This window comes from Solenopsis invicta, unplaced genomic scaffold (genome assembly GCF_016802725.1).
Source record: "Solenopsis invicta isolate M01_SB unplaced genomic scaffold, UNIL_Sinv_3.0 scaffold_22710, whole genome shotgun sequence".
NCBI lineage: Eukaryota > Metazoa > Arthropoda > Insecta > Hymenoptera > Formicidae > Solenopsis > Solenopsis invicta.
The window spans coordinates 1-57,964 of record NW_024105254.1 but is presented as its reverse complement, the minus strand read 5'-3'; the positions used below and the strand labels follow the sequence as shown (position 1 = coordinate 57,964).

The window sequence follows — 57,964 nt, the reverse complement described above, 5'->3', positions numbered from 1 at the left end:
TTTGGCAAATACACATATGCATTTATATTTTCACTCAACATTTTATTCACTTATTAAAGTAATATATTACAGTAATAAATAGCAATTCGATATTGCTCAAGTTCACGTTAATATTACCTGTTATAATCTCATCTCTAGATATTCCCAGTGAGAAATAATGACAAAATCGACGTCAATTTGACATCGATTCGACATCAAAATCATCAAAATGATATTATTTCGATGTCGATTCGATAGATCATTTCTCGCTGGGAATTAGTATTAATTCGATATCAAATCGACATCAAATCGACTTGTCGATGACTGGTCGAAATTTAAGCCCATTTTTAAGTCGAATCGACTACACATTTCGACCGTCGATCGACCAGTGTTATTGACGTCGAATCGACATCAATTCGACTAATCATTTCTGGCTGGGTTATAGACCATAGGACGAATAGAGGTTAGAAACTTCGGTTAGACTTGGAAATATTCGGCACGTTTACGCAAAGCCGAGTTCGCCCCTTTTTTCCCATTACCGCGTTTATCACTATCCCCGCAAGCTTACGCTCGGGGTGTGTGCAGTATCGACGTTGAGAAAGTTTTATTACTTTAGCATCCTCTTAAAAGCATCCTCATATGCATGTGGTAAAAGCACATCAGCATATCTTTTTGTTAGGCGTTTAGTCATAATTTGACATGGTAAGTATTATTCGTGCATGTTTTCTGAACGGCGCTCTACTATCATTTTGTACGTACAAGCTACGTACTTTGTAGGTAATGTTAACCTTAAGTAACAGCTATACGAGTAAATTTTTAATGATTTATTAAATTTTTGTTCGATTTTCTTGTAAAATTGACCTGAGCACCTCTACTTTTTACGTGTATTTCAATTCTAAAAAAAAGTTTTTGTGATTCTGTAACGCCAATTCAAAGATATTTTATGCACTGTAAATGTCGATAATTCGCGGTACTTCAGCATCCTCTTCAGTCAAGTCACGCAGCCGATTTTGATGTAAATTAAACCTATAATGGAAGCATATGAGCATTATTGATTAGATTCAGATAGCCAACTAATTTCAAGTTATGCTCTTGTATCTCGTCCGGATGGAAATTAATAAAGCGTCGAATGTAGTCGTGCCCCTGCACGCGCCTGGACAACAGCGTTTAAAGATTACCTCCAAAACAAAATGGGTGGCGCACCTAGTGCGCTCTAGGCGCTGCGCGCGCCTTGCCATCTCATTGTGTTCTGTTTGTTTGCCGAAGACAACAGCTTGTGTTTTCTTCTTCAAATTGATAATGTGTAAGCTTAAAAAAAAAAGCTCGAGACATCACAGGGATAAGAGCAGGTCTCGAGGTTCTTATCCGAGTTTGGAATAATCCCAGCATCGCTCGCAGAATCGCAAGAGATTGCGCTTGCGACCAACGACGGAAGAAAAGATCGCGCGTCAAAGAAAGCGATAGAAACCTGCTAGTTCAGGTGCGCAAATTCTTTTCCCGCCGAGGAAGGACTGAGTCCGCATTCGCTCCATCGACCTTTTGAGGTTAGATCAAAAAGCTTCGCCAGCGTCGGGCCACTTGTGTCTCGCGTACGTCTTTCTTCCGTGAAGAGAGTGCTACGACAAAAATGCGCCGCGTTTACGTAATCCGCGGTAACGCGTTGCCACGCCGGTACTGGTAAGCACACGGGCAAGTACGGTACGGGAAGAAGAGTTTCGTGTGTGTGAAGTAGCATAAACTCGCGGGCGCAGCGAGTACAAAGACAACGGAAACCGCAGTGAGGAATCAACGACTTGCGAGTGCTCGCCACCTGCCTGCTCGCTGCTGAGTGCTCGCGTATGTTTCGGGAGTGCGCACCGACGGCGACGTCTGTCCGCGGTGCCGTTCAGGCTGCTTCGAGCGCAAAGAGTGTACGATAGCGTGCACGCGCGCACGCCGGTGGACCCGAACCGCTTGGTATCTCCGAAAGCCCCGGGTCAGCGCGACCAAGAGTATATACGAAGCCGCGTGAGCGTGTTTCCGGCTGCACGCGATTGAGCGACATTAATGTCGCGCGCCGGGTGCACGTTTTGGCGTGAGTGGCTGCCACATCTGTTTTGTTCCGTACCGCGGCCGTCAGCGTGGCATGCGTGCGTGTCTCGCGACAGCTTTCCGTCTGCGATGTGTACCGGCTCGCGAGATTAGCTTCATTTTTTCCGCTTCGTGCTTGGTCACGCTCCTTTTGTCGAGAAGGGTAGTCGCGTGCGAAAGACGGAACGAGTTTTCTTTGCTTAGGATAAGGATTGGTCATACAAAGTGTGGAGACGCGCGCTAGGTTATAGTTTGCCTCAATCTATGAGAAAAAGAAAAAGAGAGGGAGAGAGTGACAAAAAGAGTAAGTGAGAAAGAAATCGTTATTGTCGGCGTGATCGTCGGGAGTTCTTCCCCCTCCCCTGCACTCCCTCCGCCGCGAGTCATAGTCGTCGTTCGATAGCTTCCGCGTGAGCGACGTCGTCGATGGCAGCGACGACGGTGAATTCGCGGACCGCACCTCTGCCATGGTCCGCGAATCTTGTGTTCTTGTCCTCTGTGACGGCGTGCGCAGCAAAATGGCGACCAAGCTAACCAATCAAGCGCTTGCGGCGAGGAGCGGCAGGAGGCGGGGCCCTGCCAGTCCTACGCCAGTGTACTGAATCCGAAAGGATTGCTTCCCAAAGTCGCACGAGCTCGTTCAAGAGCAACAATAAAGAGAACAAAGTCGATCAAGTGACAGGATCGCATCAGCAGTAACAGCATCAACAAAAACTGCAGCAGTAGCACTACCACTAATATAACAATAGCAGCAGTAGCAGCATCAAACGACGAGTGCAAAGGAGAAAACAGTGCTAAGCGTGAAAGAAGGTAAGTCCTAACAAAGGGTCACCCGCTGTGTTCAGACTGTCCCGGAGAAGCGCAATTGCCACGATGGCCCGTCGTTGTCATCAAACATGCTAGTCGTTCTCGTCCACGTGGCATTGACGTCGACGGCGGCGCCTGGTCTGTCGTTACACGAGGACGACCCCAGCCAGCTCGATTCCGCACGGTTAAATAACATCGGCGGCGACTGCCGTCACAGAGGACAAGAATTTTAAACGGTCGCCAATTAGAGTGCCCGGCGCAAGAAGAAACTACGCGAGCAGCGTCGCGAAAATCATTGGGAGCGTCACCAGCTGCGCGACAACAACAATCGCCTACATCAGCCGCCGCCGCCACCACGTGATGCCAAAGGCGTCGGAGGCGGCAGCGCCAATAAACACGGCAGCAACAACAAGTTGTACAGAGAGCGCGTTAACTGCAGTGGCGTCCCCGACCGCGGCTCGAAAGAAGCTCATCATTACAAGGATGAACAGAGCGTCGAGTCTAAGGTGCAATCCATGCCTTTGCTACCGCCGCCGCCAGTCAAGTACCTCAAGGCGCCTTTACCCGTGATGAGTCCCTGGGCGAGAAACCGAGTGTCGGTACTACAGCCCACAAAGACCATGCCCTTGCAGCCACTGCAGCTGCAGCTATAGCCATCTCAGCGGAAATAGCCTCTCAATCTTTTGAGGATTTGACAGCGGTCTCAAGGGCTTCGCCTTTTGCCTCAGAGCACGGCGACAAAAAACCGACAGTAGCACAAGCGACCGGGACGTCGTACCAGGTATGTCCTCTTGTTGACCCAGATTTTGAGGCTATCTCTGGCAAAGAGAGGACATAACCGACGGTTTCTTCCGCCTTTTGTTGTATCCTCAGTCTCACCAAAGGCCATAAAGATACGGCAGGATGCAATCCCGCCTACCATTAGCATACCCGAGGAATCATCTCTCAACGGCCTCTCAGAAGCACAAGACGCTAGTCTAGCTTCTGAATCACATTCCTTTGCCAGCAAGTTATTTAGAGGGGCCCAGGCTCCTGCGGCTTTGTCTTTCTGGAACCCAAATGTTTTGAATTTAATTCAAACGGAAGCTCAGAAGGGTTTGGGCGAGGACTTACGCATTACTTTCTAACCAAGTTTGAAGCAAGGAACGATTTAACAGCATTGGCGCCACCTAGGCTTAACCGGGAGCTAGCAGCGGCATTGACTCCCTCGGTCATTAATTGTGATGAGTACCAGGCGCTGTCCCAAGTGCAGGTGGGTGCCTGTTTTAATGCTTTTGGCGTATCACTTTTATTAAAGCCAGAGGTCATACGTGACCTCAGCAACGAAACAGAATCAGCATTGACGCTCTTCGCAGAGCGGATCCATCTGCTGTCTGGTCACCATTTTCGTCTTTTGCTAGTCAGACGGGCTTTTACTAAGACGTCTCTGAATATTGTTGGAAAAAGCGCAGCGGACGCGGCCCCGATCGTCGAATTTTTATTTGGCCAGAACTTTGCGGTAATACTTAAGGCAGCATAGTCCTGTGAGAGAGTAGGTTGAGAAGTGGCGAAATCCACATCGCAGGTAGGGAAAGAGACTTTGCAACCAATTTACCAGGTACCTCAGCAGCAAAAGTAGCCTCGTTTGTCCGGGCCTTCTCCGGAAAACTCGGGCTCCTGTTCGGCCCGTCGACCAGGAGCTCCTTACTACAAGAGCCGCCACAGCCGCCACTACCACTCCCAGTTTAGATTTTGGCCTCGACACCACCACTGAATCATCATCCAACAGGAGAAACACTTTCCCTAGAGGTCGGAAAGTTATCCGGGAGGCATTTAAGAATCGTTTTGCACCCCCAGCAGCACTTCCACCTCTACTTGCTTTCCTATCAAATGCGACAATCAAACAATACTCTGGCTCTCTATGCTCTTGGTAGAACTTCTGCCAGCATCACCAGCTACTTCTATACTCTTCATCCGCTCCACAAATGTTGGATTTTTTAGTACAAGAATTGCCTAGGATTTTGTCTTATTTGAGCCTAAATACCACAAGAACGCAGTTTCATTAATCTCTAACAACGATATCGGCATTTATCCCATGGTTGGACGCTTTTACAAAGAAAACGCAGCACTCAAATTACCGCGACCGCAGTACGTCTATGTATGGGACCCAGCACCAGTGATAACTGGACTGGTAGCCATCTATCCATACAATTCAGCTTCTCTACAGATTATCTCCAAAAAATTGGTTCTTTCTCTAGCCCTCGCGATGAGCCACAGAGCTCACACGCTCGCTTTCCTAACGGTGTCACAGATTTTGTTGAAGGAAGGGTTGTTTATCCGGATCCCAGACCGGTTTAGGACTTCTATTCCAGGTCGTTGCCAGCTTCTTTTCTGTTTCTCTCGACCCAATGATCATATGGATCTCTGCAGGGTTTGGCTCATAGAATGCTATATGGAGAAAGCAAAAGATTTGCGACCATCTACATGCGATTCTTTGTTTATCACCTTGGCGAAACTCTTTAAAGCAGTTGCGTCACAAGCAGTAGGACGCTGGATTGAACGGCGCTTAGAAAAATGTGATATTGACGCTTCAACGTTTTCAGCTCACAGCACCAAGCATGCTTCAACATCCCGAGCTGCGGTAAAAGAAATATCATTAGATATAATTAAGCGTGCCGCAAGCTGGACCGGAGAATCTCGAGTATTTGTCAGCTTTTATAAGAAACCCATGGTAGACTCCGAAGTGTTTAACAACGCAGTCCTTTCTCTATAGAGTGAATTTTTTATCTAGATTGAGGCGCATTTTACCTGTTTATGTTTTATCTTGCTTATCTTACATTTTATGTATCACTAATGTTTTTGATATTCGATTTCACATTCCAACCTTTAACATCTTTTTATGTTATGTATAAGTTCAGACCAAGTTTAAAAGTGCAGCTAGTTCTTTCACCAGGTTTAATTCCGGGGTCAGAAAGGTTCTTTCTAAGGCAAATCACCGCTTTAAACAACTACATAGTTATTAATTTCCATCCGGACGAGACATAAGGGCATAATTGTTTGATTGAACGAACTCACCTGTGAAGGTCGATCCTAATTAGGCCCGTTGTCTCGCCCTGATGGACTCCTCACCCTTAGATCTCCCTTCTCTAGGTCTAGTAATTTGCCTCATTATTTGAACTCATGAGAGAGCAAGGCGCGCGCAGCGCCTAGAGCGAACTAAGCGCGCCATTTTGTTTTGGAGGTAATTTTTAAACGCTGTTGTTCAGGGGCGTGCAGGGGCACGACTACATAGTTATTAATTTCCATCCAGACGAGACAACGGGCATAATTAAAATTGAACTTCACAGGTAAGTTCGTTCAATCTAATAATTATCGGCAACTTACCACAAATATTCTCATAGTTGTTTCCCGCGGGAAAAAATTTTTATATATGATTATATATAATTAAAGTAAGTGTGGCCAATAAGAACAAGTAATAATTTGTGTGTTGATATAAATAATATCTCTTTAATTTAAAACTGAACATATAATTCAATTAATAAATACAAACGTTTCGACTCTACAAAACCGATTATTATTAATTGAATGCGTGTTCAAATTAAAGTTATATTATTTATACCAACATCCAATTCTTTGCTCATTCTTATCAGCCTCACTTACTTTAATTAAATTGTTTTGCAATTTAGACCTGACTTCATATTAACACTAAAATTACGGTAAAATCTTTCTACCTAAAATCGCGGCAGCGGTCAAGTTGACCGCTCATTAAAAATTAGCGTTTGAATTATTATAATTTTAACAATAATTTATCAGGTACATACCCAGGTATTAAGCGGACATTTAAGTAAATAAATTGCCTTTATTTAACCGTTTATGCAACTACAAAACATGTTATAGCCTTAAGGGCGATCGGTGGCTCGGCCGTCGAATCTCGAGCAGTAACGGGGAGATAGTAGGCGTTGCCTCAGAAATTGGCCCGAAATATGCATTTTATTGCGAGCACTGCCTAGTACATATACGTGCCAAATGAGGGTAAACCGTGGAAGAAGAGGAATAACTACTCCCCCTAACGACTCAATTTCTATTGGCTGACAAACGCTCAAGGTTAATGTGTTCAGTAGGGGAGCAATCTCTGACGACCTTGACCTAGACATATGTTATCAATGGGAAGGTACTGAGTAATATACAAAAATAATGTTCTGTTTTGAGTAATGTTTACTTCTTATTAAAAAAATATTATTAGAAAAAAAACAGTTTTTCTTAATTATTTCAAAAAATATTCATTTTACAAAAAAATGTGTCAAACAAAAAATAAAGCTCGTGATAAGCTCTATAAGAAAGGTTATATACATATTTTACCTAACTTCAATGCTTTAGTCGTTATAATAGAAAAACTGTTTTGCGTGGAAAATCAAAAACCCATATGGTACGGAGAACGCGTGGGCAGGGAAAGAACTCATATATTTATGTATATAACCTGTTTCATAAAGCTTATTTTTTGTTTGAAACATTTTTTCATAAAATGGATATTTTCTGAAATAATTAAGAAAAACTGTTTTTTCTTTCCCTAATATTTTTTTAATAAAAAGTGAGCATTACTTAAAACCTTTTGTACGTCACTCAGTATCTTTCCATTGATAACATATGTCAAAGTCAAGGTTGTCAGAGGCTGCTCCCCTGTTGTACATGTCTATCACGCTTAATTTTCAGTATCGACCGCAACCGTCGTTATAGATATATCTCTATAGAAAAAATATTTAGTTACATAAATTAATTTGTTCCTTTTTTTCAATTTTTATAAAAGCAAAATTCATGCACAATCACAAAATTACAAGACTCTACAAGCAATAGATTAATTATAAAGTTAATAGAAAACACTGAAACAGTCATTTTGACCGCGGCCGCAATTCTAGTATTAACGTGTATGATTATACATATACAGGGTGCTCGCAACAGCCGGCACGTACATACGTATTTCTCATAAAAAATTGAGTTGAAAATGTTAATAGCAAAATGTTGTGGGGTCAATAGTTTTTAAATGGTGAGCGTTTGAAAATATCCAACCACAAAGAGTGATGTTTGCCCTGTCAAGGACGGCGCAACCAAACGGCCGGCCGGGCGCTTTGACGGATACCGTTAAACGGCACGGTAGGGTAAAGTCGCCTATTATAGGATAGGTTCCTAATATGAGGTAGCAAAGTTTCTGCTACATTAATAAACGCATATGGTTGATACCATCATAAACTTATTACTCTTGGGATGTAATTTATTTAGTAGAAAATTCATTATTAGATCATGCGTGCAATCGTTAAAAAAAATTTTGAAATTGGATATTGTTAAGTTTTATTGAGTCTTTACACTTTGTTTATTATAAAATAAATAAATATTTGATAATAAATTCTGCATGTAGAGATAGAGTAAAGTCGTATTAATAGAAAAATACGGAATGTGATGATTTGCTTAATTATAAATATTAGATCTGGTGATCATAAAACTGCAAAGTGTGGAACTTGTAATATGAGACACTCACAAAATCCCTATTTATTATTGCATATTCTGACTTCGAAAGCTTTTCAAAACGCTATAACCAAGTTTTTTATTGAAGACTTTTAAATTATGAGGCTTGAAGGTCATGGTTTTCAGTATTAGCACTGATATTTTAAAATATCTCTAATAGAATTGATTTTAGAGAAAAATATTACGTACAAAAGTTTTTAAGTATCGAAAGAGCTATTCGATTAGTCAACTAGATTTTGAGTCTGAAGCCTAATTTGAACCTAGTAATATCTAAGTCGATAAGACCAATTTCATATAAAAAAAACCTTTGTGTCTCATATTGGGAATCCTTGTTTTTGAATTAGCAAAATCAACAATTTTGATAAAAAATTTCATATACAACAAACTATAACTATTATCGATTACTTACTTTGGAGATAAAACTTAAATATATTTACTTTAATTTGGTTATAAAAACAGAAGTTAATTATATAAATTAAATAAATTGTAAGCCTTTAAAAAAAGGTATGTCATAATAGGCAACTTTACCCTACCAAACTTCAAGTATTGTAAAGGTTCCGTAAAATCTCTATTAACATCTTGAATTCAATTTAATTGATAAAAAATAATGTCAATTGCAAATTAAAACATCATTTAAACGAGTAAAAAATGTATGTGTTTTAAAATACATTTTATATGTGAACAAATAAATTAATAAATAAAATCAATTAATTAAGTTATTTGATCAAATAATACTAAAATCTTCAGTCGACAAATATTTCTAAAACTTCTTTGTCAAAAATTCTCAAAAACAATTTTAGAAAAAATTTACATTTGAAATTTGTATTTAATATAAATAAATATTCCATATTTAGGAAATAAAATGAACGAAAATCCAAATTACAATACGACAAAGAAGGTGAAGAATACAGTGAAAAAATCGCTTGATTACACCGCCCTTGACGGCGCAAACATTACACCCTGCGGATGGATATTTTCAAACGCTCACCATTCAAAAACTGTTGACATTTTGTTATTAGCAATTACTTTCAACTCAATTTTTCATGAGGAATACGTACGTGCCGGCTGTCGCAAGCAACCTGAATCACCCTGTATAATTACATATCAAATATCTTGATATATTGTTACGACCGGAAAGGTCGTCTCGTTATCACACACTCACGCTGTGACAATAACACGCAAACTCCCGAAATAAGAAGACAGACTTTTAAAAAGATAACTTTAATATAAGAACGTGACAATTCGTAAAAAATATCAAGACGACGACAAACATAACAACCGTTGACAGAGAACAATTTTCTTCTGTCGCGCACATCAATCGCCTCGCGCAAATCGATATTATAGCGTTTTCGACTGCAGTGGGTTTTAACCCAGGTTTGTCGCTATTTGCCGGAATCGTCCAATTAGAACGGATGATCGTCCGTTGTAATTGGATGATTCCGGCAACTGGTGATGAACCTGGGTTAAAACCCGCTGCAGTCAAAAACGCTATTAGTCGCTTCCAGAACGAGCGCACAACAATATTAAAATATATTTTTTATAATTATGTCTGATTTTTATATATAGATATGATTTATCATATCTATATATGATTTATCATATATGTATAATTATCATATAATCGCACCAGCTCCTAAATCATACCACCTTGCGTATAAATTCAACTACAGTATTTGTACACTTTTTGCAGGATTAATTGCTAATTGCATAATATTATTATTATCCTCTATTAAACTCAACACGTTAAGAACAATATAAATTTTATAATTAATATTTTTTTTTAATGGTAACTTTGTTGTTATTTTTCAACACATTTTGTAGCTTGATTGCAAAAAAGGTAAAATAAATAATCAATATTTCTATAATTTGTAATGTTTACAATATTATTAAAATTAGATTAGCAAAGTTTAAATAACTTTGTACTTTTATTTGTAAATTAAATAAATAAAGTTTTACAAAACGCTTTAGTCTCTTAAATCGTACCATGTCTTAGTTTTCAAAATCGCACCATTGCTTTGATTGTGATTATATTGGGAGTATAAATTAGTTCAGTCCGTTTTCAAAAGATGGCTCTGGCTGTTACAAATGTGTGATAGTGACAGCTGATTTCGGTGGTTTCAGAGAGATTAGACATCTGTCAATAATATTCAGTACATATCGCTTTGAGTTTCATATAAAACTCTTATTTTTTATTGTGTTGAATATGCCCATACAGCACAGAAAATTCCAGCAACATTGCAGCAATGTTCATCATAATTTTTTAATAAAGTAGTGGCAATAAAGAGCCAAAGCGGAATATTTGCGTATAATAATATATTAGTTTAACTTATCCATAATTATTTATCCGCATTTAGCTAACTAAAGTCGGGCGACGTTACTAAATTTTCCGCTTAATCTCTACATTCCCTAACAGTACACCGTCCATATATCGACAGTAAGTCGATTCATCCAAGTCAGGCTTTCAAAGTTAACAGCAAATCGACTTTGCATAGACGTCTGCAGACATCCTTCAAATGTTAACTCTAAGACGTCTAGAAAATGCATGCGGTCCCGTGGTGCTGTGTGCGTCATAGTATTGTTAAGAAACATAAATATTTATATCAATAGACGAAATAGGTTCATATATGAAGAAACCTCGATCTACAGCTCAATGAACAAACAATATTTTTTAATTGTTTTTTTAATACAAATTTTTTCATATTTAATTTAATTATTCTATTATATTGATATATATTTTCTAATTACATTTTTATTTAAACAAATAATAGAGAAGTTATTCTAAATGCTATTCTGCATTTGCAAAATCAGTAAAAAAAACTATAATTTTATATTTGTTTATATAAATATTGTGCTTTAATTATACATATTTCATTTTTTCGATAACATCTACTGACCTGATCTACCAGTTATATACACTTATCAGCATAAAGTATTCACAGGTCATCATGAGGAATCAGTTCGCAGCGATCACGGAGGTCAAGCAACGTTCACCGGAGTTGCTTCAACCACGTTCGCGACTTGGATGGGTGACCGCTTGGAAATTTCCAAAAAAATATTCCCGAGATTTTTTTTGCGAAAAATGTTTTTTAAAATGTTACACAAATATTGTTTTGTTCATTCGAATTATGTGATGTAATAATATAATATTTATGTGAATATTTTGGAAAAATGGGATGTTTCAATGCAATATTTCAAAAAGCGGACGTCTTAATGTTGCTGCAATCTTCCAGCAATGTTGCAGCAATGTTTCGCAATCAAAATGCAATATTACAATGTTTCAATAAAATCATTCTGCAATGTTCCTACAATCTCTCTGTGTTGTATGGGTGTCAACTTTTGTATTAACCAAGCAGCATTTGCGGGAGGTTTTAGTTTTCTGTTTTAGTTGGAAGAAAAGCGCAGCTGAAGCGCATTGAATGCTGGTAGAAGTTTATGGTAACAATGCTCCAACTGATAAATCCCTAAATGTAGGGAATAGTTTCGACGTTTCAAGAATGGTAATTTCAGCGTTAAAGACAAGCCTCGCTCTGGACAGCCAAAAAAATTCGAAGACAAAGAATTGGAGGCATTACTCGATGAAGATGGTGAATCCATTACGGGCGATCGGTATAGGCTACAATTGATTCGTTTGAGCCGTGCATTACGAGAAAAACGGCCGGAATACGAGAAACGACATGTCAAAGTTATTCTGCTACATGATAACGCTCGACCTCATGTCGCAAAAGTCGTTAAAATTTATTTGGAAACGTTCAAGTGGGATATTTTACCGCACCCGCCGTATTCGCCGGACATTGCTTCATCTGATTACTGGTTATTCCGACGGATACAGCACGATTTGGCAGGACACCGATTCACTTCTTTTGCAGAAATCGAAAATTGCCTCCTAACTTGGATTGTTTCAAAAGATGAAACATTTTTTCGAGATGGAATTCGAAAAATGCCTGAGAGGTGAAACAAAGTAGTAGCCAGTGATAGACAATACTTTGATTAATCTGTTCATTCAATTTGTTCTGAAATAAATGCATTTTTGACTACAAAAAAACGGACCGAATTAATTTATACTCCCAATATATATAAAATCAAATATAATAATCAAGCATACATTGTAACAATATTGCCATAATGTAACAATGTATTACAATATTATTGAAAAATTATCGAAATGATGACATTGACTGAAATTATTTAGTTTACGGTATTTATCGCCAACATTAATAAAATTATGCTTATCTAACGCATTTTTACTTGAGAAGAAAGAATCTAGCAGAAAAAGTGTCGTTTTACTCCAGGAAGATTAATATTAATCTATGGTGCGATTTAGGAGACCAGTTGCCTAAATCGCACTATTTGAAGGCTTCTTAAAAATCGTCATTTAAAAATTTATGACAATACATAAAATTCTGAAAAAAATAAATATGAAAGGAGAAATGTTGTACTTTATTATGACGTAAGAAAATTAAAGATATTCCTCATAATTCCTTAGTTATAAGCTTTTATGTCAAAAGTGGTGCGATTTTGGCAACTTTACCCTAATTATATATATACAGGGTGTCAGGTAACGATCGCCCGTGGTTTCGTGGATTGATAGATCAAGTAAAACTGAGCAGAAAAGTCCTGTACCATTTTTTAATATTTGCCATAGTTAACGAAAAAAAAATTAATAAAGTCTGCGAATAAGCGCGTATCACCGCGCGCAAGGCCCGCCCGCCGATTGCCGAGACGTAGGCAGCCGCGGCTGTAGGCGTGGCGCTGTGCGGTGAGGAAGGAAAAGCAGTAGCTGTTTTCCCTCCTCACCGCACAGCACCGGCTGCCTACGTCTCGACGACCGGCGGGCGGTCCTTGCGCGCGGTGATACGCGCTTATTCGCAGACTTTATTAATTTTTATTTCGTTAACTATGGCAAATATTAAAAAATGGTAAAGGACTTTTCTGCTCAGTTTTACTTGATTTATCAATCCACGAAACCACGGGCGATCGTCACCTGACACCCTGTATATATATATACAGGGTGTCCCAGACCAATGTATAAAGATTATCACGATGAGGTAGAAGGGATCAAGATAAATAAAAAAATCTAATATCATTTTGCGATATTTGCAATAATTTTTTAGTAATAAAATATTAAGTTCAGCCGAATAAGAGCGCGCGGAGAGACAAGCGGTTGTTCATCTGAGCCGTAGGACCGCCCACTGCGACCCGATTGTAGGCGACGGTAAGTGGCGCGCGGCGAGGGAAAGGATAGCTTGGCACCGCACCGCATCGAGCCGGGCGGTCTTACGGCTCAGACGACCAACCGTTTTCCTCTCCGCGCGCTCTTATTCGGCTGACTTTAATATTTTATTACACGAAAATTATTGCAAATATCGCAAATTGTTATTAGACTTTTTGATTAATTTCGATCCCTTCTACCTCTTTGTAGTAATCTTTATACATTGGTCTGGGACACCCTGTATATACAGGGTGTCAGGTAACTACCGCCCGTGGTTTCGTGGATTGATAGATCAAGTAAAACTGAGCAGAAAAGTCCTTTACCATTTTTTAATATTTGCTATAGTTAACAAAAAAAAATTAATAAAGTCTGCAAATAAGCGCGTATCACCGCGCGCAAGGACCGCCCGCCAGTCGCCGAGACGTAGGCAGCCGCGGCTGTAGGCGTGGCGCTGTGCGGTGAGGAGGGAAAAGCAGCAGTAGCTGCGTCCTGCGAGCGGCGCGGCAAGGAGGGAGCTGCTTTTCCCTCCTCACCGCACAGCGCCGCGCCTACACGGCTACCTACATCTCGGCGACCGGCGGGCGGTCCTTGCGCGCGGTGATACGCGCTTATTCGTAGCGGTGATACGCGCTTTATTATTTTTTTTCGTTAACTATGGCAAATATTAAAAAATGGTAAAGGACTTTTCTGCTCAGTTTTACTTGATCTATCAGTCCTCGAAACCACGGGCGGTAGTTACCTGACACCCTGTATATATATAAAATTTGTCTATATGTGTTAAAATATATATAATTATATATAAAAAATTTTTCCTGAATTAGTAAAGCAACAGAAAGGTTTATCCTTTTGTCAGTATAACATTCTTGCCAACAACAGTTTTCAAAATATACTAGTAAGTTTTCAACAACCATATCAACATGCTTATTACAATTTATAAATAGGCCTTATTGCTGACATATTGCTGATATGTCGATCATAAATTGATGTAAACAGTTTTCAAAATATAATAATGTTAAGTTTTCAACAACTTATCGGCATATACTTATCGTAGATTGGCTGCAATAATTGTTTCACATTTGCTTAACAATAGAATTCAGAGTATGGATACTGAATTGACTAAAACATTTTCGATGAATTAAATAAAAGGTAATGTAATAGCACGTACATTGAAGAGCAATTTAATCTGTGCAATGATTTGCTTTAGATTGAATTTTCATGTTTTGTTATTTGGAGATGAATTAACATCACAATAAAAAAGTTTCTCTTATAAAACTATTACTACATCACCTAATTTAATCTACTGAACTACAGAATTTGACAAAATATTTACCTGTTATAAAGGAAAGTACCTGTTATAAAAGGAAGAACGGAGCACAATGGTTGTGACTGCAGCTTTGATGATCTTAACCATTCTTTTTATTACTGTTGTGTTAACTCGAGAGAGACCAAAAGGCTGTCCACCAGGTAATTAACATATTAATATTTTAGCCTTTTACATGAGAGCAAATTCAAAAATAGTTGTCGCTGATAATTGATAACTATCGCATTATGTATTCCAGAAATTGTATTTAAATTTTTAAACAATATTAATTATAAATCGATCAATGAAGTTATCTAACAAAAAAAGAATCCATTGATCAAAACAGATTTTAATGTCTAATAATAATAATTTTACGTGAATTATACATAAAACGATGTTTTAAAACCGAAAAGTTATTTAAATTATGACTTTTAATTTTTTTTTCTACTTTTGGAACTACATTTTCAAATTTTTACTACTACAAGATGGATTTTATTATGTGAGAGGTTGTATAATATAAACATTTCTGTTGCAACGTTTCATAACGTTTTGCAGAATTCTTTCAAAATTGTTGCGCATAAAATATGGAAAATTGCAACCTTTCTGAAAACTTTTTGCAACAATATTGTGAGAAAAAAAGAAGATACCTACAATAATAACAAAAAATGTTATTTAATTTCCACATTCAAAAATTCATAATTTTTAGGTCCTTTTCCTTGGCCATTTATTGGAAATCAGTATTATTTACGACGATTACAGAAAAAATACGGTGGACAACACATGGCCTTTCTGCATCTCAGCAAAATATATAATAGCAACGTCATATCTTTACGATTGGGTGGCAAATATACGATCGCTGTTTCAGACAGCAAGCTCATACAACAAATTTGCGTTAACGAAAAGTACGATGGGCGTCCTTGGAATGAATTTATGAAGCTACGAAATTTGGGAATGAAAAAGGGTAACAAATCCTCTATCAAAATTTGTTATACTAAAGTTATACTAAAGTTAGAATATTGTTGAAAACGGTTTTTATATTTTAATAATATATAATAAAAAATTATAATCTTAAACAGATTGATATCAATATTTACGTCGAACGAAAGTAAGAGAAGAATACAATTTTTTCCTGTTTTATTTTTCAATGACTGAGCAAATTATTTAAAGGGAGAGCCAGGTGTAACGCGTTAAAAATAAGGTGATTTTTTGAAACTCTTTTTGAAAAAACTATTGGACCAATTTTTTTGAAATTTTCAAGATATCTTATTCTATCATTAAGTTACTAAAAATATATTTTTTGAAAAAAAAATAATATGTGTTAAATAATAATAATAATATTAATGGAATGTATCGGTGTTGATTCACTTGTCGGCGTGCAATGTAGCGCTGCTTGTATTCATTTGAAACAAAAAAATTAAATTGATTTCTTTTTGGTAGGGTTCATGTTATTAATTGCATCTAAAATTAAAGACAATAATGCAAAAATGTAAATGTCGCGACACATAGAAAAAAATACCGATTTTTACGAAAACTTTTCGTGTAAATTATGCAATAAAAATAATTTATTTAAACAATACAATTATAAATAAAGGTTTAAGTTATCTAATTGTGTGCGTAGAGAGAACTCAGCATGCACGAGCTCGTTCTCTCGTTTTCTTATGAGAATAAAATTTTTTAATACAATATTTAAATATGGAAATGTATCTTGTCAGCTACTGCTGTTTTTCCCTCCTCACCGCGCCGCGCCGCCAGCCGCGGCTGCCTACGTCTCGGCAATCGGCGCGCGGTCCTTGCACGCGGTGATACACGCTTATTCGCAGACTTTATTAATTTTTATCTTGTTAACTATGTCAAGTATTAAAAACTGGTATAGGACTTTTCTGCTCAGTTTTACTTAATCTATCAATCCACGAAACCAGGGGCGATATTTACCTGACATTTTGTATACCCATTTAAGCACCTCGCGGGCTCGTCGCGATTCGCGGAGACAATCCGAGCTCCTGTCTTGATTGGCAGATTCGGACCCTTAATTCGCGACAAAAACGCGTAAAACGGCTAAATCAAACAGTGACCGCAGGCGTCGGACCATGGTTACCGTTATTGACTTGATTGTCGCCGTTTCCCCTTTAAGATACCGGCGATTTCAAACCCGCGGTCTACAAAAAAATACGCCGTCTGATGAGACGCAATTATGAAGTTATGCGTCTTCGAAGCCGCGGCGCCGGGACCATGTCGCCCCAAAGGCTACCGCGTTTCTTTGTGAAATTGACGAGTCTGGTGCTCTTGCAAATTCCGCCTTAAGTATCGTTCATTTAATTTTTACGCATGTTTGTGTGCGTGCGTGCGTGCGTGCGTTGTGTGTGTGTGTGTGTGTGTGTGTGTGTGCTTCGTGCACGACATGTCTTACATGTTATATACGCAACAAGTTATCTTGCACGCTAATTCAAAAAAGTAATTTGGAGAAAACTGCGTTTGGGTTACAGATAACTAACAATTTTCAAGTACTTTCAATTAATCTGCTATGCCAGGCTCATCCTTCTGTTTTCTTATAAAATTTATGTAAGGCCGCTTTCTCTTCTTGACAAGCCGGTTGATCCCCTTTCGTGCTGTAGCAATTCTGCCTTTGTATTCTATGTGCGTCGTATGGATCAGCAAATATTTTGCATTGCTGACCAATAACAATATCAAGGCTCATTATTTGTAAAATTAAATTAACCTTTATTGAAAATACCAACAGCTATAAAAATGGCAATTTCGATTGTTTTTATGCCACAATTAAGATGTTTAGGGACCAAACGCTATACTGTCAAGCTAAAACTTTCATTTGCATTCTGTGTGTGCACGCCTAAACATCTTTTTAAAAGATCTCTTCTGGAAAACTCTTTTATATTGGTAATACATTTTTCTACACATCCGGATGAAATGCAGGCAAGTGCACAAAATTTTGTATAGTACCAGCAGCCTCTGCAACACGCCACTTACACTAACTATCTATTTCTGGTGTATGCTGCGGTTTCTGATTTGTTAAACTTAGATAATAAAAGTTGCCACTATAGTGTTTTCCATTTAATCAATGGATTCTATCAGGATTCCTTCTTATTGCCAATCCATAATATTTTATAAGTTTTTTTTTTTTATTAGCTTGTCCGTCAATTTTCTTCTTTTTCCAAGTTTTGCAGTTTTCTTTATATTTCGAAGTCTACTACCTATTCTTTTTTCTACATAGTCAACGCATTTACTTTTTGTAACTTTGAAATCATCGCCATAAGATTTTAAATCCAAAATTGCCTTAGACCACTGCACGCTCCGCGCTGTATCCGCTGACAGTCGATAATGAAACCGAACGTAGTTAGGTCAAATCTTTGAATTTTGTTTCAAAACTCAAGAAATATACTTTCAATAGGTTAAAATATTAAATTAAGCAAAAGAATCGATTTTTTTTACCTATTACACCAGGTTCCCCCCTTAAATAAGCATGCACACTTATTATTATACAGCCTCCCCTTTTCTTGATATTGTTTTCTTTTAATAGTTTTATTTTCCGCAAATATGAGAATGTATTTTAATAAACATAAGCGGTAACATTCTAACATTGACAATGCCTTAAAAATTTTATAACTTGTTTCTATTTATTATCTGAACACGTGTTTAAAATCTGAAGTTGAATCTCTAACTGGTTCACGAGTTAATCAACTTTTGCATGTATTTTTATGGTGTAGCAATACATTTCCACTTATGTCAACAAAATTATAAAGAAACATTATTGCCAATATTCTGAAACTTAAATAAAATACTGAGCAATATTTCTAAAAAGACTTTATATTGACTTACTAACTCGTTATTAAAATATCAATGATAAAACAACGTGAAGCAAATGTCAAATTTCCGAATGGGTTATATAACCACGTTACATAACCACATTTTATTTTGACTTGTATAAAGTGCTAGAAGGGCAAATATTATGTTAATGATACTTATTTAAGTATTATATGGATTTTTAAGTACCATTTGATATCTGATATACATTAAATGTTATGAATATGCATCTAGTTCTTTCATTTTTTACAATTGATTTCAAGTAAAATTTATGTCTAAAAGTTTTTTGCCGACAATTGCAAAAGTTGCAAAATATACAAATATATTTATTTGTAGTGTAGTAATATCATGTTAACTGGCATTAAGTCCTATACATAATACGAGCACATATGGTGCACGTCAAGGGGGTCATCCCGTGTGAGGACCATTTTTTTTAAGGTTCTTTTGCATTTTTTTGCGGCGAAATGAAAAAATACAGAGCTTTCAAATTTTTACTATATATTTATTACATCTTAAACTATATGTGTAAATTTTTTTATTTAAAAATATGGCGTCGTTAATGAGTTACATCACTGGAATGGCACCCATGTAAAAAAAAAGCAGATAAACGGTGCCCACGATTCCGGCAGACTGGTTTATTTAAAATCAAAAAATCAAATTGCATTTTAATCTATAGGTGAATGGCTATTGTGGGAACTAGGATTTTTTGAAAATATTAAAAATTCAATTTTTTGCATGCTTTTAAAAATTATAACTCAAAATAGCATGACTACTTGCGACTATTTTTTTATGCGGACAGAAAACGATTCAATATTTTAAAAAAATTCTAGTTCCCACGATAGTCACACATGTGCTGAATCTACCATCAAAATTTTATTTAAATCCATTGAACCGTTTTCGAAAAATCATGGGCACCAGTTAAAAAAATCCAGTTTTGAGAAAAACGCAGTTTTGAAAGTTCACGTGTGAATTACATCATGAAATTGTTACTTACCACTAATCTGCTATTCCTGGAGCATAGAGTATCCCTTCCTTTTTTTCTTGAAAATTTCGAAAGGCCGACTGCTCCTCCCTTGCTGAAATTCTAGCCTCTCTTGCCGTGTTGCTCATGCGCTGCTCGGAACGGCTGATCCGGGCTTCGTCGCAGCGCTCTACATAAGCGTGCGCTGATCGTCCAATTGAACAGCCCATCGTATGCATTATCTTAATAATGCCTTGGAAGCTTTCATTAAAGATGACGAAGGCCAAAAAAGTTCCAATCTAAACTATCTGAGCGCCTAAATGTAGATGTTTCGGAGCGAACGTCCAAATGAGTGAATTTAACGACTCATTATTATTCTGCGTCTCTGGTCCTAAACATTGGGTCAAAAGATCGTCCTTAGATAAATCTTTATAGATAGATTTAACTACTGCTTGTACTTCCGTGGATAATAGGGCCTTCTCGTGGTGGAATTGGTCGAGCGTGCTCTTAGCTTCAGCCTGCCGCCATTTACACCAGCTACCTACGTATAATCCAGATCATTTTTCAACGAATAACGGTTTCTTTGAAATTTTCTCTTCTTTCTTCGCTCAGCACGAGCGCGAGTTTCCCTTGTTCCTTTTCTGTCACTCATCGCAAACTTGAAGCACTTGCACGGTACAATATTACTGTTTACGACAACTCAAGAGCTGTTACACCGCTGACTGCGGAGCCAAAATTAAGCAACCGTTACATTCAATTTGAGTTTCAGGACAGCAGCACCACTCTAAATATGTGTGCGTATACGTGCGTGTAAATAGAATCGGCTTCAGGTTAGAATCCGAAGGTATACAATAGCTCTTGTTCCCCGCCCCACCGAGTGCTCAGCTGCGTGCTTATGGTAAACACCTTACCTACTCACTGCTGTAACTTTTCAATGACTTCGAATTTTGGAAAATTACTTTGCCAGTATATTCTATGAATGCTCTAGATTAGATTTATGCAAAAAAAATAATTGATTTTTTGAAGCCGTCACACGGGATGACCTCCTTTATAAAAACATAGAATTTCATCAATTTCAAATTTAAGTAACTTTTGTCTGCAATTGTATAGCCAGAACATCTTCATATAAAATTTCAATTTCAATTTTTCCTGAAAAATTTGAAAAAAAACCAATTTACGATCAGTGTCCCAAAGAAAAAAGTCTCAAAAAATGACAATTAAAAGGAATCCTGTAAAAACTTAACAAATACTTTTCTTTAAATCTAGGATATGTCACCAAACTATTTTCTATTAGTAACGTTCCATCATAAAGAATTTTGACTTGTAAGAATTAATTAGAAAATAGAAAATATAAATAGTAAATTTTTTACAATAACCAAACAAATCTGAAAGTTTTTTTGTTTTCCCTTAAATATGACATTATCAAATAAAAAAATCTGAAGTACTGTTCTTATACCTATTGTATGTTCAGAGAAACATCAAATTTAAAAAGAAAATAGAAAAAAAAATGTGTCTGATAAGCGCAGTTTCTAAAATTTTAACAAGATTACTGCTTTGTACTTTGAATAATATATCTATTTTTATTTTTGTTATTGTTAATGTTATAAAAAAAAATATATATAATATATTATAGGATAAGTACCTAGATAGCACAGAGAATTCAAAAAGAATTAAAAAATAATTCAGGTTTATGTCATTATAATGCTGAAGTCAGAAAAACAATTTTTTTTCCGGCTTAAAATAAATTCAGAATTGACGGCATAAATTTAAATTCTTTTTTAATTATGTGTGCTATCTGGGTAAATCATAAATCAAAATTCTCACAACAACAAAATAAGTCCAATAACTTTATTTTTCTCTTTTAAATAAATTCTTAAAACATTAATCAAACAGCTTCGTTTCTTATATTTATTGTATATGTCCGAAGAAAATTGCCATATTTATCATAATCAACGAGTTGAAAAAAAGATATTTTTTGTTTCCTAAAAACTCAATATTTAAGTATGTAAATACAGAAAATAAAGCGGCGAATATAGGTAAATCGAGCGCTCGGTAAACGGTACACGATGAGAGGCAATCTCTACCATTTACCGCGTTCGACTCGTATTTGCCGCTTTATTTTCTGTATTGATATTTTTACGAATCTTAACTTTTTTATTCCATATTTAAAGTTATTCGAATTTTATAAAAAACCCTTTAATTAAATTCGACTCTCGTGAAAGTCAGAAAGTAATTACAAATGCCATTAATTATTATCAATTAATAAAAAATTATTGGTGTCAGGACTTACGGCGAACGATGGCCCGGAGTGGAAAGAATTGCATAATTGGTCCGCACGCGCACTAAGACAGGTCGGTTTTGCTAAGCCAGCGATGGTCGACCTGCTCAATAACGAGATGACGCTCATTGCAAAAAGACTAAGGGACGGTGGCGTACAACCTATACGGCCCGCGTTTGCGCCCGCCGTAATGAATGTTCTTTGGTTTTTGGTCACAAGATCGAATCCATCCGAGAATCCCAAGAGGTATGTAAAATTGTCGGAACGATTAAAAAAAATACTCCTTATTCTCAACAACGCTGCACTTCCGCGGATTCATTTCCGGAGAAAGGAAAGAAATCCGTAATTATTTCATTGTCTCTCTGATTCTGCGATTGCTTGTAGATTACAGAATTTCATAAATATGATGGATCATCGATCGCAACAGTTTGATGCGACCGGCGGAATTCTATCCGCTATACCTTGGATACGTTACATCGCACCGGAAATGTCAGGCTACAATACCGTCGTAACGCTAAACAAAGAACTGAAAACTTTTCTAATGGTACGTAATCTCGATGATCTCAAACTCAAATTTTAGCTTTTCACTTGCTAATACTTATTGATGCGCCACGCATCATATTTTGTGTCTTTTGCAGGACACTATCAACGAGCATAAAAAACGATATATTAAGGGAAATGAGTCGGATTTTATCGATTTGTTTCTCCAGGAGATGTACGAAAGCGAAGGACAGGGAGAGAGAGCCCATGTGTTTGATGGTAAAAGTTGCTTTTTATTATCGAGCAAAGTCCAGAAAACGTCGCTACAATTTTCTCGGCTATTCGCATGGAAATTAACGCTTTGTTTCGCATGCTTAATAAATGCACATTAATGAAAGTATTAATAAAAGTGTACGTAAGAAAACAAACCAGCTCGCCTGTAGTACACACAAACGTATCTTTTTTGTTTTTTTTTTTTTTTTCAGATGGTAATCTGATTGTGACATTGATCGACTTCTTCATCGCCGGCATTAGCACTACAACAGCGACATTAGATATTCTCTTCATGCAAATAACAAATCATCCAGACGTACAACGCAAGTTGCACGAGGAGATCGACGCCGTGATCGGAAACAGGACTCCCAGTTTGGAGGACAGAAAAAAGTAATTTTATATCTTTAAGACGAGTATAATTTCTTTTTCTAATAATTATTTTTGAAAGAGAGAAGGAAACAGAATTGTTTTTTTTTATGAACCCTTCTGTACAAAAAATTACTCAAACGTTCAATTTATGTTAAATTCCAAATTAATCACAGAATGCCTTACACGGAAGCGATATTAAACGAAAGTCAACGCTTAACGAGTGTAGTAGTTCTATTAGCACCACATCGCACCGTCGAAGATACAATCCTTGATGGTTACAAAATACCAAAGGATACTATTGTCCTCTTAAATGTGCATTGCAACAACATGGATCCGGATGTATACCCTGACCCGAATTCGTTTAGGCCGGAGAGATTTATAAACAAGGATGGAAATTATCAAACACAAGAAAATCTTATACAATTTGGAAAAGGTCAGTAAATTATTATAGAGTTAAAAAAAAACAAATTTTATACAAAATTTTCATAAAAGGAATAACATCCTTGGTAAACTCAAACATTGTGGAAACTCTTTTACAAAATAGAAATCATTGTTTCGTTTATGTACTTAATTTTGAACTTGAATTAAGCCTGGTTTATGCAGGCCGTAACCGTAAAAAGTTGACCAATCGTAGTCGATTATTCGGTAATTGTGCACAATAGGGAAGCCAGCTCCAATCATGTTGACCTTGAAATATGTTATAGAGGCAAGGATACTGAACAACTTATCCATATAAATTAATCGGCGCTCTCGTCTAGTTTTCAAGATATACTTAGAGAAAGAAAAAACAGTTTTTCTTAATTATTTCAAAAAATATTTATTTTACAAAAATATGTGTTAAACAAAAAATGAAGCTCGTAATAAGCTCTATAAAAAAGGTTATTTACAATTTTACCTAACTTCAATACTGTAGTTGTTATAGTAGAAAAACTGTTTTAAAATAATTTTTCTTTTATTTTGAGTAGTTTTGCGTGAAATCTAGATACTTGGGCGGGTGGAGGAGCTCCACCTTTCCTGCATTTTCTCCCCATTTTTTTTCTAACCTAACTTAACCTAATACTATTTTAGTTGTAATTTGGCCAAGAATATCTAATTGATCATGTTGCGGTATTAGATTTGAAATTATAGCTCACCCTCTCCCGCACCCTCTCCCACCACGTTATTAGTAGACCGACTGACAAGGAAATACAGTGAAGTGTCCGCCCCAGATTAAAACGAGTTTTTAATATGTTGTAGTACAGATAAAAATAAGGGACACGTATTTTTTTATACGTGCCCATACGCACTTTAAGGGGGTAAAACACCCCTTTGAAGAAAATCGGTTTTTTTCTTTCGAAGCGTATGCCGTCGAAACTATAAGAGATAGGAAAAAATGTTTTAAATAAAAGTTGAATGGCTTGAAGAGTAATTTATAACAGCGGAAAAAAAATTTTTTTTTAATCTTTTTTATTACTTTTTCCCACAACTTACCTATTTTTTGTCAAAATTTTTATTTTTTTTTATAAGCAAAATAAAGCTTATTTTATTACGAATTCAACGGTATATGATAAAGTTACGATACAACATTCCTATTTTCCAAAAATAATTAAAAACCTCTCTATACGCACGGTACGCGCACCCGTCCGCGCGTTCGTGCGCTACGGAAGTGACTCCCTCCGATTTCGACGTGCTCTTAATATGTTGTACAAATTAAAATAAGGGACACGTATTTTTTACACGTGTCCTAATACACTTTTAAGGGTGAAACACCCCTTTAAAAAAAATTTTTTCTTTCGAAGCGTGTATCGTCGAAACTATAAGAGATAAAAAAAAAATGTTCTCAATGAAAGTTGAATGCATGTTTTTCTCGCATAAGATAACAAAAACATTTCGAGGACAGTCTGTGTCTAACATGAAAACGTAGACATTGAGAAAAACATTTACTACAAAATAAAACGACACTACACTAAAGAATAACAACAATTACGGTGTTGTAAGACATTAATTTCTTGTTTAGAAAATAATATGTAATTAATATAAGTTAAACATTTATTTACTGGTCTACATGATTCGACTAGAATAGTTGTTTTTTTCAACATTTTACAGATAAGGAGACTTGAATTACAAAAAATTATTACTCACACATTCCATATCTTCAGTATCTAACGCCAGCTCATCAACTAACAACAAGAGAACTAACATAAAACTAATTAAAAAATTAGTTAGAAATTTCATCTTTTATACTGTATTTATACAATTCAATTAATGTTGTCAACAAATTTATTAAATTCGATTAGTGTAGAAATATGCATAACCACGCTACTGGCGCGTGCACTTTGGGTCATTTCCTTACATACGTAACTCTTGAATCTATACATGTCAATACTGCCGAGACGTAAACATTCTATTTCAAGATAGGAAATTCTAGTCGAATCATGTAAACCAGTAAATAAATGTTTAACTTATATTAATTACATATTATTTTCTAAACTAGAAATTAATGTCTTACAACACCGTAATTGTTGTTATTCTTTAGTGTAGTGTCGTTTTATTTTGTAGTAAATGTTTTTCTCAATGTTTGCGTTTTCATGTTAGACACAGACTGTCCTCGAAATGTTTTTGTCATCTTATGCGAGAAAAACATGCATTCAACTTTCATTGAGAACATTTTTTTTATCTCTTATAGTTTCGACGATACACGCTTCGAAAGAAAAAACCCGATTTTCTTTAAAGGGGTGTTCACCCTTAAAAGTGTATTAAGACACGTGTAAAAAATCGTGTCCCTTATTTGTACAACATATTAAAGGCACGTCAAAATCGGAGGGAGTCACTTCCGTAGCGCACGAACGCGCGGACGGGTGCGCGTACCGTGCGTATAGAGAGGTTTTTAATTATTTTTGGAAAATAGGAATGTTGTATCGTAACTTTATCATATACCGTTGAATTCGTAATAAAATAAGCTTTATTTTGCTTATAAAAAAAATAAAAATTAAAAAAATAAATAAATAAGTGGTGGGGGAAAGTATTAAAAAAAATTTTTTTTTTAATTTTTTTTCCGCTGTTATAAATTACTCTTTGAGCCATTCAACTTTCATTTAAAACATTTTTTTCTATCTCTTATAGTTTCGACGGTATACGCTTTGAAAGAAAAAAACCGATTTTCTTCAAAGGGGTGTTTCACCCCCTTAAAGTGCGTATGGGTACGTATAAAAAAATACGTGTCCCTTATTTTTATCTATACTACAACATACTAAAAACTTTTAATCTGAGGCGGACACTTCCCTGTGTTTTCTTGTGAGACGGGGTGGGCTAAGTTAGAAAAAATACCGCGAGGAAGTGCAGGAGGCGAAGTCCTTCCCCCGCCCACGTGTTCTCTGTACAACATGTAAAAATTTGTTTTTGTCAGAGTTTTTTTTAAATGCTTTTTGATTGTACCTCTTAAAGTATTGGAGTTAGGTAAAATATGTATTGAACTTTATTTGTAGAGTTTTTTATAAGCTTCATTTTTGATATGACACATTTTTTTCTAAAATGAATATTTTTTGAAATAATTAAAAAAAACTATGTTTTTCTTTTTCCTAAGTTATACCTCGAAAACTAGACGAAAGCGCCAATTAGTTTATAAGGAAAAGTTGTTCAATATCCTTGCCTCTATAACATATGTCAAGGTCAACATGATCGGAGCTGGGTTTCCTATTGTGCACAATTACCGATTAATCTTCTATAAATCAATTATGATTAGCTCATTTCTTACGGTTACGGCATGCATAAGCCAAACTTCTTGTATCGCATCGTAACGCATGTACACAATTATAAATTCTTCTTTACTGTTTTTTCGCATGCTCTATCGCGCGATCGGAAGGTCGAAAATGCTTTTCGTGCTAGAGAAAAAGCTACAAATATTTGTCCTAGTTTAGTTCACTAACTTGCGACCTTTGTACGTATTCTTGTGCATGTGTGCGTGTGCGCGCGCGTGCCTGTGTGTACATAAATCAGATTTTAATCGTTTTGTAGTCAAGAAAATAGCGATGACAGTAAAGGAGAAGATATTGTGAGCACCTATTTATATTTTATTCAATAACTTTATTATAATCAATATTTTACATTGAAACTCATAATGATTATATTCATCAAAATGTTGTTTAATAAATTCTAGACTTAAAGTTATGAAATATTTACGACGTGACTTATGAAAATGTGATGTCAAAGAGGAACAGGGGTGATAATATAGACTACCGCAAAAATAAATTAAAAATTTTTCTATAAACAAGTTACTACATTATAAAATTATATATTTTTCATTGTCTTTGGTTTAGAATTTCTCTGTATTTAGAAACATTATATAGAGCTATCATTTTATCCTTGTTATTTAATATTAGGATAAAGTGATATCTAATATTTCTGAACGCAGTCTTGTAAAGTGTGACAATCAATTTATTGCAGAATTATTTTAATATGAAAATCTGGATATTACCCATATTATCAGCACGCTTTTAGGTCTATGTTAACAATATGCTATTAAATAATTTTGCGTAAATCTAGATAAATTATAAAGTTAAATAAAAAAAAAAAAACATTTGAGTGTATCATACATATGAGTGTACATTCGTGTGATAATATGCTCATTGGGAATAATAGTAGAGTCACTCAAAAAATTTAACTAATTAATGAACATATAAATAACATTTTAATATAATTACATTTTAAACAAAAAATGATATTTTAATAAAACCTTTATGAAAATTATATCATAAATAAAATACAATTGAAAATTTATTATTTTCAAATATTATTATTCCAATACTTTTCTAAAATAGTCATTTACTGGTGATTGTTCAGCGACTATTGCACTGATCTATATGTAATTAAGGGTCTAGTCTAGTGTTCGGGTTCATTTCGGAAGCTTATTTTATGATTTTTTTTTTTACAACAAAATAAAATACAATCAAGTCCGCTTTTCGCACACGTATTTATTATAATATTAAGATACTAAAATAATTTTTTTTTCTGATTTTTTGTGTAATTAGTATATTTTATTAATAATTAAATTTGGCGACTTTAAATTGATGCAGGTCGCTGGCGCAGGTAAAATCTCCAGTTGTGCTTATCTGAAACAAAAAAATCAAATTGATTATTGTTCTGTAGGCTATTGGCTATCGCCCGTAGTAAAATTAAACATTTTTATTAATAAATAACAAAATGGCTACTTATAAAAAAAAGTGTAAAAAATCATGACTTTTTTCCATAGAAAATCGGTTAAAAAAATAGAAATTTATTATTAAAAATAAGTAATTTTACTACCGGCGATAGCCATTGTTGTGTAGAATAACATATTAAAAATTTGAAGCAATCGGTTGGATAGATTTTTTTAAATCACCTGCGCCGCTTACAAAAACGTTGTTTTGAGAAATCGCGTGAGAAGTTTTGATTACATCTTTCTTATAAAAAAATTATACTCACATTAATCCGCTATGCCTGGTGCGTACAACAATCCTTCGGTTTCCTCAAAGACTTCGTTTTTTTTTTTTTTTGCCTGTCGAGACAAGAATGGACGGGTAAGATTGCCGCGGTGCAGCTGCCGCGTCGCGCGCCGTTCGCAGCGGGCAGTCTTCGGGCGCTCACGTTTTTGACCTGTAACTTCCTAAATATTTCGAATTTCGGTCTGAAATTTTTACAGGATACTCTCAAGAGTTTGTACTTTCGAAAAATGTAAGAAAAAAAAAGCGATTTTTTGAAGCCCGAACACTAGATTAGACCCTTAAATGTCAAAATATACCTTGTAAAAGTTTCAAAATGCTCAACAGTAAAAATGCTTTATAACAATTGTCAGCTATTGTGTATTGGCATTCATGTACTTTAGATACATCAGTCATATCGCAACACGAAAACGTCAATCAACGTTTAGTTAACTTAACATTTATTGGATCACAATATTTACGACATTGTTGCGATGCAACAAATGCAGAGCTTTAATGCTACTACATAACGGCAGGTTACTCAACAAACAAAAGTGAATTGAAATGGATAGAAACGATTTCATTTTGACATTTTTATATTCGCGCTTCGGATATTTAGAATCCATTTGAATCCAGAAATAATATAAATTCAACATGATGAATAGCTCACTTCGTATTTTAATTTATTTAAACCAAAAAATTTATAGGTCATGGGGACATGAATCCATCTCAATTCAAAACAATGAATAGCTCATTTTGTATTTCAATCCATTTAAATCCAAAAATACTCGAAAACTCGTTTCTTGGTTATTTTTATTGATCTAGAATAGCAAAAGTTTGTGAAAAACTGTTACTTTTTTAGTTTTAACGCGTACGTGTTTAAATCTAGCAAATAATTTCAAACTGAATACTTGTAAATTGATTTCTTCGATCTATATGTCACAACTCAAAGAAAAAGTATATATGTATTTTTTTAGGAAAGAGAAGATGTATTGGAGAAGTTTTGGCAAGATCGGCTATATTCCTACTGTTTGTCGGGGTGATGCAGAAATATCGTTTACTTCCTTTGCCTGGTAAAGGATCCGTTAATGCAGAATTCACCATCGGGATAATAAAGGAATTGAAGCATTATGAATTGTTAATCGTTCCCAGATAAGATAATATTATATTCTCTTAGATAAATAAGTTTCTTGTTTAAAAAACATATTTCGAATTAATTTTATCATATTGACAAATGTTAATTTCCCAATTAGACTACAATTCTATTTAATTATGTTTTGTTACACTTTCTGTCCAAGGTATATGTATATGTAAGCATTAAAAGAAAAAAGAAGACAAAAAATTTAAAAGTATAATATAAAAAACTCATGTATAAATTTGAATTTCTTGTTCTAAAAATTTTTAAAGAATAGTAGAAGAGAAGATGATAATATGGCACACATTTTCATTTTATGGAATAACTTTGTTTATAATCACCCACACAACACGCGTGACTGTTAGTCGACTGGTAGCCGACTTTTCTCAGTTGACTTAAAGGCAACTTTCAACAGTCGACTATAACTCGACAGCAATTGACTATTTGTTGACTGTTTGTCGATTTTTGAAAGTCGACAAATGGTTAATAAATAGTCGACTGAAATCTGACTCAAAGTCGACGAAAACTCTGTTCTTTTTGTGACAAAAGATCTTATATTACTCTCTTAAGTTATTTATATCTTTTTGACAAAGCGAAAAGATATAAATAATAGATATTTTATCTTGCCAAAAAGACAATTAACATAAAAAGAAATCTTAGTTTTAATTCGCTCGTAGCCCGTTAGCGTCCCTTACGGAAATGAACTATTGGAAAGCCAATAATCACTATTGACTTACAATAGTGATTATTCATTCTTTAATAGTGATTATGTAGCATCTAATAATTGGGTTATTTGCAATAATCATTTCCTAATAGTTCTTGAATGAGTTTTATTATTGATTTCATAATGAGATTATTTGCAATAATCATTCCCCAATAGTTCTTTTATGAAATGATTATTGATTTCATATTTCATAATCAGGTTATTTGCAATAATCACCAGAACACTACTTTTAATAGTTAATATATAAATGATTATATAGTCGACTATTCACAATAAACCCAATAAGAACTGGATCGTTTTATATACGTTTATTAAATGCAAGTATGGTATAAAACAGATATAGATATGTGGCAGATATGTATATAAGTAAAATGGTTTTTATACGTTAGTGCAATGTACGTTTATAATAATCGTTCTTATTACGTATATATAATACGGAACGTATTTTATACGTTGAAAAATGGTTTATAAAATGCCAGAAATATATTTACGTTTATAACACGTATAAAAATACTATCAAATACAATTATATACTAATTAAATAAATATTTCTTAAATGCGTTTATGATTTGTAAAAGTTGTCCCTTTAAATAACCTATCAAAAATAGGATTTAATATCCAGGTATGATATACTTTTTAAATATGTTAATAAAAGTTTAAACGTAAATTATATTTATATGTTTTTATTGCAGCAATATTTAAACAAATAATAAACGTATTTTATACACATTTGGTATAGCTAATTAAAGGTTTATTGAAAACGTATATTATTTATGAAATGAAAAACATTTATAAATTATTTCAGAAATATTGAATATGATTAAAATCCAAGACATTCAATTATTACATTAATAATAGTTATTTTACACGTAAAAACATATTACGGTGCTCTCAAAAATTGAGCGATTTGCTTTGATTTTGAGTCTCAAACATAGACTTTGTACTATGTCTATGGTCTCAAAGCTTTTGCGCGACACCAGTCTTCGCGCCTTCGCAACTTGGGCGGCTTCCACTAGGTGGCCACGCCGTAGAGGATTTTCTCGTGAGTCGAGTGCGGCCACAAGCATTTTATCTAGGCGCCACCGCGACTGTTTTTCTAAATCGCATTTCAGTGAAACTTTTGGGAATTAATTGTTGTAACCTCAAGACGAAATTCGCTCTCGTTTTTTTCAAATGTGATGTGTATGTGGTTTGCTGTTCCACATAAAATTTTATATTTTTACATGTAAATAACAATTTGTATTGTTATTAAATCTTGTACATAAATGTTTAATTTAAATTTAATCTTTATTTAATCCTTTTGAACGAAAAGGAAGAAAAATATTTTTTTGGAAACTATAATTTATTACGTCTAAATTATTAATTTATCAAAACGTATTTTATACGACTATATAAATTGTAGTGATTAATAGTCGACTCACAGTCGACTGATAGATTGACTTAAAAGTCAACTCTTGCCTTTTACAGTCAGCTTAAAGTTGGCTCATAGTTGACTTCGTGTTGTGTGGGCAACATTTTATATTGGAAGTGAAACGATTCTATTTGTCAAAATGTTGTTTAACAGATTCTAAATTCAAAGTAACAAAATATTTATTACTTAGGACGTGATTTTAAAAAATGTAACGCATTGCATAATCGGTAGAAAAAAAGAATGATGGTAATGTGGCTAGCCCAACAACAATTTTAAAAAATTGTTTTAGTTTTAAAGAAAAGATTATTTTGTTCAAAATTTATATATTTTAAATTTTTTATTATTCAGAATTTTCCTGATTTAAAATTTTCTTGCGTTTAAAGACTATAGAAATATTATTAGAAATATTCTTTTTTCCCTGTTTAACATTAAACAATAAACATAAAATGACATCTCAATCTGATGTTTTTGAACACTGACTTTTAGAATAACAATCTATTTATCCAAAAAATATTTTAATATAAAAATTTTGTATAAAAAACCATATTACAAAAAATCCCATATTATTGTTTAACTTTACACAACTCGAAGTGTGTACAGCCAAATCAAAAATTAAATAACGAAGAAACATTTAAGTGTACATACATTGTGTGATAATACGATCAAGTTTAAAAACAATGAGGAAGTTTGTGTAATTAAATATACTTTAAAAAAGTTTAGAAGTATTCAAAAGTACAAATGCCTTATAACAACTGTTAGCTATTGTGTATTGGCGCCACTAAAAAGCGGCGGCCTGCTAAATAAATAATTTCAACAGTAATTGTTAGACTTTGTCACCTAATAACTGAGATAACAAAAGTAACCATCATGACCATAGAAACCATAATACCTTTTTCTTCTCAACTGAAAAAAAAAGTTTAAAAAAATAAATATAAATAAAAAAATAATTATTTTGTATAATATATTTGCAAGAAAATTGTTTAAAACATTTTTGTAAATAAAAAAAGTTGATGTATAAAATAGTTAATGAAAAAATTGTTTTTTAAATTAAGTTAATTTACTTTCAAAAAGTAAAGGAGGGTGGTTAAATTGGATCTTTAATATTTGCAGTTTTTGCTCTGTATAAGGCCGATCGTAAAAATCAATATAAATTTTTTTTTAATTTTTGCACAATGGCTGAAAATACATATTTGTGTCTATTCTATGAATGTTATGGGAACTGTCAAACTACTGTTTTATGTTCCGTGTCTTATAAGGACCTTACATTATAAATAGCACGTAAATCTGCTTAATTGTATTCATTTAAATTGAAAAGGTTCCATTTGGAACACAGTCCGATTTACCCATCGACAATGTCGATAGATTTACTCTACTTTCTCTTGTATATGTTTCATTTTTAAAAAATAATATGTTTCGTATTATTATTTCAAGAGTTCTTACTTTGTGTTAAATTATTATGATATTGACAATTCTGTGTTTATACTGTTTTGCTCGTCTTATATTATCTTTCCAACAATCATTTTAAGTACGAATTGATTGGTCATTTCCGTGCATTTTGAGACTCTCCGCGTTTGCCTCTCCTGACAATTTAGGAGACAAAGGATCTCGCTACTGCACGGAGCGCGGTCTTCTCTATAAATCTCGAATAGATATTAACAAGACATAGACACTGTTCACCTTGGGCTCAGAACCAGAGTGATTGATCAGAATAAAGTCACAAAATTTTACGAAGAAGCAGTCGATACATTGATACTGTATCCATCCTTCAGAAAGTCGTTAATTGAGTAAAGAGCATCTCGTCGTTGCGTAGCCCGTTTAGAACTTAACCCAAAATTGTATGCACATAGACAATACATTTGCACTAACAAAGTATGTATATTTATTTAAAAAATATATTTTAAACTATAAAATGCATTACAAAATAAAGAAATCTTTATATATATATATATATATATATATATATATATATATATATATAAACTTTTAAATATGTAATAAATTTTTTTTAAATAAATTGAAAGATTTATTTTCTACGCAATAAATATTAAGAAAATGTACCTTATTATTTAACAAAAAAAATCTTTTTTTTTTTTGGAACAACAAAAAAGATATCAAAGTATGAAAGTTACTTTTTAAGTAAATTTGTAATTAATATAACAATAGTAATTTAAACTAGACTGTTTAAGAGTAATTACACGTATAAGTAAGTAAAAAATTATTAACTACAGTCAAGTCTAGATTTCAGTATTATAATATTATTTTACATATAAACCTTAAATGTATTTTTAATTTTTATAAACTAACATTTAGATTGTTTTCTTTTCTCTAAAGTCCTGGCCGAGGTCCTGGCTTTATTTGTTCTTATGGATCAGTGTTAGAATGAGCAAATATTGCTCGTAATTCCATTATCGCACGATTTTTCCTTTTATGCTTTTATTTAACAACTTATTGCTCCGGATGTAATATTTGAGAATTATCTTTCAGGAACAATGTTTAAGTTTTTCTTATAATAACCAAGAGATTATTTGTAAAAAGGGAAATCATGGAATTATAAACTTCAGGAACAATCTCCTCCCTTTGTTTTATATTTCATTTATTAAATGGGAGATGCGAAAAGAGAAATTGTGGAATCTTCCGGCTGTAACAATAAATATATCATTTATTATTGCAGAGAAAATTAGTGGCTGTATATTTGCATCATGATAACAGGATATATGTATATTAGCAAATGTGCTTCAATTATTCAACTTCAAAACTGTTCAATAATTTTCTTCAGCTAATTTTATAGAAGTCTCGGAATATATATATGGATTTAATAAATAAAAGTAAATATAATACCTTGCATTAAGATTATATTAAGAATAAAGATTTGAATATAACTAGAAAGATTATATTAGTAGAAACAGTTTAATTTTATTGTGTTTTTTATTGTAGCAGTATGCCAAAAAAAATTTCAAGAATAAGACATTTTAATCCCAAATGGGAAAAAAAGTCTGATCACAGAGTAAGCATTTCTCTTAAAATTAACAGTGTTAATTTGTTTAAATAATTTTTACAATTTTATAATTCCTTGAAATTAAAAAAAGCTATTGACAATATCAGTTGGACGTGTGTATACATTAATTTATCCACAAAATGTAAACATTTTGGTGCCAAATTTGGATCATAAATTAATGTATACATTCGTCTAACTGATGCTGCCTCTTGGAACGCGTTCCACTGAACGCTCGCAACGCTCATGGAATCGTCTTGTTATTTGCCAAATATTAAACAAGGACAAATGATGCTTGCGATCGTTGCGAGCGTTAAGTAAAACGCGCCTGTGGTAGCTTATTTAGTTTCATGATCTTAGTCTTCAGAGTTTTATTATATTTTGTTTATTACTTATAAATTTTTATTTTTTATTTCAGGTTGGATGGTCGACGCCACTCAAGATAAAAATAATTTTTACGATGCTTATTGCAAAGTATGTAAATTATGCATAAAATCACATAAAAGTGATCTTATAAGACATATTGAAAGCGTAATGTATAAAAATAATATGAAGAGTCTTAATTCGGATAAAGATCAACAGAAATTAACATCAAGAGGGCATGTTGTTATTCATTCAAGTAAAGGAAAAAGAAATGAATTGCTGCTAGCTCTCGATATTGAACTTTATTCATCGGTACGAAATATTAATCATCTTTCAGAATTGTATAGTCGTATATCCAATAATTCTGTTAAACTTCATAAAACTAAGTGTTCACTTTTAGTAAAAAAAAAAGTAATTGCTCCATCTTTATTAGAAAATCTGTTAAATGATTTTTAAGATAATTGTGGCCGTGTGAATTCGGCCTTTCATATCCCCGGCGTTCGCCGACGCGGCCCACTCATGTCTGGTGCTAGAAATCACCGTGTTTTCAAGAAGACTCATAATTTAATTTTAATATTCATTGAGTTGACGAAAGCGACCGGCCCGGCAAACCTCGGAGACAATCTTTTCGTTCAATTACGGTACCACGCGCGCCGATTTTTATGTTTACTGAGAGCACAAGTGGCCTTCATTCTTATCTCTAATTCTTTCTTGCAAAGCTTGCACGTGTCCGGTGCCGAGCAACTACGTTAAGTGGAGGACCAGTTCCCCTTTACTTCCCCGGCTAAAGTAGATGACTTGATCTGTAGAAGATCATTGTTTAACATTTCTTTTTGTTTATGTAAAAATCTTAACAGCCGCTTTGCTTAACCGGTCGTCTGCTTCTTCAGATTTTCCTCACCCCGTTTTTGAAAGTTTATAGCACACTCAGTGTGCTACCGTGCGGTGGAAAACTTGAATCGAGTTTCTTCTGGAGAGGGGATGAATTTTCGTTGCTCGTTTCCCATGCATCGCTCTTGAAAGAAAAGAATTGTTGGTAAAAGTGCACATTAGGGGAGCAGTCTCTGACGACCTTGACCTTGACATACGTTATCATATGTATGGGAAGATACTGAGTGACATACAAAAGATATTAAGTAATGCTCACTTTTTATTAAAAAAATATTATTACAGAAAGAAAAAACAGTTTTTCTTACTTATTTCAGAAAATATTTATTTTACGAAAAAATGTGTCAAACAAAAAATGAAGCAAATAATAAGCTCTATAAAAAAGGTCATATACATATTTTACCTAATTTCAATACTTTAGTTGTTATTGTAGAAAAACTGTTTTGCGTCGAAAACCCATATAGAGAACGCGTGGGCAGGGGAGGAGCGGAGCCCCTCCCTCTGCATCCCCACCCCGTATTTTTCCTAACCCAGCCTAACCCTATTTTAGTTGTAATTTGGTCAAGGATATCTAATTGATGTTGCGATATTAGATTTGAAATTATGGCCCGCCCCCTCCCGCACCCACCCCGTCTTAGTAAACCGACTGAGACAAGCTGGGTTAGGTTAGAAAAAATATGGGAAGGGGGTGCGGGGGAGGGGCTTTGCCTTTCACGCAAAACTACTAGAAATAAAAAAATTATTTTAAAACACTCTTTCTACTATAACGACTAAAGTATTAAAGTTAGATAAAAAATGTATAGGGGAAACCGGGGTAAATCGTTAGACGGGGTAATTCGATAATTGGAAATATCTTTTTATGGGTACATATTAAAAATTTACTTTAAACGCTGTAAACACGTCCTAATGTAACAATGTTGCTAACAAAGTTTTGTTGGTAACGGCATCATATTAATGTCGTAGTAGTGAAAAATGTGTTTTGCGACAGTCGAAGTAATTTCTGATAGTCAATATTTTTTCGAAATTTAAATAAGATAATAAGGTTTTTTTTGAAAACTTTGAATGTATCGTGTCCAGTTGAATGTATTTGAAACATAATGGGTGCTTTCCAACAAGAGACACAAGCGACACTGTCTTTACAGTGTCTACATTGGTGCTTTCCAACTATGACACAGAGAGACACAGAGTGACACTGCAAAACACAGCTCGATCTTAAATTTGGCCATGTCAGCCATCAATAGAGTCAACACATTAGGCAAAAAAATTATTTTTTCAAGTGTGTTACTGATACACTTTAATCATGTTTAGTTTTGCTTAACATACAAAAAATAGTTTAAATCTTTCATTTATGTTCGTTTCTTTACATGTTACATCTTGAAGAATTAGCACGCTGGACTTATATTTTTACAATGTCTTCGTGTTCGAATTACGTACCGGACCCAGAACTCTTAGATGGTAATCAATATTCATAATTTTTATTCAAGGAATTGTATAAGATTAAGAAACAATGCATTCGTATCCATTATTTGTATTTCATCGAATTAATTTGCAGGTTTATTCTTTTGTCGGCATTGTAAAGAAGTTATTCCTACGTTGGATAATGTAAAATTCCACGCCTGTTTCGATGGAAAAGAAATTCTTCTTGAAATAATTTATCATTGAAGTCAGAGATCATTTTCCTTGGTTAATTGAAATAGCGGATTCATCGGAGTTGAATAATAAAATCTGGCATTAATTCCGTTCGTGTTCTTTGAAATTGGTAAAAATAAAACATTTTTTTAAAAGAATAACTTTTATGCTCAAAACATGCTAAAAACAGAAACCTATACAATTCAATTTATTTAACATTGCCCTAAGTCTTTAACATTCGTCTACTATATTGGCCAACATGTGCATCTCGGGTAATAAAAAAATGTAGCCGGGAATGAAATAACCAGTCTTAGATATAATTTACTTTAATTTATTGCAGTGTATAGTGATGACTCTTCAGAAAAAGGTTTCATGATAGATTCCATCGGCATAGAAGAGAACATGAATGAAGAGCAGGATTTAAATTATGTAAAACAACCTACAGTAAAGAATAAGGAAGCAGGTAAAACCATTATGATTAACTCAAATAGAAAGTGTTTTGCCATATGATGGAAATTTTATAAGCATATATGTATATATTTATGTATTGTTATATATTAAATGTATACAGCTGTGATTTGGACGAACGAAGCTGCATTAGCGTTGCTGGCATTGTATGAGTCGAAAATGGGCATGTTGGATCATCCCAAAAAGAAAACGAAAATATGGATAGCTATCGCAGATGGTCTAAAAGATTTCCAAATTGAGGTAAGATTGAAAAATTTATTTTATATATATAAATGTGTGTGTGTGTGTGTGTGTGTGTGTGTGTGTGTGTGCGCGCGCGCGCGCGCGCGCGCGTGCGTGCGTGTGCGTAACATATATAATTCAAGCACGACATATTTATCTTTTCCAAGTCTAATTATAACCATCTAAAATAAATGTTCAGTTATCTTTAATTATATATAGTTCGTTTTTATTATAAATTGAGATCGCCAAGTAATACCAATATTATTACAAAATTATGTATTAAAATTTCTTAATGTATGTAAATTTCTAAATGTATTTTAAAATAACAGTGTTCAAAAAGAGCGCTAAAACGCTCAGCAATGTGTGAATGATTAAGGAGACGCTTAGTTCACTCCGACGACGGTGTGGATAACTCGCCTAGCAACCCTCACTTAGCAACTTTGTTTGTTTACAATCTTCTCTTTCGATCGATGATTCTCATGGCAGGGGGATCAAATACGATCCTTTTTCGTTACTTTCATAGTGAGATTCTTTCTTGCGTGCACGCTATTCTCAAATAGGAAGGGAAATTCTCGTAGTACTACGAAGAAGCTCTTGTTACGATTCTTGAGTCAGGTCAGTCGTTCGTCTGAGGACCACATAAGTCCGACAGACATTTTCTTCATCTTATTCGTTCGTCTGAAGATAACGATCTTACAGACACATTAAAGTATACAATTGTTCGTTAGAAGAGTTTTAAAAATCTTACTAACATTTATTGTTTAAAGAGTTCGTCTGAAGATTAATAATATCTTACAGACATTTTCAACTATTATTTAAATTGTTTTTAAATCATTCAGATAGTTTCTTTTCACTTAACGAAATCTCTATCTCTCATTTTATCTTTTATTTATTGTCTCTGTCTCTCTGTTTCTCATTCGTTTTTTTTTTGTGTCTTTCATTATTTTTTTACTTTACATTCCATGTGTCTATCTCTCTTTCCTTCTTTTTAATTTATTGTAAACGTTATGCGAAGAAAGCTAAAGATTGTTCTATCCTTTTCTTATTCATTATTATTATTAAATATTATAATAAAATTTTTTATATTGTGATTATTTCTCATCTTTTCCTGCGTTCCATTTCCGAAAAATAGTTATAATATTTATTCGCTTGTTTCTAACAAACAGCTACTTTTGAAAGAGTTTATTTTCAAAATGTATACATTAGTTAATTGTTATAATTTTTAAATTGTTGTTACTTCATATTACAGATGTCACCACAGCAAGTAAGATGGAAAATAAACGCCTTAACAAAACGGTACAAAGAATGTGTCGATAGCAATAATAAGACTGGAAGAGGTACTACTGAATTTCAGTGGTTTGACCAACTCGACAAAATTTTGAGAAATAATAAAAATACTGCTGAGCCGGCTTACACTGTTTCATCAAAATTATGTTCCGTTTCTACATCCAAGAATAAAAAAAATAGCATGACTGCTACTAAGGAACCAACTGAAGATAGAGGAAAAAAAAGGAGCTACCTGAATCTCATTTTAAAATAAAAAATGTACAAAATAAAGTTCTTCAAAAGATATACCCGTCTAATATAGCAGCAAATGAGCAGGTTACTAAAAGCGTCAACAGTGCAGGCAGAGACGTTAGAAAAGTTACGAGACGAAAAACGCTTAAAACACGGAACTGGTTCAAACCTCGCTAAAAGTAAAATTGAACTCGGAAAGCAGTGGCAGCAGCATTTGCAAGATAAAGTCAAAAAAGAAATTGAAAAAGAGAAACGGTATGGACATGATTAAAAAAAAAAAGAAGAATTGTTTACAATTAAGGAAAAGGCAAATTAAACTGAAAGAAAAAGAACTACAACAGAAAAAAACTATCGCGAATAATAAAATAAAGGATAAAGAAAAGAGACATGAAATATTAAACCTTGAAAAGGAAAAGTATAAACTTTTACGTGCATACTTTAAAAAAAACGCGGGTAATACATCTTCAAACAAGTATTCCGAATCTGATTCATCAGATTAATTGAGAAGTATCCAGTTGAAGGAGTATCGATACCTCAATTAGAAGTATTTTTAAACATTTTTTAGAAACCTTTTTAAATAAACATTTTTTAAATATAGGTTAAAACCACTGGATTAAGTTCTTTTTATGTTATTAAGAAATTATTATATTTCAAATATTTAAAAGATGTTTTAATTTGAAAAACCAAACTGTGTTAGCCAAAGAAAAAGTGTTGGAAATATTATATAAATTTTAATGTTAAATGCGTTTAATTGTTAGATTGAACGAACTTACCTGTGAAGTTCGATCCTAATTATGCCCGTTGTCTTGTCCGGATGAAAATTAATAACTGGTGTAGTCGTGCCCCTGCACGCGCCCGGACAACAGCATTCAAAAAACACTTTGAAAACAAAATGGGTGGCGCGCCTAGTACGTCCTAGGCGCTGCGCGCGCCTTGCCATCTCATGAGTTCAAATAATGAGGCAAATCACTAGATCTAGGGAAGGGAGATTTAAGGGTGGGGAGTCCATCCGGACGAGACAACGGGCATAATTAGGATCGAACTTCACAGGTAAGTTCGTTCAATCTAACAGTTATGCCTTATGTCTCGTCCGGATGAAAATTAATAACTGTGTAGTTGTTTAAAGCGGTGATTTGCCTTAGAAAGAATTTGTCTCTGACGCCGGAATTAAATCTGGTGAAGAAACTAGCTGTATTTTTAAATTTTTCTAAACTTATATAAAACATAAAAAGATGTTACAAGTTAGAATGTAAAATCAAATATTGAAAACCAATAGTGATATATATATCATGAGATAAGCAAAAAAAGTACATATATAAGGAAAATGCGCTATAATCTAGATAAAAAAACTCACTCTATAGAGAGAGGACTGCGTTGCTAAACGCTTCGAAGTCTACCATAGGTCTCTTATAAAAGTTAACAAATACTCGGGATTCTCCAGTCCAGCCCGCGGCACGCTTAATTAAATCTAATGATATTCCTTTTTCCGCGGCTCGGGACGTTGAAGCGTGTCTGGTGCTATGAGCTGAGAAAATTGAGGTATCAATATCACATTCTTCTAAGCTCTGTTTAATCCAGCGTCCTATTGTTTGCGACGTAACTGCCCTGAAGGGTTTCGTTAAGGTGATAAACAAAGAATCGCATGTAGATGGTCGTAATTTTTTTGTTCTCTCCATAGCATTCCATGGCCGAACTATGCAGAGATTTTCATGATCATTGAGAGAAAGAGAAAAGTGGCTAAAGGCGACCTGGAGCCGATGTCTTAATCCGGTCTGGGATCCGGATAATTAACTTTTCCTTCACCGAAATCTGTGACACTCTTAGGGAAGCGAGCGTTTGAGCTCTGTGGCCCGTTGCAAAAGCTAAAAGAAGAACCAACTTCTTGGAGATGACCTTTAGACAAGCTGAATCATATGGATAGATGGCTGCCAACTTAGATATTACTGGTGCCGGGTCCCATACATAGTCATACCGCGGTCGCGGTGGTTTCAGTGCTGCAATCCCTTTGCAGAAGCGTCTAATCATAGGATGATTGCGGATCTCGTTGTTAGAGATCAATGAAACTGCAGATCTCATGGTATTTAAGCTCGAATAGGACGAAACTCTAGCTGTGTGCTAAAAAATCCAACATTTGTGGGACGGTTGCAGAGTATAAAGGTAGCTGGTGATGCTGGCAAAAGTTCCACCAAGAGCGTAGAGAACCCGAGTATTGCTTAATTGTCGCATTTGATAGAGAAGCAAGTAGAGCTGGAAGAGCTGCTGGGGGTGCTAAGCGATTCTTGAATGCTTCCCAGATAACCTCCCGACCCCCAGGGAAAGTGTTTCCCACGCTGGATAGTGATCCCTGAAAGGAGATGAGAGAAGAGCGCGATTAGGAGCGAGAATCAAGGGCTCTGATATCAGGAGACGATTGAACAGCGGGAACCAGGCCTGCGAAGGCCACCAGGGCACCACTATGGTGCCCGTTGCTCCATCGTCTACTATCTTCCTCAAGACTCGAGGCAACATAAACGGAGGAAACGCATAAAAATCTAACTCCTCCTCTGGGAGGGTAAAAGCATCTATGGCAATTAAACTGGGATCTGGAAACCAAGATACGTAAACATCGCACTTGTTATTGATCGAAGATGCAAAAAGGTCTATTTGAAAAGGCCCGAAGATCTTAGAAATGCGGCTAAATGCCGTCTGGGACAAAGACCACTCCGTGTTCGGGTCTACGGTTCGAGATTCAGCGTCTGCGATAATATTATCCAAAGACGCTATGTAGGAGACGAAAATAAAGATATTTCGCTCTTCACACCAGTGCCATATTTGTCTTAATATAGCTGAAAGGTGGAGAAATTGGATGGATCCGAACCTATTAATATAGGCTAAGGCGGTTATATTGTCTATCCTCAGGAGGATATCACAATCACGGAAATCAGTTGCAAAGCATCGTAAGCCGTTAAAAGCTGCCTTGAGCTCTAGAGTGTTGATATGTACGGATTTATCCGAGTCGGACCACCATCCATGCGTACGTTTCTCACCGCAGTATGCGCCCCAACCGCTCATTGAAGCGTCTGAAAAGATCTCACGACTGAAATTACCTGAACGAATTTTATTAGACTAATGTAAGTTAGAAAAAATATTAATCCACCAGGCAAAGTCTTCCTGAAGAAATAGAGGAATATCCATGGGCGCTGAATAGTCGCCTCCACTCTCTATAAGGGCCAAAAATTTTACTCTTTCCATCGCTTTTGTATACAGAAGACCGTATTGAACTGCTGGACAGACCGTGTTGAACTGCTGGACAGACCGAGATGAGTGAGCCAATTAAACTGGCGAATTCTCTTATAGAACATTTTGATTTGCGAGCCAGGATTTTTGTCAGGCTTAATAATTTTGCTCGACTGTCCGGAGGAATCGAGATAGATTGTTCGTTAGAGTCAAACATAAATCCTAAGTATTTGCGTCTCGAAGATGATTCTAGGAAAGATTTAGAGAAATCGATTACAAATCCTAAAGATTGAAGGAAATTTATAGAAAAGATAACATTAGATCGACATTCAACACTGGATAAACCTAGAAGAAGAAAATCGTCTAAGTAGACAACAGACTGATAGCCTTTATTACACAAAAAAAGAGATCACCGGCCGGAGAATCTTGGTAAAAATATAGGGCGCAGTAGAAAGGCCAAAAGGTAATGCCGTGAATTCATAAGTTGTGTCACACCATTGAAACCTAAGAAATTTTCTATGTTCCTTGCAAATTGGAACTATTAAATAGGCGTCTTCAAGGTCAATAGTGGCCACCCACATAGCACGTAATATTGCAGTGATATCATAGCAATATCACTTTTACATTGCAATATTACAAATGAAATATTGCAGAAATATCACGAAATATTACTGTGATATCACAGTAATATCAAAATGTCCGCGAAAACGCATCACAGTAATATTACTGTGATATTTCATAGTAATATTACTGTGATATTTCACAATATTTCTGTGATGTTTATGTGATATTTAAATAATATTGCAAAAAATTAAATAAATAAATTATTTCAATTTATTTTATTTTTATTGTTATTCTTAATATTATTTTCATATTGTTACATGTAATATATATTAAACATAAAAAAATTAATTATATTTATTAAAATAAAATACAATAATGTAAACGTAATAAATGTTTAATTTACAAAAAGAGTCTCTTGTATCCTTTTTCATTTTTGTTAAAAAAGATTCAATTTGAATTATAATTTTAATTTATGTTCAAGATTAAATAACAATACAAAATATTATTTACATGTAAAAATATAAAATTTTATATGAAACAGCGTTCCACACGTACCCCTTAAAAAAAAATTGATAAACTTGTTTCAATAAACTGATTACTGATCAGTAACTGGTTATATTTCGTCAGTTAACTGATAAAACATCATCAGTTACTGATCAGTAATCAGTTTATTGAAACAAGTTTATCAACTTTTTTTTCAAGGGACGTTACATTGGAAAAAAATTAGAACAAGTATTCGTTTCCAAATTACAACAAGCAACAATTTTCTTCAAAATCTCACTGAAGTGTGAGCTAGTGAGTCGTGGTGAGTCGGCCCGGTCGGCCGCAGTGGCGTCTAGATATAACACCTGAGGCTGCACTTGACTCACGAGAAGGTCTCCAGCGGCGCGGCCACCTAGCGGTGGTGCCAGCACTCACTTGTTTGCGTGGAGTCTTATACACACGGCGGGACCGCATAGCGGCTGTGTACGCGCTCGGTTGTTTCGTCGTATGTTGTGACGGTCGGTGACCGAGCCGCAACATTATATACATACATATAATTAATGAACATTGTAAAATACCTAATTAATGATAGAATATATATAATCATATTTTTTAATAGAGTTGAAAAAAAGTGAAATCTAAAGAAAAATTTGTTGGAAATTTAATATTTTAATTAACTTGAAAAACCTTTTACTGTGGTGTATAATAGTCTAATCAATATTAATGAATAAACTATTTCACAAAATAATGTACCGAGCAGTAAATATTAAATGACGTAAAAATGTATATTTTTTTAAAAACTTCTTAATATACTTTGAAATATTTATTGCCAAGTGAATAATAAATGTGTATTAACAAAACTTTTTGTAAACATTTCTTTTTTAAATTCCTCATGATAAAAATTTTTTAAAATTAAAATCAATTTTGTGCTCCTGTAAAAATTATAAATGACAATAAGATAAATACAAAGGTTTTTCTGTAATTTTTTAATAAAATCATTATTGATCGAATTGTAAAGCAACAATTAAATTGATAGATTACATAGAAGAGCGTACATTATAGTTTATACATATATACAGTTTAAGGAATAAACTAAGTAAATATCTAAACTAATAATAAAGTTAATTAATTTTTTTTCTTAACATTTACTTTTATTCCACGAAAGAGCAAAGACATAATTATTTTATTTGTAAGTTGATTTCTTCTATATGATACCGAAATTACCAAGAATATTAAGGATACTAAAAATATCGAAATTAATCAAAGAGATACTGACGTTGCATTAATAAGACATAATAAAAACGTGGTTTGACATTACCTTGTTCTTTGAAATTAAATATTGCAACAATATATTGCAATGATATCATTGGAATATTTTAATGTTATTATCACTGTATAATATCACAATAATATTTCTGTGATATTTCTGTGATATCAGTGGAATATTTCATTGTCATTATCACTGTGTAATATCACAGTAATATTTCTGTGATATTTCACAGTAATATGTAATATTTCTGTAATATTGCAATGATTCTGTGATATCACAGAAATATTACGTGCTATGTGGGCATCTGCATACCTGAGAGCATAAGTCTAATTACAGTCCGCCAATCCTCTAGTTTAAAGTGTGGTGGTTTTATGTACTTATTTAAATCTCGTAAATTTAAAATAAATCTTTTACCACTTGATGGCTTTTCTATAAGAAAAAAGGAATTTAAAAATTGATCCTTGCAGGGCTTTACCGGAACTATGGCTCCCTTAAGCCGCAGGCGCTCTATTTCGTTATTGCAACAAATAGTATCGGATTGAGGGAACTCTGGTTGCGTAAAGTGGGCTCTTGCGGGTGGCAGGGAGATAAAAGGAATATTATAGCCTTGTATTGCCTGTAAAACTAGAGGATCATTTGTGATTTCCGACCTTTGAGCATAGTAATTAGATAGGCGACCCGCTGTTCTTACGTCGTTCAATGATGGTGTCGAGGCCGAGATCGAGACTAGGAGCGGTAGTGGCGGCTGTGACGACTGTGGCGGCTCTTGTAGTAAGAAGCTCCTGGTCGACGAGCCGACGACGGACGAACAAGAGCCCGACTGTTTCCCGGAGGAAGTCTGGTCAAACGGGGTTGATTTCACTGCTGAGGTATCTGGCGCATCGGTTGCAGAGTCTTTTTTCCTACCTGCGATGTGGATTTCGCTACTTCTCGACTTGTTTTCTCACAGGTTTGAGCCGCTTTAAGTGTCTCCGCAAAGTTTTAACCGAATAAGAATTCGTCGATCGGGGCTGCGTCCGCCGCGTTTTTACCAACAATATTTAGAGAGGGTTTAGTAAAAGCCCGTCTGGCTAGAGAGAGGCGATAATGGTGATCAGCTAGCAAATGGACCCCTTCTGCGAAAAGCGTTAATACTGATCTTGCCTCGCTGCTGAGGTCACATACGGCCTCTGGCTTTAATAGAAGTGATATGCCAGAGCCGAAAGCATTAAAACAGGCACCCACCTGTGCTTGGGACAGCGCTTGGTCACGTTTAATGACCGAAGGAGATAATACCGCTGCCAGCTCCTTGTTGAGCTTAAGTGGGGCCAAAGCTGCTAGATCGTCCTTTGTCTCGAACTTGGTCAGGAGTGTTGCGTAAGTCGTCCCTTAAGCCTTCCGAGCTTCCGTTTGAATTGAATTTAAAACGATTGGGTTCCAAGAGGATGATGCTGCAGGAGCCTGGGCCTCTCCAAATAACTCGTTGGCAAAGGAATGTGATTCAGAAGTTAGAATAGCGTCTTGTGCTTCTGAGAGGTCGTTGAGAGGTGATTCCTCGACTATGTTATTAGTAGGCCGAATTTCATCCTCCCGTATCTGTATGGCCACTGGTGAGGCTGAAAAAATAAGAAGAGGCAGAAGAAAACCGTCGCTTATGTCCTCTCTTTGCCAGAGATAACCTCAAAGCCTGGGTCAACAAGAGGACATACCTGGTACAACGGCCCGGTCAGCTTGTGCGACCGTCGGTTCTGCCGTGCTCTGAGGCAAAAGGCGTAGCCATTGAGATCGCTGACGAATCCTTAAAGGATTGACGGGCTACCTCCGCTGATAATCTAACCTCAAAAGGTTGATTGCGCGAGTGCGGGCTCAATTCGCCTCCTCGGCGAGAAAAAAATTTGCGCACCTGGTCTAGCAGCTCCATCGCTTTCTCTGTAGAACGAGATCTGTAAGCAGGAGATTCCCTCGACAACTGTCTATCCGCCGACGATCCTGAAAACCGCTATCTTTTCTTTCGTCGTTGGTCTCGCGAGTGCGATCTTTTGCGATTTCGCGAGCGATCTTGGGATCGTTCCGAGCATTATCCCTGTGATGCCTCGAACTTTTCTTTTTAAGCTCAGACATCGTCAACTCGAAGAAGAAACCACAAGCTGTTGTCTTCGGTAAGCGAACAGAACACAATGAAATGGCAAAGCGCGCGCAGCGCCTAGGGCGTACTAGGCGCGCCACTCATTTTGTTTTCAAAGTGTTTTTTGAATGCTGTTGTCCGGGCGCGTGCAGGGGCACGACTACACACATGGGCGCCCATGAGAGGGGGCAAAGGGGGGCATATGCCCCCCCCCTGGATTTTCATATTTTAATTTTTGAATTTAGAATGATTTTATAATTACCAACCAAATAATTTTTGTTTGTAATTTACAAATTAATTAAAAATAAAAATATACGTAAATATTTGTTTAAAAATAATATATGGTATACAGCAGGCATGGCCCCGTGGGCGCCCACGAAGCATGCGAGGAGGAGAACATGCTCCCTCTTCGCACGGTTGCTTCTTCCCGTCTTTCCTTCTGACTCCGCGATCCACCTATCCCCTCCATACGACCGCTCTCGGTTCCTACTATGCTACAGTATGTGCACGTGACTCGCGCGTGTGGAAGGGGAAGCGGAGAAGCTCGAGCTATAGTTTGTGGGCCATGCCTGGTATACAGGGTATTAAAAATTTCAAACGTAACAGGTGGAATATCTTGCAAACAATACATTTTAGAAAAATGTTTCATGTACAAAAGTTGTAAGGTTTGGAGGGGGACAAATAATGGTAAAATTAATTTTTTTTTTAATTCTACTTTTTAAGGTCACATGGAGGTCATCGCCATTTTTTAAATGGAATTATATAATTTTTTTACATAGTATGAAGTATGATTCTTCTGATTATTCTGCATACAAAAGTATTAAGGTAGAATTATCGAAAAATCATTAGTTAACAAGATATTTTATATATTATTTTGGCATTGAAACATTTTATATCCACGGGAACTGCTTCCGTTTTAAGAACGAGCGAACTCATTGATATTTTTTCTTCTGGAAGTCGATAGCGTTTCTCTTTACGGAAACCTCGAGCTCGAAACAGTGCAGAGTGTCAAGAGCGATCATCACTTGTTTCATCGTTGCTTCCAGCATTTCGATGAAACATTTTAGTCGTTCCTACACAGTGACAGTGTTCACCTTGATACTTTTAGGAATTCAAATTTGATATTATCCCAGTGCCTCCGTATATATAAATTCGGCCTTGTGCTATTTTACATTAGACTTTCATACTACGTTTTTCATGCAATAAAAATAGTGGCACTCTATGAAACACAAAAGTGTATTTATATGTAAGTATACATAAGTTTATATTATTACCTGTAGACATTTACTTAGAATTTATATATGTTACAGTAAATGTGCTAATTCGGTGGATGTATGCACTTACTAGTCAATCTCAATGTATATACCTATTAATTTGATAAGTAAATGTATTTACAAGCAACGAAATTTAAACTTTTACTGTAAGATTCGCCAAGTTTATTATTTCAAAAAAAGAATTTATTTCTTTTTTCTTTTACAATAATGTCTTAATTGTAGTTTACAATTAAAGATACAGAGTTTTCACTTTGACGAATAACGAAGAACTGCCGCTGCGGTTCCTGATGCCTATATTTATATGGTGATGCTAATACGCATTTTCTTCTTTCGTTGCATTCTTTCGAATGATATCACCTTTTATCAAAAACAAAACTTTGAAACTGAAAGGTTCGATTATCTAAATGGAAGTTTCCTTAGTAATGGAAAATCCGATCATTAGTCATATAACGAAGAATGCCCTTAGTATCTATCTAATCGAAAAAAGAAAATGGTATCTAATCATTGGTAATGTACATTCCAAAAAGGAATACGTGGCCGCTGCCCACATTACCAGTAAAAGCATACATTATATGTCTACTATATTGTGTTATAGCAAATGTATACATTGTCTAGTAAATGAATACATTTACTGAGAATAGTAGATATTTTTATACTTACATTAGTTGATACTTTTGCTAAAATCTTACATAAATGCATATATCGACTAGTAAGTGTATACACTTGCTGAATTTTACGCTTTTACTGTAACATATACATATATTCTTAGTTTTTGAGAGAAAAACTTATATACTGTAGAGTAATTCCTATTTGCAGATCAGAAATTATTATGGATATAAGAAAGTTTTTTCAAACAAAAAGGCCAGCAGCAAATAAAAATGAATTACCATCACCCAAAAAATCTCATGGCTGTGACATGAAAAATGATGACAACAGAAGTGATAGACACAAATCACCGAACCAAAATATTATTGTCAAAGAAAAAGAAACCCGGGATACTTTTGTAGCGCCTTGTACAAGCCTTAAATCCGAGCATGTTACATCTGAATCGTCTGAATCTGATAAATTATTGCATGATATTGGTAACTACATTGAACTCAGTAATATTTTAAAACTTAACGACGCAGAAAAATATGATTTGTTGACAAATCCTTGGAATCCTGATAAAACGTATAATTTCAAGGATGATCTAGGGGAAAACCAAAACAGATGTTTTCGTTTGGAATGGTTATACCAATATCCGTGGTTAGCATACTCCAAAAAACTAAAAGGTGCTTTATGCGTACATTGTATACTATTTAGACCTAGCATAAAACGAGGAATTCAGGGAGCATTTATCACTTTCATTAAATATAAAGATTTTCACGATAGTGCTAAAAAACATTCTTAAACGGAATGGCATAAAGAAGCAATAATGAAATCAAAATTATTTAGCGATGTTATTACAAATAAGAAAAAATCAATAGATTTACAACTCAACGACGCAAATAACGAGTTAATTGTGAAAAATAGAGACAAACTGCGTTCAATAATATCGAGTATCGTTTTTTGTGGTACTCACGATCTAGCACTGCGCGGGAAACAGTCAGACTCAGGAAATTTCTAGGATCTATTGAAATTCAGAATTGAGGCAGGTGATAGTGTTTTGGAAGAACATTTTAAAACTTGTACAGTAAGAACAAAATACACTTCGCATCGAGTACAAAATGAATTGCTTAATATCTGTGGACTTGTCATACGTAAAAACATTATTGAAAAGATTAATAACGAAAACACCATTGCATTTTCACTGCTCGCGGATGCAGATATTTCAGGAATCGAGCAGCTGTCGATAGGGGTCAGATTTGTAGAAAAGAATAATGATAGCGTTTCAACCAGGATATGCGAAGAGTTTCTCGGTTTTGTTCCTCTAGAGAAACTTAATGCAGAGCATATTGCATTAGAAATTCTCTCATTTTGCAAGAGAAATGATATAAATATGTCAAAATTAGTAGGTTTAGGCTTTGATGGATGTTCAACAATGGCTGGTACTAAAGGCGGCGTTCAAAGACTAATTCGAGATAAACACAATAAAGCATTATTTTTCCATTGTGCTTCTCATAGACTTAATCTCGTGGTGAATGACCTGAATATTGTGCGTGACGTTCAAAATACTGTTGGCACCATAAAAGAAGTAATCAAATTTTTTCGTGAAAGTACTCTTCGAAGGAATTTAATTTGTAACATTCCTATGTTATGTGAGACACGGTGGTCCGCAAAATACAAGAGCATTAGAGTGTTTTCTGAAAATTTTATTGAAATTAAAAAGGTTCTCGATTCTTTACCCACAAACGCTGAAGTCAACCGTGCTACTAGAGCTCGAGCACAGCAACTGTCAAGTGCTACATCAGAAATTTCTTTTATAGTATGTATGCAAATTATTGCAAAATACTCTGTAATGCTTGAACCTGTGACTAATGCTCTTCAAGGTATTTCTGTGGATATGATTTCGGTTCAAAATGTAAATATTTTACTAAATACATTCAGGAGACATAGAGAGTCTGATTTAGATAGCACTTTCGACATTATATTTAAAACTGCAACAGCAGTTGCTCAACATTTTGAAGTAGAATTTAAGATTCCAAGGATAGTTGGTAAACAAACATATCGTGCAAATTATGATGCCAAATCTGTTATGGATTATTACAAAAAGTCTATTTTCATACCTTATCTCGATTCTCTCTTAAGTTCATTAAATTTTCTTCTCAGTTCATTAGATTTTCTTCTCAAAATAATGCTGCGTTTTCGCTTTACAATTTGTATCCATATTATCTCAGAAAAAAGAATCAGAAAGAATTTATGGACACAATTAAAATAATTAATGACTTCTATCACATAGAAAACTTTAATGCAGAAGCTGAAATATGGTATAATTATTGGAATAATAATGACATCGTTATAACAGATGAGACATTAATACTCGACTTATTGCAACACTGCCAATTTTTTAAAGCAATAGCACAAGCAATGGAAATTTTAATTTGCCTTCCACCTACTACCTGCACAATTGAAAGATCATTTAGCACTTTGAGACGGGTAAAAACTTGGCTCAGATCTACGATGAGTGAAGATCGTTTGGATAGTCTATGCATGTTAAGCATCCATCGGGCATTTGTTTTTAATAATAAGGAAAGTTTTGTAGCAAGTGTATTAGACGTATTTTCAAAAAATTCAAGAAATTTGAAATTTGCTTTTTCTAAATAATTATTTTTCATCGTTTCATTTATATCAAATGAAGTATTTATTTTTTAACCCTTAGTCCTTCGCACGTGAACAAAAATTGTGTGTGTGTGTGTGTGTGTGTGTGTGTACACCACACACACGCACGCACGCACACGCACACGCACACGCACACACACACACACACACACATATATTTATATCTAAGTATATGTACACTCTGCCCCCCCTTGAAAAAAGTTATATGGACGCCCATGACTACACAGTTATTAATTTTCATTCGGACGAGACATAAGGGCATAATTATAATTTGCTTAGTTGTATTACAGAAAAGTATTTACAAATAACATAATAAAATAATACTTTTCTTTATTTAATTAATTTGATAGTACATAATTTTCATGATCAACATTTCCGTTGGAAAACCTTAAAACTGTATTGTGCAATAAAGTAATATTACAAACCATTATTAGAATATTATTATTAGAATATTATTATTTACAATTCCATTTGTTCGATGGTACGCAATTTTTGTTCTGAAATTTTGTTATCAGTTAGGAAACAACTCTCGAAAAAGTTGCATTCTACGATCTACTTGTATTCCCCAATCAATATTTTCATTTGGTTCATTATTATTAGCATTTACTACATCATTATCATTATATTTCACAAAATCATATGCATCATTTTCATCAATGCAATAATTGTGCAGGATACAAGCGCAAACAACTGTATTTGTGATAAAAGGCATATGTCGGTATTCATTAAAAAATTTTATTCGGCGAAAACGTCCTTTTAAATATCCAAATGCACGTTTGATTACCATGTACTGGTACTTTCTCGGTGTCGGTTACGGGATTTTAGGTTCAGGGGGTCAATCATGTAATTTCACGTGGAACTTTTCACGTTTCACTTTTCACTTTTCACGTTTCACTTTTCACTTTTCATTTTTCATTTTTCACTCATAGAGAGTTCACGTGAATCTTTTCACGCACAGCGATTATGTATGAATAATGAGCGGAAGTTTAGTTTGCGTTCCAAAATTCATCTTTAGAGGCTCTGTCATCGTAACTGGAATAATAAGCATTTTGCAATATTTATCTGTTTCTAACTAAACGTTTTTAACTAAAGATATTCTTGTTAATAAAATCTAGCAAAGTAAATATGAAAATATTTTACACGAACAGAATTTTCTCTTAAAATTTATTCTCTCAAAATCATAGTAGTTGTGAAACAATATGGATCTCAAAGAATTGTACCATAATTTTAGTAAAAATTAATCCAATTTAGTTAAATTAATAAAGTAATAGTAAAATTTTAACTATTTTATATTAAATTAAATATTGGTTATTGTTTCTCCAACCGTGCCTGCTTTTACAGTATAACTGCGTATAACCTATAAGTTATAGATTATACTTATAACTCATCTAAATTTTTCTAATAATAAAATATTTAATTATGAACGTAACTATAAAACAAAAAGAAATATTATTAAACCATTTAAAACGCAATCCCGAATTAATGAGAGGGAGAATAGAGCGAAAAAATGAGAGCCGTTTAAAATTAGTAAGATTAAGACCCTATTCTATTATAGAAATTATAAAAAATAAATAAATTATTTAACAAATAACATTTTTAGACTAAATTGTGGGATGAAGTTGCACAAGGCATAAATACAAATACTGACGGCCCTCAAAAAAGTGGCAAAGAATGGGCAAAGGTAACATATAAATTTTATTTTAGTATTATAAGATTATTTAGTATTATAAGTTATTTAGTATTATAAGATTAAATATTATTTATTTATTAGTAATTCTATAAAATAATTTTGTTAATACATTTTTATAGACATGGAAAGATATAAAAAGCTATATATTAAAAAAAGAAGCGAAAAGGCGCAGTTATGTGCAAGGGACTGGTGGTGGTCCACCTCCTAAAATAGCTTTTTCAATATTTGAAGAGGAAGTTTTGGAATTTTTAACTCCAGAGGCAGCAGGCTTAGAGAACATACCAGAAGGTGGAATTAATATAGAAGAAAATTCCATTAATATTTTAGAACAAACTGCAATAGAAGAAAATATTACAAGGCAAGATGTGCACATAATTACAGATAACGAAAATGTAGATAACACTAACAGTATAGAAGAGATTGAAAATATACCACCGTGCAATCCAGAAATACGAAAAAGAATTAATACATGCAGAGTAAATAATACAATCCGAGGTAATTTATGTAATAAAATAATCTTACATATTAACTCTTTGCAAACCAATTAATGGGCTTTGAGGATTTCATTGTTTTTTTTTATTTTGACTTATTTGGTAGACGGTGTACAAGTAAAATAAAAAATTGTTTCAAATTATGCAACTATATAATATTTCAAAAGTAGGAAGAGCATATTTTATAGCACAATTTTTTCAGATTTTATAGATTCTAAAAACTCTGTAAAAAAACAATGTTCTTTCAATGATTTTGACCTTACTACGCAGTAAAAAATAAATTTGTTTACAGAGGGTTAATATGTGTCTTTCTAATACATCTAATAATACTTTTTCTAATTGAACATTTTACATTTATAGGAAACTCAATGCAAATTTCACATAATATATTAGAAATTAAGGAAGCAGAACTGAAACTAAAAAGGAAAGAAATTAAATTGAAGAAAAAAGCATTAAAAGTGCAAAAGAATATTTTATCCGAACTATCAAAAATAAAAGAAGCTTTAAAATTATGGTCTGAAACTGAAACTGTAATATGAAAAACAGATTTACCAAAGTATTACTAAAAAGTGATATTAATCTTATTAATAATTTTTTTCAACTTAGTATATATTTGTTACTATAAATGATTAAGGATTTTTTTTTCAACTTAGTTTATATATTTGTTAGTATAAATAAGAGATTAAGGATTTTTTTTTCAACGTAGTTTAAATTTATTATTATAAGTGAAATATAAAGAATTATTTTTTTGTTTAATTTTTTTGTTTTATATATTTTTATTTTTTTTTGTTTTGGGTTACAAGATGCATAAATTGATAAGACTGTGCATAAAATTGTGATATTAGTTTTTATTTTATGCAATGTAATCGTTATGGCGCCAAGTCGTGACCGCGCCTCCTGATGTAAAATATTCAGTATATTAGAAAATATAGAACACAATTTTTATGTAAAATATCTTTCTATTATTGTTTCTCGCACTACATTTCCTCTTCTACGCATATTTGCATTCATATCATCTGCTTCAATATTCACTTCTTCAATATCTTCTCTGTATATTTCAACATCCTCAATGCCATAATGTTTTGCAATATTGTGGAGTACGCAAGTCGCATTTACTATAAGTCCTGAAATAAATAAAATAAATGTATAATATTTTTTATATTTATTTAATTTTAATATTTTTTATAAAATATATAAATAAATTACAGTACCTGCAAATTCTGGAAGATAATGTAAGCCTCTTTCTTTTCGCAAACATCTCCAACGCCCTTTTAATACACCTATTGTTCTCTCTATACAACATCGTGCTCTAACATGAGCCTCTGTATATAACGCACCTGGAGATCCTGGTGCCTCATTTAATTTTGGAGTCATTAAATATGGCAATAAAGGATAGCCAGAATCTCCTAGAAAAGAAAACACATTTAGAAAATAAAAATATCAATCTTAATAAAATTTAAAGTTAAAATTTATACAAAATACTTAAAGATTATATATATATATATATATATATATATATATATATATACACAATTTTCTCATATTTTTAAATTTAATACTTTATTGGAAATAATTTTTAAATTTTTAATATAAATTTTAATATAAATATTAATTGTAAAAATTATACCTAATAACCATGCATTTCTTCTTCCATTTTCATATTCGTTTAACATGTGCCTCGATAACCGAGACGAGCTCCAAACTCTAGCATCATGTGTCCGACCTCCATGATTTGCCAATACAGCTAATATTTTGCCATAATAATCACTAACCTAAAATATAAAATGTGTTTTTATGTATGTTCTATTTTATTAAAAATTTTATATTCTATAAAATATTTCTTAGAAATATCAACGTGATTAGAAATAACGGATGATTTTACCGCGAGCGTTCGACATTTTCCATATTTTACTTATGAACGAAATAATATTACGTCCTCGAATAAAATACAAAAAATACTAAATAATTTTTACTTACTATCATAACATTTAATGAATGATATAATTTTCTATTTATATATAAATGCTCTCTTATTTTAGCAGGTGGCGTAATCGCTATATGTGTACCATCTACAGCTCCTATTACACCTGGGAAATTGGTGTTAATCCAGAATCTGAAATATGATAGTTTATTTTAATATCATATTTTATATCATATCATTTTAATATTTTCTCTTACAGAAATGTAATATTGTCAATATTACATTAGTGTAAGGGTTGTATAACATAAGAAATTTTTTATGTTGTAAATGTTCTTATATCTTAATAAAAATCATAATTTAAAAAGTCATAAATAGAAAACTGTTTTTTAATGTTTAAAATTAAAGAAAATAATATTTAATAACTCACTGTTGTTGGATTGCTTCAATTTCATTAGCTTGCACAGGAAATTTTATCCATTGCGGCATAATAATATTTATTGCATTTATAATTTCATGTAGTACTCCACTAACAGATGCCTGACACATACAGCTTAAAAAGTCTTGTCCAACTCTTTTTTGGTAAGACCCCGAACTCAAGAAACTTAATGTTGCTAAAACCTTAACAATAAAAAAGAAAATAGATATAATAAATATTTTTTTACAATAATTTAAAAAAGTCAAGAAGGTAAATTAGAATTTGTAACATATTACATTTAATATAATAAATTTATTATGTTTAATATAATAAATAATTGTTTGTATTATTTAATCATATTTTACCTTTAATTCAAACGGAATTGCTGTTGGTCTTACAGCTCTTTGCACGTAAGGTTGTATACCTTGACACAATATCATTACAGCATCTTTTGAAAGTCTGTGGATTAAATATGTTAAAAGTTTTTATGTCTTCATATTTATCTCATTAAATAAGACAAAATACATAATATACAAAGTATATAAATTTTAAATTCTATATAAATAATTTTTATTTTAAAACATATATATTTTTACATCTATATAAGTTGTATTTATAATATGTTTTTATTCCAAATTTCTTAACTTTATTATTTTTTGTTAAAGTATTTTGTTACTTACCGATATAAAGAAAGAAACTGCGAGTCCGGAACTTCAAAAGGATTTGATGCATCACGCAGTTGTTTCCTTCGAATTTTTAACAAATTTCTTTCTTCTTCATTGGCAATCTGCAAGACCCACCATGCAGCAGCCATTATAACTACAAAAACACAATATAATTACCATTATAATTACATCCAAAGTAACTACTAGTTAAAATAGTTAAATAATAAATATAAAATATTTTATAAATTTTAAGATATGTAATTGTTATTTTTTTTCCAAATAAAAAATTTAATTATATAAAAAAATTGTAAAAAAATATATTCATAAATAAATAGCAATATTTCTTAGTTAAAATATATTTTTATCTGCATTTGGTGAAGACTCATTCTATATAATTATCAAAATATCAACTTGTCAAATACAAATATCAAACCTAATTATATCACAAAAGCATTATTTTTATTAATGTATGTACATTACCTTTTCCTGTTAACGCAATGCAATATCAAAAAGGTTAACCTCTTCAATAATACCTCTTCAAACTTCAAACTGTTGCCACACTGTTACCACACTTTCATTCTTATTTCAAAATACATACAATTTATTAATTCCCTAAATTTTCACCTTTTCGCCATCACGGCTGATGGCGAAAAAGTTCACGTGAAAAAGTTCATATTTCCGCTCATGAGTGAGTTACATGATTCCGTGGAATCGTACATGATCGTGCAGTTCACGTGAAACTTTTCACTTTTCACGTTTCCGCCCTAGGGAAAATGTTACATGATAGACC

The 57,964-nt window shown here is 33.9% G+C and overlaps 2 protein-coding genes across 2 annotated transcripts; one reads left to right on the top strand and one right to left on the bottom strand.

Moving 5' to 3' along the window:
• Window positions 1-14,937: 14,937 nt before the first annotated feature.
• LOC120359873 (probable cytochrome P450 305a1) lies at window positions 14,938-29,849 on the top strand. Its single transcript, XM_039459299.1, has 8 exons — window positions 14,938-15,025; window positions 15,568-15,822; window positions 21,922-22,162; window positions 22,301-22,460; window positions 22,555-22,675; window positions 22,882-23,059; window positions 23,212-23,471; window positions 29,451-29,849. Exons 1-8 carry the CDS (start codon window positions 14,938-14,940, stop codon window positions 29,627-29,629), a joined length of 1,482 nt encoding a protein of 493 aa, XP_039315233.1. The 3' UTR covers window positions 29,630-29,849.
• A 25,152-nt stretch (window positions 29,850-55,001) lies between these two features.
• On the bottom strand, window positions 55,002-57,851 carry LOC105204334 (putative nuclease HARBI1). The gene is made up of 8 exons (XM_039459298.1): window positions 57,655-57,851; window positions 57,190-57,328; window positions 56,875-56,968; window positions 56,522-56,712; window positions 56,151-56,286; window positions 55,801-55,945; window positions 55,385-55,579; window positions 55,002-55,297 (listed from the first exon to the last, which is right to left on the bottom strand). Exons 2-8 carry the CDS (start codon window positions 57,321-57,323, stop codon window positions 55,116-55,118), a joined length of 1,077 nt encoding a protein of 358 aa, XP_039315232.1. The 5' UTR covers window positions 57,324-57,328; window positions 57,655-57,851; the 3' UTR covers window positions 55,002-55,115.
• Window positions 57,852-57,964: the final 113 nt, after the last annotated feature.

What these genes read in the sequence shown, in the direction of transcription:
- LOC120359873 (XM_039459299.1), top strand. Translation starts at nt 14,938, where the DNA reads ATGGTTGTGACTGCAGCTTTGATGATCTTAACCATTCTTTTTATTACT. An exon ending in ACCAAAAGGCTGTCCACCAG is followed by an intron (nt 15,026 to 15,567) that starts GTAATTAACATA and finishes CATAATTTTTAG; the next exon opens with GTCCTTTTCCTTGGCCATTT. An exon ending in GAGAGCCCATGTGTTTGATG is followed by an intron (nt 22,676 to 22,881) that starts GTAAAAGTTGCT and finishes TTTTTTTTTCAG; the next exon opens with ATGGTAATCTGATTGTGACA.
- LOC105204334 (XM_039459298.1), bottom strand. Translation starts at nt 57,323, where the DNA reads ATGGCTGCTGCATGGTGGGTCTTGCAGATTGCCAATGAAGAAGAAAGA. An exon ending in CAGTTTCTTTCTTTATATCG is followed by an intron (nt 56,969 to 57,189) that starts GTAAGTAACAAA and finishes TTTAATCCACAG; the next exon opens with ACTTTCAAAAGATGCTGTAA. An exon ending in ATTCATTAAATGTTATGATA is followed by an intron (nt 55,946 to 56,150) that starts GTAAGTAAAAAT and finishes TTTATATTTTAG; the next exon opens with GTTAGTGATTATTATGGCAA.